General features: G+C 39.1%; 2 protein-coding genes across 4 annotated transcripts; one reads left to right on the top strand and one right to left on the bottom strand.

The window, feature by feature from the left end:
• The first annotated feature begins 4,942 nt into the window (after positions 1–4,942).
• On the top strand, positions 4,943–28,257 carry si:ch211-141e20.2 (nectin-3). Of its 3 annotated transcripts, none has more exons than XM_063006322.1 (9): positions 4,943–5,342; positions 16,477–16,611; positions 17,740–18,081; positions 18,854–19,159; positions 20,039–20,150; positions 21,133–21,287; positions 22,566–22,665; positions 23,849–23,906; positions 24,053–28,257. In XM_063006322.1, the coding sequence occupies exons 2-9, from the start codon at positions 16,569–16,571 to the stop codon at positions 24,077–24,079; spliced, it is 1,143 nt and encodes a 380-aa protein (XP_062862392.1). In that variant the 5' UTR covers positions 4,943–5,342; positions 16,477–16,568; the 3' UTR covers positions 24,080–28,257. The 3 variants fall into 3 exon arrangements, with proteins under 3 accessions (XP_062862392.1, XP_062862394.1, XP_062862393.1); XM_063006324.1 differs by having other exon boundaries at positions 23,992–28,257; XM_063006323.1 differs by lacking the exon at positions 4,943–5,342 and having other exon boundaries at positions 16,251–16,611.
• Positions 28,258–43,075: 14,818 nt separating this feature from the next.
• On the bottom strand, positions 43,076–71,347 carry pdxka (pyridoxal (pyridoxine, vitamin B6) kinase a). Its single transcript, XM_063006318.1, has 11 exons — positions 71,150–71,347; positions 70,929–70,983; positions 63,867–63,971; positions 62,656–62,739; positions 60,056–60,090; positions 59,868–59,953; positions 58,301–58,346; positions 55,776–55,887; positions 49,602–49,738; positions 47,358–47,424; positions 43,076–44,121 (listed from the first exon to the last, which is right to left on the bottom strand). The coding sequence occupies exons 1-11, from the start codon at positions 71,228–71,230 to the stop codon at positions 44,009–44,011; spliced, it is 921 nt and encodes a 306-aa protein (XP_062862388.1). The 5' UTR covers positions 71,231–71,347; the 3' UTR covers positions 43,076–44,008.
• Positions 71,348–72,089: the final 742 nt, after the last annotated feature.

Raw genomic sequence — 72,089 nt, 5'->3', positions numbered from 1 at the left:
ACTATAAATATCATAAATGTACCGTCCTACCGCTTACCACAGACAGCTAGTTTGTACCCAACAACCCCTCCACACACACACTGTTACTCTGAAGAAATTAATTATTAATGTAATTGACACATTCAATACAAATCTTTTTAGAATGACCCTAACACACGGTTAGTTCACCAATAAGTTATAACATAATCAGAGCTAAAATATATGGTATCATAATTACAGTAAGAATGTTGATTAAGGTTCATTATTTTACATAATAAGACCAGGTCTTTGTTTTAGGTCAATGTCAGTACATTTTAATTCTAACAATCAGTAAAAAAAAAAATTTGTCTGTTTGTTTAAAGCAAACACAAGCAAGAAGAACAAATCAGAGTCAAAGCAACCAATATTTTGAGAGATTCAACTCAGTTTATGGACAAATCACGACATGAAGATCCATCAGTATACAAATATTACAGGTAAGAATTAACGACCTTTCATGTAAAGTGAAATCAGGTGTAAAAGAGTTATTTAAATATCTTACTGAGATACTTTAGAATAGATCACATTTAACTTTTTTTTTACTATAATAACACTAAATCATTTATGTATGTATGTATGTATGTATTTATTAGGGTCACAGAGGCTTTGGAGTCTTTACTGGAAACACTAGGTGATGCAAGACGATACACCCAGACTGGACACCAGTCCATTACAGCCAGCACTCATCCATGTACAATTACCCCCCTCTGCTGGGGCAACGTTGTGCAAAATTAGTTTCCCCGATTTAAAAATAAAGGACTGGAGCGACCTCTAGTGGACATTTACAAACATCACCGTGTGGAACAGTTGAGGAGTTAGTATTTATAATGTTACAGTTTTTCTCAGTCGATTTGGTACATTTCTCACATCATGATTTACATTGGCATCACAACAAGTGCATTTCTCAAAACAGTTAGTGCAAACAGCAAAACTCAATGAAATACCTGCAAAAGCATGTACCTTGCTCACAATTCTTTGTTTTTGCCTCAAAAGCAAATATTTATGTCAATCAACTTGTCAATGCCATCAGAATGTCTAGTCTGTGTGTCATTGCCTATGAACAAGGCAGTAAAAATGCTTAGTCATGTTGTCAGTGCAACAGTGTACACTGTAAGTATATTCTGATGGAAACTAGCTAAGCTTTTGATTACAAGAACGCTGCACATTCTGTGGCATATCAATTGAAATGGTGCATGTTACACACAAAATACAAACTTACACAGAACACAAAGTTACACATGACTGTATGTGGGAGACTGACAGCAAGAAATTAGACTGAAATCAAATTGGATCTCCTGAAATGCCTGTACATACTAGTACCGTAGCTCGTTCACCCTGTCACCATTTCTTTGAAATGGAACTTTGTACAGCTGTTTCATGCTCATCTGATGTCGTTTCAAAACCCGGTCAATGGTGGAGATACTTACAGATTGAATATTTTGAAAAACATTGTTGTCCTGTATAAAGGCTTGCTGGATCTCCCTCAGCCTTATGGCATTATTTGCTATGACCATAGCACATATAGCCTCCTCTTGTTGAGGTGTGAAAATGGGACCTCTGCCACCCCTATGAGCTAGTCTTGCAGTCCTATATTGTATAAGAATGCAAAAATGCAAAACATAAGATTGAATAACATTTCAGAATGTACGTCAATGTGCAGCATTACAGCAGAGTGCACATTTCTGAATTACATACCTGTTTTCTCTACGAAACGTTTGAATGATTGAAGACACTGTTGTTCTTCCAATATTTATCTGCACCCGGTGACCAGCTTCAGCCATTGTAAGACCATGATTTAAAACATGGTCCACAATTGTTGCCCTTATTTCATCTGGGACAAACCTATGGGCATGGACTCTCCTACCTCTTCCTCTGTTTTGTCCCCTCAGCCTTCCACCACGCAGCTTTACCCCTCTTCTTGTCTGTTCACCCTGTACACGGCCTTGTCTTTCCATTGTGAGACTTTGTGACATTGCAATGTTTTGTGTCCATATATGTTTGTCAAATGAAGGTTCATGAGATGCACCTCTGACCCATGGTTGAGACCTGTTTGACCATTGGTTGATCTAAACCTTCACAAATTCCCCTTCCTAACTGAAAGCCAAGATTCACCCAAGGACAATTTAATCAATTACCAAAATGTACCAAAAAAGTTTAATAGAAATGTACAAATTATGCCTGAGAGATTATGACAACATGTTCAGCACTTTTGCATGTAATGACCTAGGCAATGACTCAAAGCCTAAATGTTTTGCAGGGTAAGACAATTCAACAGACAATCAGTAGAACACATTTTGATAAACATGACATAAGCAATTGATAATGCAAAAAAACAGCAGACAATCGTACATGACCATTTGCATGAATGTACAAAAGCATTTGCAAAATGTGAAACACAATGAGAAATGCTATTATGATGTGCAAAAGTGACAAGGAGATGTGGAGATTGAATGAACAGTTTTGAGAATTTCAATTCTGATCTGAGAAATGAACCAAATCAACTGAGAAAAACTGTAAACAGATAATCCTGATCTATGTGCAATTCTTGATTAACTTTTGATAAACTTTATGAAGTGATATTCAAAATAAAAGACATGTTCTGTATTTTAATGTTGACTTTATTGCATGGTTGGAAAGCATCCAGAGCAACTTGGTTTGACCAGGAGATGGCACCACTGTACAGCAGTTGAAAAGCTTCGAGTAATAAACCCTGTCTGATCCACTTTACTATCACTATTCAGTTTATTAAAATGTCTGACAATCAAAATCCAAAAGTTGATCCAAATTCCACAGTCGTGTCTTTATTTATAAACAGTTGAGGTACTGGACTAGTAATCGAAAGGTTGCTGGTTCGAGCCCCACTAATGCCAGGTTGCCACTGTTGGGCCCTTGCGCAAGGCCCTTAACCTTCAATTGCTTAGACAATATACTATCACAGTACTGTAAGTCGTTTTGAATAAAAGCGTCTGTGAAGTGTACAGATGAATGTTCAGTTCACACTACACAGCTGGATCTCTTGTAATCGGTAGTCTTGTGTCTAAGTCGGTGTGTATTTCACACTACACGACTGATCGGCGATAGGGGGTCACACATTACACCATCTATCAACAGTGGACCTCTGTCCTGAAGAGTCTGTCTGGTTTCCCAAAGTACGTTTTGTCACAAAAACACACACAAGAAATGACGAAGGGTTTAGTGATACCACGTCCAAAATGCAAGTCAACAAGAATCAAGCGATCAAAGTTGTTTGAGCGCTGATGTGCAGCTTCAAAGGCAAGTAGGAAAAAGAAATGAATCTGGGTGAGGGAGTGGTTTTGGCTAGTTGGAAATAAATATTTTTTTGCAATTCAGCATTGGTATGATGGTTTGGCGTGTACAATAAGTCACAAATACTGTAAAGCTTGTGTGTGCCCATGTATTCTGATGTCACACACATTTACAATTCCTCTACCAGGATTTCCCTTCTGGGTCCCTGCTGAATCTGGTTCCTCTCAAGGTTTCTTCCTGTAATTTTAAGGGGTTTTTTAAAGAGTTTTTCCTCGTTACGGTCGCCCTCAAAGTTGCTTTGAGACCATGTTCATTGTAAAAAGCGCTGTATAAATAAATTTGACTTGACTTAAATAAGGACAAAAAATATTTCAAAAGTATACGAATTGACAACAAGTATATTTTAATAACAATAGTTAAACAAAAATAGTTCTAAATAATTGCAAATAAATAAAGTTTGTATCATCTGTTGTAGGGGTCATTCCTACAATTCGGCACCTTTTGTGTCCCCAGTACTGATCAGTGTATTTATTAAGTACATTTTAAACAATACAATTTCTAAACATCTTACTGAAATAATGAACACTTCCAAATACTAAACACAATGTTTTCTACCCCTCCCAAAATAAAATGACTGTATACATTTTACACTGTTTTTATCTGTTGTCCCCAGTGCTGTACATTCTGATTTAGTGATGATACATGAGGTTTAATCATGAAAATATCTCAGTCTTTCAATACTGTTTAAAAGCTTTGATTAAGTCCCTCTAAACCCTGGATTTTTTTCTTTATGAGTTTGATTGTATTGCTGATTATGAGGGATTATAAGGGTAAGGTGGAAATGCTCTTACTGTCACTATTAAACATCCCTGAGTTCTACTGGAGTTTTTCTACCATTTGATTTCACCAAACGTTTAAGTGATCGCCGATCACCATCATTCAAGAAATTTTTCCGATCACATTACTTCCTGGAAGATGATGTTCCCCCCCACTGTCCTTCCACTTTTTAATAATGTGCTGGACAGTTCTTAACCTGATTTTAGTCGTTTCAGCTTCTCCTTAGATGTTTTCTCTGCTTGATGCCAATAATTTGACCCTTCTGAAACAGATGAACATCTTCTCCACGACCACAGGACGTGTCTTTCCACATGGTTGTTTAACAAATGAGAAGCTACTCACTGCATCAGTTAGGGTTAAATAACTTGTTGCCAGCTAAAACATAATCACCCATGCAGTAATTATCCAATGGGAGGCTCTTACCTATTTGCTTAGTTAAATCCAAGTGGTGACCTTATTTTTGGCCAGGCATTGTAAACAACTGCTGTATACAACACAGTTACAGGTGCAAAAATATAGAATAGAATAAAATAATAATAAAAACAGTGCAAATAATAACAATAAAAATTATAACATTTACATTTATGAGTTAGTGTGATTGTGTGTGTGTGTGTGTGTGTGTGTATATGACACCCAGAGGTCACCCACTGTCCCTCACCTGGTGGCAGGTGTGAGTATAGAGTGCTGTTAGTGTGCAGCTCTCTCTCTATGCTCCCCCCAGTAGGTGGGGCAGTGTGTGGGGGTCTGGGAGGAAGTTGGGGATGATGGTGTTAAATTTGGGGAAGAATTGGACACGGATGTGTGGTACTCCCTCGCTCATTCTCTCCGTGTGGAGGAGGATACTGAATTATTTCTACAGTAAACAGCTCTTATTATGACTGATTGGTTCCCTCTACTGATGGAAGCTGAATGTGTGGATTACAGCCGAACTGCGCAGATATAAAAATTATATAGCGGCTCTCAGCGACTCGGTTCCTTTTGTTCAATAGAATCGGATCGGAACGCCCCATCACTGAGGTACAATGTGTTCTTTCTGATGAAACGGGAGAAAAGCACTAAATGTAGCGGATAAAAACTGAAACTAAAGTATCGATTCGATTCACATACAAACCTCGGTATCGGTAGTATCGATATTTGGATGGATATATGGATGGAAGTATAGCGAATTATTTTTGCAGAGCCGCTTTGTTTGTTTGTAGCGGATTGTTGTAATAAATGAGGTAAGTGTACCAGAACACATCACCACAGCTGGGTTTGATTTAAGTTTTAACATCAAATTTACACTCACTGGTTTATTAAGTTATAGACGAGGCTGAAGTTAGTTACTTATTCGCAGCTTCTTATTTAGCGGCTGAAGTTGGTTCCTTATTCATTTTACATTTACATTTACATTTTCAGCATTTAGCAGACGCTCTTATCCAGAGCGACTTACAGAAGTGCTTCCACAGTGAACATTTCATTCCTTAAGTTTAGATAGACAACAGTCGAAGAACACAAATCTGCTAAAACCTGTTAGAACCAAAGTGCCTGTGGTGTGTTTTTAATCGTTTTTTAAAGACAGCAAGAGACTCAGCTGTTCGGACAGACAGAGGAAGTTCGTTCCACAATTTGGGCGCTAGAACAGAGAACAGCCTTGATGCTTGTCTTCCTTTAGTCCTGGATGGAGGCTCAAGTCGAGCGAGACTAGAGGCTCGGAGGTTGCGTGGTACAGAGCGGGGTTTGATTAGACCACGAAGGTAGCTTGGGGCTGGTCCATTTTTGGCTTTGTAGGCGAGCATCAGTGTTTTAAACTGAATGCGTGCAGCTACAGGAAGCCAGTGAAGAGAACGCAGCAGTGGGGTGATGTGGCAGTGTTTAGGTTGGTTAAAAACCAGACGGGCAGCTGCATTTTGAATGAGCTGTAAGGGTTTGATAGTGGCCATGGGAGCTCCCTTTTTTCATAAAGTGAGCGTTCGCCATGGATATTTGCTGCACACTTTATATTTTACCGACATAAATCAACTAAATGAAGACGTGAACATAATTTTTTTGGCTGATTCTCATCGTGATGTTGTCAATGTAAAAATGTGATTCAAATATAATGAAAATATTTACTTTGTAAAATATTTTTTTCAATTCATTCTTTCAGGCTGCATTTCCACTGTAAGGAAAACCTATTTTTATTCAGAAGCATACTGGTGGCATAATTCAAGTCGGGCCAGACAAATAACAAATCCATCATACAGAACTGGTCCCTCTCTGTAAGAAAAAGTTGATTTTAGACTGGCCCAAGTTAATTTTATACCTAAAATCTATAGCCAACATGGCACACTCAGCAATGGTGCACATGTTGCCAGTTTGATTTTTGTTAGAAAATGATCCTGGGCCAGGCTAAAATCAACTTTTTCTTACAGAGAGGGACCAGTTCTGTATGATGAATTTGTTATTTGTCTGGCCCGACATGAATTATGCCACCAGTATGCTTCTGAAATTGCCCCTTTGAATCAATTTTCATGTGCACCATTGCTGAGTGTGCCATGTTGCCAGTTTGATTTTTGTTAGAAAATGATCCTGGGCCAGGCTAAAATCAACTTTTTCTTACAGAGAGGGACCAGTTCTATGTAATGAATTTATTTGTCTGGCCCGACTTGAATTATGCCACCAGTATGCTTCTGAAATTGCCCCTTGGAATGAATTTTCATGTGCACCATTGCTGAGTGTGCCATGTTGGCTATAGATTTTAGGTATAAAATTAACTTGGGCCAGTCTAAAATCAACTTTTTCTTACAGAGAGGGACCAGTTCTGTATGATGGATTTGTTATTTGTCTGGCCCGACTTGAATTATGCCACCAGTATGCTTCTGAATAAAAATAGGTTTTCCTTACAGTGGAAATGCAGCCTGAATGAATTGAAAAAAATATTTTACAAAGTAAATATTTTAATTATATTTGAATCACATTTTTACATTGACAATATCACGATGAGAATCCGCCAAAAAAATTATGTTCACGTCTTCATTTAGTTGATTGATGTCGGTAAAATATAAAGTGTGCAGCAAATATCCATGGCGAACGCTCCCTTTATGAATAAGGAACCAACTTCAGCCGCTAAATAAGAAGCTGCGAATAAGTAACCAAACGAAAGTAACCCCGGCTGAGCTTGTGTGACATTAAAAGTAAAACCCTGTTAAAGTAAACCCCTCGTTAACCCCCCATGTTTGGACTTTATTAAAGCAATAAGCCACGAGAGGCCGTACGTTACTGTGATTTTAGCACGGGGATGACGTTTTTGGTACGACGCGAAGCGGAGTGCCTAAAACTTCTTTCCCAGTGCTAAAATCGTAACAGTAATGCACGGTCTCGAGTGGCTTATTGCTTTAATAAAACGGCGGTCAACATAAAATATAATAAATACAACAATGTTTAATCATAAATGTATTTATTGTGTATAAACTTACAATAAAGCATTCTTCCGCGACGCAAGGTAATCCGATTAACAGTGTTGCTAGGCAACGTGAGGGCGAAAATAACATTAACTTTCTCTTTTCAGTGGCGTATTAATATGGAATGATGTGAGGCGGTCATAGGTGTGCGTTTATCGGGGATTTTACAACGGCTTCGAACGCGGCTCAGCCAATCAGTTTTTAGGACCGGAACTATCCGTTTTATAAACATTATTTTATGTATATGTCGCCACAACATTAACATTTACATTTTTTTTTGTTTTTTACATATAGAACTCAGTTCTGTAATACAGGCAGAACTAATCTGTGTAACTATTACAACATCTAATGCATTTTAATCAGCGTTCTGCTTTATGCACTTTATTATTATTTAACAGCTTTATTTGTTGTTTAATTGCTGTTTGCTCCTTGTTTATGCAATTTAATAATGTTTGGTTGTTTATTGGCCGACAACAAGAAATACTATAATAGAAGATAAATAAATAAATGACGTGTCGGACGTCGGGAGATCGTCCAGTATAAACTAACACAACCACGTACAACATCCAGTACAGAAATCACTCCCCATAATGTTTGTTTTTACAGATAGAGCAAATACATGCACATCACATATACAAACACACACGTCAGAACAACAGGAGACGCACCGCTACGTTATTATTACTTTCTCAACACTTAATGTGAAGTAAATACGTGCATGCGCTTGTATTGGTTTTTAAAACGAATAACGACTCGTTTTCTTGTTTTTTTAACTTTGGGATTTGAAGTGAAAACGAATGACCAAAGGTACACGGAGCTGGAACCTTTTGTCTGGACTTGTTTTCAGCGTTCTCTACGGAATACATTATTCTGCTGCTCATCTGACACTTTGAATTCGAATCTCCAAATAATTCCAATATTTTTCTTTTTAGTAAGCAGCTCCTCTTCGATAGCTTCTGTCACGTCTTTATCCGTCTCCATGCTCTCGCTGCCTGCAGGAATTACTGGTGAAGCGGTGGGGCGGGGCAGGTTGTGTTCAGTGAGGGAGAGGGGCGGGGCAGTGAGGGAGAGGGGTGGGGCAGTGAGGGAGAGGGAGAGGGGCGGGGCTGGTGAACATGTGCAGAGACAAACTGGGAGAAGAGAAAGACGAACTGTCGGATCTAACTGGAACGCAACATCTATATCGATATATGCGATATTGTCTTATCTTATATCGCGTATGAAAATATATCGATATTTTATAAAATCTCGATATATCGCCCAGCCCTAATGTATCTACTATATATATATATATACAGGGGTTGGACAAAATAACTGAAACACCTGGTTTTAGACCACAATAATTTATTAGTATGGTGTAGGGCCTCCTTTTGCGGCCAATACAGCGTCAATTCGTCTTGGAAATGACATATACAAGTCCTGCACAGTGGTCAGAGGGATTTTAAGCCATTCTTCTTGCAGGATAGTGGCCAGGTCACTACGTGATGCTGGTGGAGGAAAACGTTTCCTGACTCGCTTCTCCAAAACACCCCAAAGTGGCTCAATACTATTTAGATCTGGTGACTGTGCAGGCCATGGGAGATGTTCAACTTCACTTTCATGTTCATCAAACCAATCTTTCACCAGTCTTGCTGTGTGTATTGGTGCATTGTCATCCTGATACACGGCACCGCCATTGGATGCACATGGTCCTCCAGAATGGTTCGGTAGTCCTTGGCAGTGACGCGCCCATCTAGCACAAGTATTGGGCCAAGGGAATGCCATGATATGGCAGCCCAAACCATCACTGATCCACCCCCATGCTTCACTCTGGGCATGCAACAGTCTGGGTGGTACGCTTCTTTGGGGCTTCTTCACACCGTAACTCTCCCGGATGTGGGGAAAACAGTAAAGGTGGACTCATCAGAGAACAATACATGTTTCACATTGTCCACAGCCCAAGATTTGCGCTCCTTGCACCATTGAAACCGACGTTTGGCATTGGCACGAGTGACCAAAGGTTTGGCTATAGCAGCCCGGCCGTGTATATCGACCCTGTGGAGCTCCCGACGGACAGTTCTGGTGGAAACAGGAGAGTTGAGGTGCACATTTAATTCTGCCGTGATTTGGGCAGCCGTGGTTTTATGTTTTTTGGATACAATCCGGGTTAGCACCCGAACATCCCTTTCAGACAGCTTCCTCTTGCGTCCACAGTTAATCCTGTTGGATGTGGTTTGTCCTTCTTGGTGGTATGCTGACATTACCCTGGATACCGTGGCTCTTGATACATCACAAAGACTTGCTGTCTTGGTCACAGATGCGCCAGCAAGACGTGCACCAACAATTTGTCCTCTTTTGAACTCTGGTATGTCACCCATAATGTTGTGTGCATTGCAATATTTTGAGCAAAACTGTGCTCTTATCCTGCTAATTGAACCTTCACACTCTGCTCTTACTGGTGCAATGTGCAATTAATGAAGATTGGCCACCAGACTGGTCCAATTTAGCCATGAAACCTCCCACACTAAAATGACAGGTGTTTCAGTTATTTTGTCCAACCCCTGTATGTGTGTGTGTATATATGTATATTATTACATTATATATAAATATATATATTAATTATAATATATATATTACTGTGTGGAGTTTGTCCGTGTGGGTTTCCTACGGGAGCTCCGGTTTCCTCCCACAGTACAAAGACGTGCAAGTGAGGCGAATTAGAAATACAAAATTGTCCATGACTGTGTTTAATGTTAAAACTCGAACTGATGAATCTTGTGTAATGAGTAACTACCGTTCCTGTCATGAATCAACCAAAGTGTGTAAAACATGACGTAAAATTAAAAAAGGAGAAATAAAACAACTTTCCTGACAACGTTAGTGTTATTATTGGATGATAATCATATAATTTTATCTTCATACTCGGACATGATGCAAAATCTCCACATCAGTTTGTGAACAAATAATGTAACACACTGATGTACATGTGAGTTTAACATTCAGTCAGACTCCGCACCTTTAAACAGCCTCCTTATACAGAACGCTATACGTCTGTGGTGCAACATTAACCAGCTTCCATTTATAGTTCCAGTGTTTGTAGTTTGCAGGTGATTCTCTAAATAAGGTCTCTGAGGTTAAGGTCTCTGAACTCTCACACAGTTTAACTCGCTGTTGGAAATGAATTTAAATGACAGTTTTACTCGACAGTATTAATAACGACTGTTATCGGTTAATCGGTTATTAATACCATCTCTAGTTTCACACCTCTTTATGCTGTGTAAAATGTATTGCATTCAGTTAGATTAAAAAGTGGGTTCAAATGTCGTCAGTAACATTTATAGACACATTGTAAACACACTTTATTGAGCACATTATACATCCACATTGCTGGGAGAAAAAAATAAGTGAACCTCTGGTTTGACCGTTTGATAAACCTTAGTGAAGACAGTTAACGGTGTCTGAGGGAGTTACGACGGAGGTACGAATGGGGATTTACTTTCTTGCTACTTCTTCAAACTACCATCCGAGGTGCTTCGTAACTTCTACACCTGCACCATTAAATCCATCGTAACGGGAAACATCACAACCTGGTACGGAAACAGCACCAAGCAGGACGGGCGGCTCTACAGAGGGTGGTGTGTTCAGCTGAGCGCATCATCCGGACTGAGCTTCCTGACCTGCAGTCCATATACAGGAAACAGTGCTGGACAAGGGCCAGGAGGATAGTAAATGACCTCAGTCATCCCAGTAATGGACTTTTTTCTTTGTTACGGTCTGGGAAGCGTTTTCGTGCTCTAAAAACCAAAACGGAGAGGATGAGAAGAAGCTTTTTCCCACAAACTACTCGAGTCCTCAACGAAAATAGCATTAAGGACTAATTTACACAACTTGCACAATCTAATATATATATATACTGTGTATATATATATATATGTGTGTGTGTGTACAGTGGTGCTTGAAAGTTTGTGAACCCTTTAGAATTTTCTATATTTCTGCATAAATATGACCTAAAACGTCGTCAGATTTTCACACAAGTCCTAAAAGTAGATAAAGAGAACCCAGTTAAACAAATGAGACAAAAATATTATACTTGGTCATTTATTTATTGAGGAAAATTATTACATATGATTACATATTTGTGAGTGGCAAAAGTATGTGAACCTTTGCTTTCAGTATCTGGTGTGACCCCCCTTTGCAGCAGGAATTTTAGCCCGTTCCTCCGTACAGAACAGCTTCAACTCTGGGATGTTGGTGGGTTTCCTCACATTAACTGCTCGCTTCAGGTCCTTCCACAACATTTCCATTGGATTAAGGTCAGGACTTTGACTTGGCCATTCCAAAACATGAACTTTATTCTTCTTTAACCATTCTTTGTAGAACGACTTGTGTGCTTAGGGTCGTTGTCTCGCTGCATGACCCACCTTCTCTTGAGATTCAGTTCATGGACAGATGTCCTGACATTTTCCTTAAGAATTCTCTGATATAATTCAGAATTCATTGTTCCATCAATGATGGCAAGCCATCCTGGCCCAGATGCAACAAAACAGGCCCAAACCATGATACTACCACCACCGTGTTTCACAGATGGGATAAGGTTCTTATGCTGTAATGTAGTGTTTTCCTTTCTCCAAACATAACGCTTTTCATTTAAAGTTTTATTTTGGTCTCATCCGTCCACAAAACATTCTTCCAGTAGCCTTCTGACTCGTCCACGTGATCTGTAGCAAACTGCAGACGAGCAGCAATGTTCTTTTTGGAGAGCAGTGGCTTTCTCCTTGCAACCCTGCCATGCACACCATTGTTGTTCAGTGTTCTCCTGATGGTGGACTCATGAACATCAACATTAGCCAATGTGAAAGAGGCCTTCAGTTGCTTAGAAGTTACCCTGGGGTCCTTTGTGACCTCGCCGACTATTACACGCCTTGCTCTTGGAGTGATCTTTGTTGGTCGACCACTCCTGGGGAGGGTAACAATGGTCTTGAATTTCCTCCATTTGTACACAATCTGTCTGACTGTGGATTGGTGGAGTCCAAACTCTTTAGAGATGGTTTTGTAACCTTTTCCAGCCTGATGAGCATCAACAACTTTTTTTCTGAGGTCCTCAGAAATCTCCTTTGTGCGTGCCATGATACACTACCACAAACGTGTTGTGAAGAGCAGACTTTGATAGATCCCTGTTCTTTAAATAAAACAGGGTGCCACTCACCTGATTGTCGTCCCATTGATTGAAAACACCTGACTAATTTCACCTTCAAATTAACTGCGAATCCTAGAGGTTCACATACTTTTGCCACTCACAAATATGTAATATTGGATCATTTTCCTCAATAAATAAATAACCAAGTATAATATTTTTGTCTCATTTGTTTAGCTGGGTTCTCTTTATCTACTTTTAGGACTCGTGTGAAAATCTGATGATGTTTTAAAGGTCATTTTTATGCAGAAATATAGAAAATTCTAAAGGGTTCACAAACTTTCAAGCACCACTGTATATTTGAACTATTTTGTAGATTTTGTAATTACTGTGGCTGAGCAGTCACAAAAGCATTTCACTGCCAGTTGTACTGTGTATGACTATGTATGTGACAAATAAACCTTGATTTGATTTGATTTGATGTTGTTTATACGATGTGAGTTATTTCCTTGATGTGTAATCCCACATGACCTTGTGTCACATAGAGAACATGGAAAAAAAAAAATCTAATCTAATCACCAGTTTGGCACCGCATTCTGCCACATGACATCTTGCTTTATATCCTCCTGCTTTAGGATGTTGTGCTTTAGGGAGAACACATGAGTATAAAAGATCTATTTTAAGCTGTTTATTCATTCCTTCACTGCAGTACGCTTTTGTGTGCTGTATGTGGGAATCCACAACTGTGCTTTAATAACCTTCATTCCAGTTACAACATGTCCACTACAACAAGAAAGCTTCAGCAACAGTTGGCATTTAGAGACGTGAGAAGTTTAGTATTTTTCCCAATGTTCCTCTCAACCTAGTTGTATCCAATTACCCGACTGCATTATGCTTCCTCTCTACTGATGTTGACCCCCACTTTGGTTGAGGAGATCGAGACTGACGCACGCCCCCTCCGACACGTGTGCAGTACCCGACTGCATCTTTTCACCTGCTCGAGGCGAGTTCATATACAGACCAGCTTTGTGTACAGAGAGCCTTTCCCTGATCAACGCATTGCAGGCACCATCAACAAGCCAACAGAGGTCGTAACTGCATCAGTTATGAGGTCCGGTCCGGCTCCCACCCTGAATAAACAACAAGCCGATCGTTGTTCGTGTAGCCGCTTAACCTACTGTATGGCAGTGCTAAGTTTTGAACCGTTGAGTTCGGAATGTCAGCTCTGGTGTGCTAGCATGTTTTACCGCTGCGCCACCTAAGCGCCCCCATACTTGAGAAGATTTTTAAAAACCCGCTATGCTGTATTTTTTACAATATCATGCCAAATTTAAGGTGTAGATTTAAGTGCATCAACAGGAGGTAAAAAGAGCGGTAAATGTGCTTTACTTCATAGGAAACAATGGCGAGTCTGTTCTAAGCTTCTTTGCCAGGTATCATGTGTATGAGGCTTTAGGTGCTTTCCATAAATTTGATACCGTTGGGTGGAATAACAGCTGTCAGTGATAAGAACGAGAGCTGTTTGCTCTTTGCCTGGGGGGGGGGGGGGGGGGGGGGGGGATAAACGGCCCTCATGCAGCACAACGGCCCTCATGCAGCACAACGGCCTTTGTTCTCTTTTAACTGTTTAATAAACCTTAGTGAGGATCTGGAACTGTACAATAAATAAATAAAATAAAGGACAGATATGTGTTAATCAGGTGATTTGAAAAGTAAAGAAACATAAAAATAAAATAAAAAGCAAAAAGGAAAACCACCCAATACCAGTGCCCCGTTAACCCTGATAATACATGTGACGTTTATGTTTTTGGCATTTAGCAGGTGCTTTCATCCAAAGTTATTTACATTTATGACTGAATATAAAGGGCTTTGCTCAGTGGCTTGAACCAGCAACCTTCTGATTACTAGTCTAGTCCAGTACGCTATCTACTCTATGCTACCAACATCCGCAAGTTGTGTTTGTTTTGTTCGATTACTGAGTAAATCAATTTGCATATAGCAACAAGTGACAAAACCACATTTCTAGCAGATAAAACCTGTCAAATTTTAAAATAACAAATATTTAACACTGTTTCTTTTCTTTTTTTTATACACAGAAACGAGTACATTTGAGAATGTGTCTGTCGTGACACGATCTTTGTTCTAAGATAAGAAAAAAATAATATAAGACTTTACTGATAAAAACAGAAAAGAAAAACCTTGAAAGTGAAAAACCTTTAAAAAAACATAAGATACAGACTTAAAAGCTGCTAGACAAAATTTCACAGTGTACAGCGGTACCTTGAAACTCGACGTCAGTTGGTTCTGGGAGGATGTTTGTGAAACCTGTTAATGCATCCATGGTCCCGTGGAGCTGCAGATATTTTAGTCTCATGTAAAATAATGAGGTTGTTTTTGACACTTATACACTGAAAATAACACAAATATAATATAAACACACTGAAATACAATTATAATCAGTTAAAAATCAATTAAATACAATAAAAGCTGCACTTTAGCTTTACTTCTTTATTGTTTTCCTACGCTGCTCAATTAGTGGAGAGAACAAATAAGCAGTAATAATTAAGAGAGGTTTAGTGTTTTTATGTCGTTCTGTTAGTACATTAAACCACGTTAAGCTTTATTTTGAACCAAAAGCGTTTTAGATTTGGGGAGAAGCTGATTCTGATTGAGCGTGTTGAGTTTAGGGGACGTCCAGTAACACGGTTCCGCTGTACTTTGTTGTATTATTAGGAATGTAATATGGACATGTAACTATGAGTAATATATTACATATTGCACCTTTGTTTTGTATTTCTAGGAGGATTATTTGAAATAATGGTAATAGAAAATGGAAAACACGAATAGAACCTGTTATTTAGCTAACGTAACAGAAAACTGTTATTAGGAGTATCCAGTCCGATGAATGGTCAATGGTCATTACTGTTTAATACATCCTGAATTTAAGACTTAATGGCTAGGTTGATTTATTTATCTTCAATAACCCCTTCTATCCTTACGTATTGTAAGAAAAAGTAAGTGATTGTGTTGATTATTAGTAAACTGTGGTTTGATTTGTATTATAGGTTACAATTATAGACAAACATGGTAGAATCTAGTTGGTTAGCTTCGTTCTCCTCAAGCAAAGCGGGGATCAGCATTAGTGGAAAGGAAGCATAATGCAATCGGCCAATTGGATGTGCTAAAAGTCAGGAGAAAAAGGGGAGAAAATGCATAAACAAAAACAAAAAGATCTTTTAGAATATGAATTGCTTGTGAATTGAATTTACTTCCTTAAAGCTGGTACTTAATAAATAATAATAATAATAATAAAAATAATAATAAACTAAACTAAACTAAAACAATAACAATAAACTAAAGGTTAGATTATTATTCATGCTTGTTTTGTTTATTGCAGTAAAGTGCAAAGCCTTCAAATCTGTGCAAAACCTGATGTACTTGTGCAATACATTTTATAAAACATCTTATATGTTTATATATCTTGTTTTTAATATATCATATCTTAACTGAGGATGCACACTAGGTTTATATCTAGCTGAATGTGAAGAAGCACATAAATAAAAGACACAATACCTGAGATTCTACCTATTTAACTAACACTAATAGCAATCAATTTTTTTCAATCAATAAATTAAACTTTTATTGTTTTAACATAAAGTGTAGAACAACCAAGGGTTAAAATAATAATTATAGTAACAATAACACAGAATTAGTGTGTGTAGGAACATCCGAGGCAGCATTTCAGGGAAACGTTTTACATTAGCTAATCAGCAGAGTAAAGGAAACTTAAGTTAATTAAGTTGTTGTTTTGCTCGACAGAACTGACCTCCCACGGCACTGTAGAACAACACGGTTAATCAGATTTGACGTCAGGACTTTCTCCAGGCTCTGTTGATGATGCAGTGGAAAAGATGCTCCTGTTTTATCTGTCCTGTGTTGCATGTTGCATAACAGGTACAAATGTTCATGTACATATTGAAAAGATGACTTTTAGTTTGTAAATGGCAGTTATCAGCTGTAAAAAGCACAAACATATTCTTTAAAACCATTACTAAGGCCCCAACTGGTTTTAAAACACATATAGAGAGGGGCGGGCGGGGTAGCACTGTCGCCTCACAGCAAGAAGGTCCTGGGTTTGATCCCCGTGTCCAGGTTCTTTCTGTGTGGAGTTTGCATGTTCTCCCCATGTCCACGTGGGTTTCCTCCCACACTCCAAAGACGTGCAAGTGAGGTGAATTGGAGATACAAAATTGTCCATGACTGTGTTTGATATAACCTTGTGAATTGATGAATCTTGTGTAATGAGTAACGACCGTTCCTGTCATGAATGTAACCAAAGTGTAAAACATGACGTTAAAATCCTAATAAACAAACAAACAAACAAATAGAGGGGGGCAAAATCTATAAACACTTAAATAGATGACCCCCCCCCCCCCCCATGTTCTCCTTATTTAACACTTCTGGACTTCTATTAGGGGTGTAACGATGCACCACAAGACTCACGTGTCACGAATCATATCAGTTTACATGTATAATGAATCGATGTTCACTTTAAACAGCAGAGGGCGCTGGTGCTATTCACCTCGTCTGGTTTACGGCACTACAGGGTTGCCAGGTTCGGAATTTTCCATTTTTTTACTCAAAAAGGGAAATGTGCAGCATTGTTTTGTATAGTTTGAACCTACCTCAGAAATAAAAGGGCATTCATCATTTAGATAAAGCACAAATACAGAATTTTATTTTGTTTTAAAGAGAAATAATAAAAGACAACTGTCGTCATTTGTCTTCAATTTATTTTTGTTAAAAAAATCGGGAAGAAATCGTATCGTGAACCCGGTATTGTGAATCGCATCACATTGTGTGTTTTTTTTTTTAATGAATTATTTCTGACCAACGTTAATTATTTATCCATCGAAAATGCTCTGTAAGAGCGCATTATCACCAAGTTCAAAATGTCCACAAATAATAATAAAAGCCAGTATTTATATAAAGCTGCTCATTTACTAAAATATACCTCAATATTGTGCACTTTGATTACTTTAATGTGCCTTTGTTTTTATTGTAACACTTTCCGCTATACAGCCGTGACGGTTCTTGGTGAGAATGTAACAGTCAACGCCGGAGACGCTGCCATATTGTCCTGTCAGCTGGTAAAAAACAAAGAGGATCTGACACGAATCACCTGGCAAAGAAGGACGAAGAAAAACCCAAAGGATACGAATTTCTTTGTCATTACTCCGGATGGGGAAATTCAAATTAAGGATGAGTTAAAGGGCAGAGTGGAATTCATTGGGAGCATCTCGGAGCGCAACGGCTCAATTCGTCTGAATGATGTTAAGTTTTTGGATGAAGGGGTCTACACCTGCATCTTCAGTTTCTTTCCAAGTGGACCATCTAATAAACTGTTAAACCTTGACGTACGAGGTAAGATGTGTACCTGTGATTTGTGCCCTGCTATGATTTTGAGTCTGGACTGTTCATTTATTGATGTCTGTTAATTTAAATGCCCTTCTAGCTGCAGTCATACCATCTATGTTTGCTCCCTGTATACTGATCTCCACTTCTGATTGAGGAGAGCGACACTGACACACGCCCCCTCCGACACTTGTGCAGTACCCGACTGCATCTTTTCACCTGCACGAGGCGAGTTCATATGCGGATCAGCTTTGTGTACGGATTATGCCCCGTCTCTGTCCACGCGTAATCAACCCGCCAGCAGAGGTGGTAATTGCATCAGTTATGGGGTCCCTATCCGGCTTCCTCACCCTGTAGCCGCCCAGCTCAGCCGGATGGTCAGGTAGTGCGTAAGGTCGGAGGTGCGCTCTGTGGACGTGTGGCGTTCGAGTCCAAATAAATGCCAAAATCTTTCACAGCCCTTGTGGGTAGAGCTGTACTGTACACTGTGTTCCTCCTGCCCTACATTATTATTATTATCTTTAATAAATGTATGTTTATTAAAGGTCACACATTGCAGTGTTTACAAAACAGTTCCACCTTTATGTTTTAATTTAACACAGCCTAAAGCTTTGTTGACATTAAAAACATCATGGATTATTTGTTTTGTTTACGAGGTAATTCTCTGTTATGACAGTTGATTAAATTTGCACCCCCAGGCAGTAACCACAGAAATGGGAAGCCGGTAAAACGAGACACATAACCTCAGTATATGATTAACTTGTTTTTCTCTTGTTTGTAGTTCCACCAGTGGTCAGTTTAACTCCTGAAGTCATTCCTGTTGCTAGTGACACTGAAGAGATAATTGCGGCCTGCACGGCGTCCAACGCAAAACCCGAAGCACACGTGTCCTGGAGTCTTGGTTCTCTAAACAACGTTTTAAAAGTACAGACCAACGTCAGCGTAAATCCTGATGGACTGCACACTACTACCAGCTACCTGACTGGTGTGGCGTCTAAAAATCTAAATCGGCAGAAGGTTGAGTGCTCAGTTAAACACATAGCGCTGAAAAAGGACCTGAAACAGGAATACTCAATAAACATCCACTGTAAGTCATGGTAGAGGATTCATTGTGTTGTATTTTTATTATGTTTTGGGACATGGTGCTTTAATTTCTAAGCAGTCTGGTTCATAAACTTACAGACGAGTTAAAGATCGAAGGTAAAACAAATAACTGAATATGTAAACTACGCAGTTAAGCAAAGAAAAGGTGTCTAGGTGTTCTAGGTGACTAGAAATAGGTTTATTATTGGGGCACAGACAGCGGGAGATTACGATGAAGCGATTTGTGCATTTAGATCCACAGAAAATACTTCAGCTAATAACAGGGTTGTAGTTCTTCAGTCCAGTCCTGAGACCAGTGTTCCCTGATTTTTTTAGCTTCAATCCCAGGTACATCCTTAAATTATACTCCAGTTATAAGACCTGCTTTCAATTACTATGCGTCTTGGTCTCAGTTGGTACGTATCCTGGGTTGATATTGGTCTCTGCTTTGGGTCGGTCTTGATTAAGAGAGTCTTGACTAAAACTCTGATAAACAGGATTTAAAACTGTGGTTAAAAACTACAAACATTTATTGACTGTTTTGCGCATGCATTAGTGTGCTGTGTAAGGAAAACTGAAGAATTCAATTGTAGTCCTTCAATTACAAGAACATTTTCACAAAATAAATGACAGAACATTTGTATCAGGTTGATGATTGCTTTTATTTATAGAACAGGAAGTCACAGAATGGTTTTAGTGCTCTGGTGGCTTGTGGTGTCCTTTTTCCTGTTAACATTAAATGTAGTGAGCTCAAATAACTAGCACAGTCCAGCATTTAATACCCTTTCAAATCAATCCATATTAGTCTTGTTATGCATTTTCATTATTATTACATTCATTTTACATCTTAATGTCTGATAACATTGTATTTTCTTCCTTCCAGACCCTCCCCAGGTTGTGTACATACTTTATTTCGGTGGTCCAAATAAAACACAACAAGAATTTGGTTGTGTGGGAGACGCCAATCCGCTGCCGTCCAACTTTACCTGGAGCAGGTAATAACAAACTTTAGCCTCCGTACACCATCCAAATGAATCTCATTATTGGCTCTAAATCCGTTGTCTCTTCTCTCACTAACACTTCCCTCACTATTGCTGGTATCTCTGTTCAGTCTTCTTCCAAGACACGTAATCTTGGGGTTCTGTTCGACCCTCTCCTGTCTTTTTTATGCCACATGTAGGTTCACTGCCTTCTTCCAGCTTCGAAATGCGTCCGTTTCTGTCCTTTAAAGCTGCTGAGACCCTGGTACATGCCTTTATTACCTCCAAACTAGATTACTGCAATTCTCTCCTCTATCGACTTCCATCAAAATCCCTCCGACCCCTGCAGATCAAAATTTTAGTGCTCACTTTTAAGGCACTTCATGGTCTGGCTCCCTTGTATCTGGCTAATCTTCTACACCGCTATGTCCCTTCTCGTAGGTTAAGGTCGTCGGGTGCTGGTCTCCTGGTTGCTCCAAGGTTTAGGTTGACCACCATGGGTGGTGGATGATTTAGTGTTGCTACCCCTACACTGTGGAACTCTCTTCCTCTTCCTCTTCGTCTCTCTTCCTCTCTCGCTGAGTGTAAATCTCTTCCAGAAACGTTCTTGTTTACTCAGCACATTCACTCGTCTTCTTCTGTTTCTGTTTGATCTTGTTTATGATTATGATTCCTATGTAAAGCATCTTTGGGTACTGTTAAAGGTGCTATATAAGTTGAATTTATTATTATTATTATTGTTATGTCAAGAAAACCCCAAGAACACCATGACTTACAACTCCAGTACGAGTGTATGTAAACTTTTGACTTTAATTAGAATTACTGTGACTAAATGTTGTCAGTTTGCATTTAAAAATACTGAAAACTGTTTAAGTGCAAATAAATGCCCAGGAACACTAGGAATATGAGAATATTTACCACATTACCTTCATTTATTTGTGTAGTATGGGTAGTAATATTAGTACTTGATTGGTAACACACTTATTCTCTTTTAAAGGCACTTTCCTGTGGCCGAGACACTTACCAGTGGCAGCAGCCTGTTTGTTAACCGAACATCTGAGAGTAATGGTCTGTACTACTGTGTAGCTTCTAACCAGTATGGCAGCGGAGTGGCTTCTCTTAATGTACAAAATCTACCAAGTGATACACAAGGTTTGTGCTCTAGCAGTCACTATGCTTGGTAATCACTATTTTTACAAGATTGCAAAATAAATATGCATTTGGAATGATAAACCCTGAGCAAAACATGTATTCACATTTATTTCAGTAACATTTTTTTGCAATATATATATATACAGTATAAGTGCTGAGGTTTTTGTCTATAATGGCCATTCAATAGTCCATTAATAGTAACAGTAATTCTGCTTTTGGTGCCTATGGCTTTCATATATCTAATGAAAGTCATTAAATTACACTCATTAACTGAATGATAGAATGAATGAAGCTATGATACACAGCACAGCTACATTAATAGATGAATGTAAACCTAGAACATCCAGCGACATTGCAAGGCTTCGTGTTCTGTCTCAAATATGAAAATTCTCATCCGTGTTTTGATCCCCTCCCCCCCTACATCCACAGAATTGGTTGTTAGTTACCCGAGTCGTGTTTTTAGCTGCTTCAGTCTTCGACATCTTGGACGTTTTGACTGAGCGATTGCTAACTGAATTGCCGTAGGATCGCTAGTAACCAGTAAACGTGAGGCACTTGAACGCTGCACGAATGAAGAACGTTAAATCGCTAAACACAAACTTTAAAGTTTAAATTTATGGCAAATTGTGTTTTACACCAAAAAAGGCTCATTAGGGCCTTACGTACAGATATCTGAGAAGTGCTAAAATTGTACCGGTGTGCCTTGTGGTACTTGTTATGAATGATATGTAAATACTTGTACATTTTTTCAGCTCCTTCAGTGTTATCTGACTAGCCAATGCACTCCGACTCTGGCTTTTGTACAAACTCGCGAGATAAAAACTTAATAAAAGTCTTAATCTTGCAGAAAATGCAGCATTTTGCTGCCAGATGTTAACCGAATTTATTTAAAAATAAATGTACAAAATATAGATATAGAATACAGTCTCTGTGTTGTTCAACTGTTTTGGGGTGTGAGCCTGTTTGTTTAATGATGATAACGACCAGGGCAACGGCTGAGGCTGCTTAGTGGTAGCTCAGCGGTTAGGGTGTTGTACTAGTAATCATATGGTTGCCAGGTCAAACCCCAACTCTTCTAAATTAACACTGTTGGGCCCATGCACAAGCCCCTTAACCCTCAATAACCTTCAGTTGCTTGAATTGTATTTGATCACAATTGTAATTTGCTTTGGATCAAAGCGTCCGCTCAGCGCCATCAACGTCAGTTCTGAAATGAAAATGTCAGATCAGATTGATCAGTAACACCAAACAACTGGCTTTCTCTCCATCTCCACACAGGACACAAGGCTGGCTGGATTCTCTTCGTCTTGACCCTTCTTGCTTTGATTGTATTCGTTGGATATCAGTTTGGATACCTGACGTGGCAAAAAAAACAACAGTGAGTTTGTTTACCAGAGTAAAATACAGATTATAAAGATTTGTAGTGATATTTTTTCCATATTCTCATGATTTATATCTCCTTTTTGGATCAAAGCTTTTCTAAAATATATATGAAAATAAATGACAGTTTGTAAAACCACCCTAATACCAGACAGACACTGCATGATTTAAGCAGGTTGCTAAAGTTATGGCCCGGTTGTCAAATTTCTCACATCAGAAATTGTTGTACCAACTTGTGATATTCATAAATGTAATTATAAACCAAAAATTAGGAAGTTAGGAAACATCCTCTATTGCTCAAAGCTTTCAAACCGGAGGGGTGAGGCGTGCCCTCATCTTGTTACATTACTGTGGTTCTTATCACTGACTGACTGGTTGTAACAGAGATACTGTAGGTCGATACCAGTCACGACAGTTGGCACATAGGCGACGCATTCTCTTTTTTGTATTTTGTTTATGCATTTTCTCCATTTCTCCCGACTTTTGGCGCGTCCAATTGCCCAATTGCATTATGCTTCCTCTTCACTAATGCCAATCTCCGCTCTGTTTGAGGAGAACGAAGCTAACCCACGCCCCCCTTCGACATGTGGGCGGCAGCCGTATGCATCCGTGTGCATCTTTTCACCTGCGCTAGGCGAGTGCTGATGCGGATCAGCCCTGTGTACGGAGAGACACACCCTGATGCCTGTGCAGGCGCCATCAATCATCCAGCAGAGGTCGTAGTTGCATCGGTTACAGGGAGACTCTATCTGGCTTACTACTAACCCAACCCTATATAAACAACAGGCCAATAATTGTTCACTTGGCCGCTCAGCCCAGTCGGATGTATTCGAGATCCCAGCTTCAGTGTGCTAGTGTGTGTTTTTACCGCTGCGCCACCTGAGCGGCCTTGGCGACGCATCCTCGAACTGCCATCCAATGAATAATAATCCTAACCGAGCAGAGTCTTAGCTGCATTGTTCATTGACAAACCCAGAGGTTCGTAGCAATTTGTCATGTCAAATGGACTGGGCAGTATAAACGTGAATTATAGGATTTGGTTACGTCAAATTAATGAATTAAATGTGAACTTTGAGTTCAACCAAGCACAAAAGCATGCGGTGTCTACCTGGAGTTAGATATTGATTGATTCCGTTTACACCTTGGGCATCTAAAACACAGTTTTGATTGTGTTCACTCAGGTTTTTTAGACCTGCTCGTGTACCCACTGCTGAACCCCCAACTTCAGACAGAGAAACGGTCAGTGTAAACTAGTCATTCATTTAAATCATCATTAAATCATTAATTCCATACTACTATGTTCTTATATCTGTGATTTCTTTAGATTTCTTTATAACTAAGTGTGGACGTTTTGGACATCTTGATGCCCATTGTTTTTTTTATAGAACCTTTCCAATGGGACCATACCTTGACGTGGTGGGGAGGCTTAATCCTCTCAATGTTCTTACTGGATATTAGGAGGAAACTAAAGGGTCCCACTGAATTCACTGGATTCGTGACCTAATATTCAAGTTTGAGCCTCCCTACAGACACGTCCTAATTAAAGCCACCTAGGATGGAATCAAGGTCGCGGATGCAGCAAAAACTCACTAGTTTACAGTTTTTCTCAGTCGCTTTGGTGCATTTCTCACATCACTATTAACATTTGCACAACAGTAAGTGCATTTCTCAAAACAATTAGTACGAACTGCAAAACCTAGTGTATAACCTGCAAGAGCGTGTCACTTGCTCAAAATGGAGAGTTCATTCCTCAAAGCAAAGCAAGTATTCATGTCAATGAAAGTGTCAGTGTCATCAAAATAAATAGTCCTGACACTATTGTTTATGAACAAGAAAGTCAAATGGCTTTGTCATGTTTTCATTATGATGGTTCACTCTGTAAGTGTTTTGCAATGCAAAAAAGTCAGATCATGGTGACACTACCTAAAAATGCTAAAGAGAGGGAGTGTGTTATCTCGCCTTCGGCTCGTGCCTGCGACCAAATCACAGCCGTGATGTTATTCGCGATAACACACGGCCTCAAGTGTTCTATTGCTTTTATACAACAGTTTTTACAAAATAAAGAAAGAAAATAAATCAAAGAAGTCCTGAATTTCATATTAAATATGCTTTAATATTGACAATACCTTCCGCCAAAAAGTAGTTCCACAACGAATATAAAGTTTAACACTACAAAGCAGACATCCCAAGTTGCCAAAACTCATTTCAGGGAGGTAAGAACAACAAGAAGAAGAAAGCAAGAACCTCCGAAGGTAAAAAAAGAAATAAAAAAACCTCTCGCACACACCAAAGGCTATGGATGAAAACAGAACTAATAGGGCTTAACTAACTGTGCGCGTTACAAACACATTAATGTTCCCTACACAGTGCACTAGATTGTGTATCAGATAACGGATTTAAAACGCGACCGTGAAATAAAGTCTGTCGCCTGCGTGTGCGTTTGTGTGCATTAAGCTTGTCGTTAATGGCAACGCGTCAGCGGAGTTATACAGTTGTGATGTGAAAAGACCGTGTTGTTATCATGAATATCAGCACGTTTAGAACGCTTCTCAACCAATCAGATTGTAAGGTCGGAACTAACTGTTGTATAATAATCATGTATAAAATATTTAATTTATTTTCTACTTTCTATATCGTGTTTTGTGATTGTAAACCAGTCTTTTGAAGTAACTGAAGAACTTAGGCTGGAGTTATGTAACTCTTCTTAACTAATATTGTTGCTCCTTTTTGTAGTGGCACTATCATGCTTAAACAAAATGTACATAGACCTAGGTCAAGATGTTTAGTAAACGTTGTTTGTGGTCATCACGGTTTGATAGACACTCCTAATAAGCTGTATAAGGACTGATTTATTTAAATTCATTTATTGATTGGTGGACTTCAACAGAAAAGCTATCAACATGTTTACCCAGATGAAGGATCGTCTTTAATGAGTGTTTTGCATTTTTACGTATACAGTGGTGCTTGAAAGTTTGTGAACCCTTTAGGATTTTCTATAAGTCCTAAAAGTAGATAAAGAGAACCCAGTTAAACAAATGAGACAAAAATATGTTCAGGTGTTTTCAATCAATGGGATGACAATCAGGTGTGAGTGGGCGCCCTGTTTTATTTAAAGAACAGGGATCTATCAAAGTCTGCTCTTCACAGCACATGTTTGTGGAAGTGTATCATGGCATGAACAAAGGAGATTTCTGAGGACCTCAGAAAAAGAGTTATTGATGCTCATCAGGCGTGAAAAGGTTACAAAACCATCTCTAAAGAGTTTGGACTCAACCAATCCACAGTCAGACAGATTGTGTACAAATGGAGGAAATTCAAGACCATTGTTACCCTCCCCAGGAGTGGTCGACCAACAAAGATCACTCCAAGAGCAAAGCGTGTAATAGTCGGCTAACTTTAGTAGTAACTTTGTGACCCCAGGGTAACTTCTAAGCAACTGAAGGCCTCTCTCACATTGGCTAATGTTAATGTTCAGGAGTCCACCATCAGAAGAACACTGAACAACAATGGTGTGCATGGCAGGGTTGCAAGGAGAAAGCCACTGCTCTCCAAAAAGAACATTGCTGCTCATCTGCAGTTTGCTACAGATCACGTGGACAAGCCAGAAGGCTACTGGAAGAATGTTTTGTGGACGGATGAGACCAAAATAGAACTTTTTGGTTTAAATGAAAAGCGTTATGTTTGGAGAAAGGAAAACACTGCATTCCAGCATAAGAACCTTATCCCATCTGTGAAACATGGTGGTGGTAGTGTCATGGTTTGGGCCTGTTTTGCTGCATCTGGGCCAGGACGGCTTGCCATCATTGATGGAACAATGAATTCTGAATTATATCAGAGAATTCTTAATGAAAATGTCAGGACATCTGTCCATGAACTGAATCTCAAGAGAAGGTGGGTCATGCAGCAAGACAACGACCCTAAGCACACAAGTCGTTCTACAAAGAATGGTTAAAGAAGAATAAAATTTATGTTTTGGAATGGCCAAGTCAAAGTCCTGACCTTAATCCAATCGAAATGTTGTGGAAGGACCTGAAGCGAGCAGTTAATGTGAGGAAACCCACCAACATCCCAGAGTTGAAGCCGTTCTGTACGGAGGAATGGGCTAAAATTCCTCCAAGCCGGTGTGCAGGACTGATCAACAGTTACCAGAAACGTTTAGTTGCAGTTATTGCTGCACAGGGGGTCACACCAGATACTGAAAGCAAAGGTTCACATACTTTTGCTACTCACAAATATGTAATATTGGATCATTTCCCTCAATAAATAAATGACCAAGTATAATATTTTTGTCTCATTTGTTTAACTGGGTTCTCTTTATCTACTTTTAGGACTTGTGTGAAAATCTGATGATGTTTTAGGTCATATTTATGCAGAAATATAGAAAATCCTAAAGGGTTCACAAACTTTCAAGCACCACTGTATGTTATTTTGGCTGTAGGTTAACAGGTGTGTGTTTGGTAGTTTTGCAGACGAGTAGGATTCTGCCCAACGATTCTGCTTTTTTTTGTGTGTGTGTTAGCATGACGTTAAATGTAAAACGAATTTTAACTGTGTGCTTATTTGTATTAAACAGTGTTGCATACACACAGAATGCTGTTTGTGATCGATCACGTGTCCCCGGTCTGCTGGTTGTCATGCTGTCGACTTGTGAAAAGTCACATGTGAAAGTGGAATTTTTTGATTCCCACGAGATCGTAATGATAGTCAGTAGGTCTGGAGGTGTTTTGTTTATCTTAGATAGATAGATCGAATAATCTCAGAAAGAAAGTCAATACAAGTCTCAAATTCTACAGAGCGAAGATTACATCATGACTGTAGCAGCTTTCTCTTTTCTTTCGTTCTGTTTATTACCTGAATAAGTTGGTGAGGCTGTCTGGTGGGTCTGGAGGTACTGGGTGAAGGATAAAATCAGATCTAACGTTCGTTTAGTCATAGACTCGACGGAGCGTTTCAGACGTTTCTCACACTATATACGTATGACTCAGATCCTTCTCCCACACAATTCCCACACTTGTTCCACAGTCATGGACAATTTTCTATTTCTAGTTCACCTCATTTGACTGTCTTTTGACTGTGGGAGGAACCCCACACAGACACGGGGAGGACATTACTTAACTTTATGAGACATTACATACATACTAATAAATGTCTTTATATAGTCAATTGTTTTTATTATCTTTATCTTTAACTGTATTTACTCTGTGCTGAAGCTGCTGTAACACTCAAATTTGTGCCATGGGAATCAATAAAGGAATCTTATCTTATGCTTCATTTTCCCGGCTAACTACAATATACTGCATTAATCATTACACAAAACCATAATTAAACTATACAACACTGGAACTCTGCAATTCTGCATGAACTTTTGTCAAAAATAAAGTTAATAACATAATTAATAATAAAAAAAATCCTACTACTTTCTTTTTCAAATAGCATTATTGCTTGTATTTTATATGATGTATCCTACTCCAGGCTCTGAATTATTTGTATTTATATGCATTACTGTTTGTGTATTTATACTTTTTTACTGCACTATTTGTGTTAGAAATGATTAGCTTTGATATATAAATAAATGTTATCTCTGTTTGAACAGTTTTATCTTTGCTTTTGTTCTAAACTGAACCCACAAGTTTTTCTCACATTGAATAGTGGAATTACAAAGATTTGGTTTTATTTGTTTTGAATTGGGGCGGCACGGTGGCTAAGTGGGTAGCACTGTTGCCTCACAGCAAGAAGGTCCTGGGTTCGATCCCCAGGTGGGGCGGTCCGGGTCCTTTCTGTGTGGAGTTTGCATGTTCTCCCCGTGTCTGTGTGGGGATGCTCCGGTTTTCTCCAACAGTCCAAAGACATGCAAGTGAGGTGAATTAGAGACACTGAATTGTTACTAGTATTACTAGATGGGACTAGAACTTGACTAGACATAGATAGAGTTGTCTGCACTCTAGTGTACGATGGTATGCGTTTATTATTTTAAACACAGAAACTGGCTCGTATTTGTTGATGTTGCGTTTGAATCTGAATGTAATCTGAGCTCACGCAAATTCCCCTGGTTTAATTTGATTCGGTATTTGAATCTCAGTGGTGTGGCCGGTCAGTCGATCAGGCGTCTGCATGGACTTGCCCATGGATTGGCAAATGTCTCAGGAAGGGGTGGGGTGGCTGTGGCTAAGACTGCCGCACTTGTTAATGCCGCCTGTCTAAACCTGGATATAAATAGGAGGGTGGGTCAGGAAGAGCACCTGGTGTAAAAACATGTCTGATGCCTGACGCCTAAATATGGGAGCAGCTAACAGAAAAAAAAAATCTGTATTTTTCACTGTGGTCTAAGTGTAAATGTTTAATTTGTGGACAAAAAGTTAACAGATACTTCTGAATAATTCTTAATAAAAACCTTTTAAAGATTTGAAGATCCGTTAAGTAGTAAGTTTAGGTGCTAAAATGTAAACCAGATGTAAATCTGATGTAAAACTGATGCTGAGCTGTATTAGGAGAGTATTTGTTAGCCAAATCTGTGCTTGTTTTACAAAGCATTCATCTGTACAAGCTTCTGTGACAAAGACACTAAAACTAATTAAGGTTTATTTATTAAAAGGTGCACTAAAAGTTATATAATATTAATTATTTAATAAACTAAGCAGGTTATGGAATGAGTGGTGGTGGATTAACATGGAGTATAGCATGACTCTCCGCACGCAGTACAACCCTCTGTAAAATTCCACCTCTTACAGCTATAACTCGAGAGTTTATTGTAGTTCCCTAGTGATGGTCATACAACACACGTATGTGTACAGTTTATATATAGTGTTTTTCTATATAGTCAAAATGTGTCATTAATCTGTATAATAGTTATTGCCCTTATATGGTCAAGAATTGTATTTTATTCTGCCCTATTTCATTTACTTGTTCAAATTTCTCTACAGCCAGGCTGCCACTCATTTGGAATCTGGTAGTGTTTATTTAATAAACCAAGCAGGTTATAGCACACGTGGTGGAGGATTTATATGAAGTATAGCATGACTCTGCACACAGTACTGCTATCTGTGAGATTCCACCCTTTACAGTGATAACTCAGTGTTTATTGTAGTGTCCTGGTGATGGGCTCACTGGTTTATATTTCCCTACAGCCAGCCTGCCACTCGTTTGGGATCTGGTACCCGTCAGCTCAAACTTCATGAGAATATTTCTCAGTGTATTAAATTGCTTCATGTTTTTCGGTGTCTAGGACTAGGTACAATACTGAGTGACATCGCTTCTACAAACTGCAATTAAAATATTGACAATAAGTTGGCACAATGATTGATTTAAAAGAAAATGCAGCTATCAAGCTTCGCAGTTAGTGAATTTCATTAGATAATGTCATAGTTTCAGTTCAGGAAACTATTGGGGATGTGAGTATTTTCCCTCTTACTAAGTAAATACAGTGGGACAGAAGCTGTTCTCTATGAATTTGCATGATGCGTTTCACACTAACAGGGCCACTGTTATCTTAAGAAGTGTGCTCACCATACCAAAATGTATGATTTTTGAAAAAATAACCCTTGAAACCCCCAAAATGTCATTCAGTGCAACGGTCCCCCTACCTCTTTAAGTAATAAAACATTAAGAAAAAACTAATTAATCTTAAGTAAAACTTAAAATTTACTGCTTTGGCATAATTGTACAAATGTCATGTGTGACATATTAAATAATATTCAATCAGATGTGTTTTTTAATATTAATAATATTCAGGACACTTTCAGTCCCCATTTTCCCAATCTTCAGTTGTCATTCAGTACAACGTTAATTAAAAGCCTTATTTTATTATGCAATCAAGCTACTGCAGTCATGTGACCAATTATAACAACAAAAGAAGACTCCTGGGGACCCTTCAGCACACACACGAGGTCAATGCATTTTAACATTATTTGATAAAAATGTATTTTTACTGACACAGTACATTAAAGAACAAAACTGAGTGTCATTCAGTACAACACAGAAAACCTAATATTACGGTTAATCTTGTAAACAAACAAGGTTATTAACATTTAAATGTGAGTATGTGTAGAAATGTCTTTGAGCTAAGATCAATGTTAGCTTTTGCTAACCATTGGGAAAACTGTAAAATGTGCTAAAGTAAAATTTCTGTCATTCAGTACAACAGTCATTCAGTGCAACAGAATTTCACTGTTGCACTAAATTGACAATGACATTGTTATACTGACTTTATAATGTTTTAAAATTATTTTTAAATATTAAAACCACTTTTTTCCATTCTAGTCTTCCTTAATAAGAACAGTAATTACAATGAATATTAATAATGATGTTTTTGATGAAGTGGTCCCTGAGATTTTGTTATTGTCAGGTACGATGACCTGCCATTCGTTGGGCAGGTACTGCTGTCTGTAGGAGATGAGGTGCAAGTTAGCTGCATGCTACAAAACTGAAACAGAAATTCCTTTGTGTGGCCAAATCCACCTGATGAAATTTACTACCTTAAGTCTGATGTCAAAATCATAATCGCAGAACCAAAGCCATGTACAGTAAGAACCTCAAGGTTAACAACAGAAGACTGGAAAACATTTGTTCAGTTCATGAAATAAAATGCGACTTCAAATGGTTTTCACGGCTGAATGAATTTAGATTTACTGCAGCAACTTTTTCACGTGTTATGACACAAATTCCAAACTTCCACACTGTTCTGGTGCCTTACAAGTTGTTATGATGGCTTCATTAGCTATGTTTTTCATTGCCTTACTTTTTTCATGATGTAGTAATATTATAACACATACTTGCCACTGGTGTGGCATATTTTCATTCTACTGCTGCTACTTTAATCAATAAAGAACTTAAAAACAAATTAAGTCATGAATATTCTGATGTAACAGGATAATTTGGAGTATGTCAGTCAGTGCAGCATAAAATCATCATACAGTGCAACAAAAACATTTGCTTAAAAGAACTGTAATAAGTAATTATTATATATTTTTTTCATGTGAATGCAAGAGAATCCAGGCCTGCTTCATAGAAAACAGAGTTTGATTAGGTTTCAAATAGAATAGAATGTGTAGCAAAAACATCTTGTATACAAATAAACAAAATCCCCAGATGCATTAGAGTACAAACAATGCACAGAAAATTCAAAACAGAGTAAGTACAGTTTCTTCTGAGGTTTTAAATCTTTTGTAAGAGATATACTAAACTTATACATTTGAAATGGCTAAGAATGTTCCTTGTGTGTATCCTGTCATAAATCCTGTGTGTGTATTTTGTCATAAATTAGTCGTTGCACTGAATGACATTTTTGTGCCCTTGTTGTGTGTCAACCACACTAAGATTATCAAATAAGCAAAATGCTGAGAAAAAAAATACATATTTACATAGGTGACAAATTTTGCACAATATTAAATAAAAAAATTATACAATTTAACCATTTAATTTTTTTGGTACTTGGAACACCCTATTCGTCTTTCACCCAACTACAACGATCAGGCATAACATTATGGCCACCTCCCTAATATTATGTTGGTCCCTGTGATGCTCTGTGTATTCTGACACCTTTCTACCAGAATCAGCTGCTTAATTAACTTAACCAGCAGTTTGAGCTACAGGAGCTCGTCTGTTGGATCGGACCACACGGGCCAGCCTTCGCTCCCCACGTGCATCAATGACCCTGTTGCCGGTTTACCCTGGACCACTTTTGATAGATGCTGACCACTGCAGACCGGAAACACCCCACAAGAGCTGCAGTTTTGGAGATGCTCTGACCCAGTCGTCCCCTAAATCCTCACGCTCGTCCATTTTTCCTGCTTCTAACATTAACTTTGAGGATAAAATGTTCACTTGCTGTGTAACATATCCCACCTACTAACAGGTGTTGTGATGAAGATAATCAGTGTTATTCACTTCACCTGTCAGTGCTCAGAATGTTATGCCTGGTCGGTGTATATATAGATGTGTAAATACAGCTACTGTTATGCCGAAATAGTTAAAGGAGCTGCGCTGTATTGGCATCTAAAACATTCTGCTTATCTAGAGGCATTTTATCAGTATTTTGTACTTTGTTTGATAGTACAATCGCCTCTATTCATTCGGGGCAGAAGCAAGATTTTGTCAAAGCCCCAAATATTACAGTGACCTTTGCAATCCAGATAAATCTTTTGCAATATGAATGTAGACACTGCCCCGATGCTTAGGGACCCTACTTGCATTGTTTCATTTGTCAGTATCACTGATTACATGAGCCCCCAACTGTGCTTGGGAAAGTCCTGGGCTTTGTGTGTTGATAGGCAACAGAAACAGAAACTATCTGACTAAAACTTAATGAACCGAGTAGCCACAAGAGAAGAATTCACTGAGAGGAAACCTGGCTGAACAATCAGATAGATACACGCTATAGGGCTAAAAGTATGTAGACACCCCACCTAATTAAATGTAATTGTTTGTGCCACATCCATTGCTAATACCTGTATTATAAATTATTATATTAAAATAATACGCTTTGAACTTTTTGGCACCAGTTTGGGGAATTTCCCTTTCTTTTTTAGTAAGTTTATTCCACTGATCACAAAGCCAGCTTTAGAAAGACGTGGATTAACTAGTTGAGTGCAAAGGAGTCCTGGTCTCTGCCCAGCTCAACACTTTTGGGATGAATTAAACTAGGACTGCGTCCGAAATCGCATACTTAAACAGTATGTACTAGATTCGAGGCAGTGCTCAGTAAGCTCTTTCAGTACGCAAGTGTGAAGTATGCACGCAACCTCGTACGTACCGCGTCTGCCATCTTACCAACGTCACAGTTATAACGATTTTAAAATCGGACAAAATGAATTATGTCGTTCTCCACAAAGCTGCTCACAACGTTATTCAGGGTTGTACTTAATCATAAATTTTTTAATGTTTGTCTTACTCCGCTTTCCACCATCTTTCTTCTTCACTACGAACGCCTTAGCAGCTCCAGTTGAATTATGGGATAGATTATAGGACCGTAAGTGTGCATCGTTTGCTTACTCAAAAATGGCTGCCCAGGCAGTGGGTCATCCGGGTACTTTTTGCATACCATTTAATGTATACTACATATTCGGACATACTAACCGCTCTCGCGTACTGCTTTCACATACTGTGTACTGTTCAGTATGGAAGTATGCGATTTGGGGCGCAGCCTTTTCTATCATCAGTGACTGATCTCACTAGTCTACTGACTGAAAGGGCACAAAGTTCCTACAGGCATACTCCAAAGTCTTTTAAAAAGGCTTTCCAGAAGCTATTAACGTCACAAAGGAATGAAAGAGCAATTCAGTATAAATGCGCATGGTCACGTGTGTGTAATGTCATTTTCTGTATGTGTTTTTACTGTCCTCATTTACTGTTTTTGATCAGTTAGAGTCATTGAAACCTGGGGTGAAACTTGCCTCTGGTCAGTGTTTGTGAGGGTATGCAGCTCTCCCTTGGGCTGGTGCAAGCAGCAGAGTAAATTATGAAAATAACAAACTGGGTCTGCAAAGATTTCTGATACATGACAGTTACATAAAGTGGGTTAGAGTCTGACCCCAGTTTCCAAAGAAGCTGGACTGTATGAAGTTATTATCATAAGTGGCCAAATACACACCCCTAATGGTGCAACATAATGGCTTTCACAATCTGTGTAGTGCATTACCAGTATAACAATTGAGGAATCACTCTGCTTGCTGGGCTTATAAGTGTTTCATGTTCATCTCATTAGGGTCATGCAGCTGTACAGATGCACACCGATCAGCCATAACATTAAAACCACCTCCATTTTATCAGCTCCACTTACCATATAGAAGCACTTTGTGGTTCTACAATTACTGACTGTAGTCCATCTGTTCCTCTGCATGCTTTGTTAGCCCCCTTTCATGCTGTTCTTCAATGGTCAGGACCCCCACAGGACCACCACAGAGCAGGTATTATTTAGGTGGTGGATCATTCTCAGCACTGCAGTGACACTGACATGGTGGTGGTGTGTTAGTGTGTGTTGTGCTGGTATGAGTGGATCAGACACAGCAGCGCTGCTGGAGTTTTTAAACACCGTGTCCACTCACTGTCCACTCTATTAGACACTCCTACCTAGTTGGTCCACCTTATAGATGTAAAGTCAGAGACTATCACTCAACTATTGCTGCTGTTTGAGTCGGTCATCTTCTAGACCTTCATCAGTGGTTGATGATTCTCAGTCCAGCAGTGACAGTGAGGCAATGATCCACTCATACCAGCACAACACACACTAACACACCACCACCATGTCAGTGTCACTGCAGTGCTGAGAATCATCCACCACCTAAATAATACCTGCTCTGTGGGGGTCCTGTAAGGCTAAAAAGGTATGCAGAGAAACAGATGGACTACAGTCAGTACAGTCAGTAATTGTAGAACTACAAAGTGCTTCTATATGGTAAGTGGAGCTGATAAAATGGACAGTGAGTGTAAAAACAAAGAGGTGGTTTTAATTTCTGCAGCACTGTAGTTTTTGGCATGTAGGCCATGACATGTATGTAAATTACAAACTGAAATGCTGATATAGTGGGTTTATTTGTGTTATGCAAACATTATCCTGTTCAGACACAGCCGATAGCACTTAAACTGCTGTACCGCCTGAGCACCAATTTCATCTAAAGCAATTTAAATCGTAAAGGATCTTTACTAAAACATAAAAAATATGCACTCGTTATGGCGACATGACAGGACCCAGATGAACCAGTTTCAAACCAATTACAGTTTATTAGTTTTACATGTTTTTACAGTTATTTGCATAAAGCGAATTTGCATAACTACAGAAGTCATCACACGGCCCCATCCGAAAAGTCAAGTCAAGTCAAATATATTTATATAGCGCTACAGTGGACATGGTCTCAAAGCAACTTTACAGAATCCAGGACCAACAGACCAAAAACCTTAATCCGCTGTTTTTAAATCACTCCTAAAAACATACCTGTCCAAGCTGGCATTTGAACAGTGAGGAGCCGTGGTAATTACAATTGTTTAGTCTATTTTTATCTGTTTTATTTTCTCTCTTAATCTGTATTTTTATTTGGTTTTACTTTTTTACCATGGTGTTGTCTTATGTATGCTTGTTCGATGTGCAGCACTTTGGTCAACGTAAGTTGTTTTAAGAGTGCTTTATAAATAACATTTACTTAATTACATACTACTGAGCAAGCCGAGGGCAACAGTGGCAAAGAAAAACTCCCTTAAAATTACAGGAAGAAACCTTGAACCAGACTCAGCAGGGACCCACCCTCTTTGGGTGGCCTGGAGGATACTTTAAATGAATAGGATTTAAGAGCAGGTACAGAGTCAGAATGGTACAGGACTTCAGCAAAGAGTTCTCATACATACTGTAGATACAGATCTTCATCACAACAAGCTAATGCTGAACCTGTAATTCTAAGGACGAAGGGAAAATTCGAAATCTAATCATGGAGGAAGATGACGACCACTGAGCAGGTTAACAAGATGACCAGAACATATAAGGAGCTACTGAACCACAGTTATGTCTCGCTCCCTTTAGTTTGGGTGTGTGATGAAGCACCCACATGACAACACAGTGTTACGACCACACTTGTGAAAGAGCTTAGAAGATCAGGAAGATCTAATGTAAAATAAGCCGGGTTGAATTTCCACACTGTGGATTTCTTTGTCAGGGTTTAGTCTATTACAGGTAACATGAGACTGAGGGCGTTGGAAAAATCGGACTCATCCGTGCCGCCAAAGCGATGAGCGCAGGATGACATGATGGCGTGGAATCTGATTCCGTATTCGCATCATTGGATTAAACACAAGCTGGTGCTGGTATTCACCTTTCATGGAGAAGCACTGCCAGCACTCCCCATCCAGGATCAGCTTTCATCAGTCTGTCCCACCAACAAACAACCATCAGTTTTACTTTGTTTAAATAGAATGTATAGAATTTAGAGTAAATGTTGTCTGTAGTCATCTGATATTACAGTTGTCTGTTTAAGAGGAACTGATGTGTTGCATCAAAAATTCTCTAACATTAAAAATTGCCATGCAGGCCCAGTCATGTTTAATGTCTTACAAAAGAAAAAGTTAAAATGACAACAGGATGTTATTAATCTCACTTGAATCATTTCTATTTACATTAAAATGTTGGAAAGAGGTTTAATCTTCCAGACTGACGTGGTGTATATGACTAGGGTGTGTTCAACCAACCAATCTAGAACTGCAAACCTTCAAGCATTCACAATTAAATCATGAATTATTAAAGTAATTAGCTAAGAATGAAGGTAGTGATATTTCAGTTGACCTTTTCTTTTCTTTTAATCAATTTCTAAATGTGATTATTTTAGTAGTTTTATTTTTTATAGAGTATACACTTGGTTGGTTTCCCCGTGTGACAACCAAAGTACAAATGTTGGCTGCACCCAACATTAAAGAAGGCGATAATGAATCTACTGTAATTATAATAATTATAATAATAAGACTTAAGTGTCTTTAAATGGTTCTGCTAACCCAAATTCCAAAGTTTGAACACTAGTAAATACATAAAACCACCTCCTTGTTTCTACACTCACTGTCCATTTTATCAGCTCCACTTACCATATAGAAGCACTTTGTAGTTCTACAATTACTGACTGTAGTCCATCTGTTTCTCTGCATGCTTTGTTACCCCCTTTCATGCTGTTCTTCAATGGTCAGGACCCCCACAGGACCACCACAGAGCAGGTATTATTTAGGTGGTGGATCATTCTCAGCACTGCAGTGACACTGACATGGTGGTGGTGTGTTCGTGTGTGTTGTGTTGGTATGAGTGGATCAGACACAGCAGCGCTGCTGGAGTTTTTAAACACCTCACTGTCACTGCTGGACTGAGAATAGTCCACCAACCAAAAAACATCCAGCCAACAGCGCCCCGTGGGCAGCGTCCTGTGACCACTGATGAAGGTCTAGAAGACGACTGACTCAAACAGAAGCAATAGATGAGCGATCGTCTCTGACTTTACATCTACAAGGTGGACCGACTAGGTAGGCGTGTCTAATAGAGTGGACAGTGAGTGGACACGGTGTTTAAAAACTCCAGCAGCGCTGCTGTGTCTGATCCACTCATAGCAGCACAACACACACTAACACACCACCACCATGTCAGTGTCACTGCAGTAGAATAATGACCCAAAGCACACCTCCAAAAGTACACAAGAATGGTTATGATGGAACAATGGATGGTTTAAACTGGCCAGCGATGAGTTCTGATCTTTAGTGTGCTGAAACCTTCTACTATATACAAAGGAACACTGCAAAACTACCAGCAAACAGGTGCAAGTTTCTCTCCCCACCCTCCAGGCTACGCTACATTGTGTACTGACAGTTAAAACAGGATGAAAGATAAAAAACAGGATGTTTCTCCAGATGATTGTAACTGTATAACTGACTAAACAATGAGAGCACTCCAAACCATATCATTTTATGAGACTGATTCACATGTGCATACATGTAAGTGCCCTAAAGTACCCAAAATTTGCCACACGTGTGAAAATGATTAAGAAATTCTATAATATTTATTTGGAATAATTATGAGCTACATACACAAATAGAACACAAGCATGAGAATGAAATAGACAATAAGTAAATCTATAGCACTAATAATAGTAGGGATTACATTTTCTGACAGATGAACCTGCTATTCAGACTCCCACTGTTTAGCGTTATCAGAACTCTCATGGTTTGTTTATAGCTGATACATGTTATTAATCAAACAAATTATTAATTTAACGACCTGTGAGACTCTGTTAGTTACGGAGCCCCTTAGTACGGAGCCCCTTAGGGGTCACTAAGGAAAAAAAATATGTGAAGACGAAATCCGTACCCTCGGTTTAGTAAACCGTACGCACGGATTGTCTGCGCTACAAGTTTTACTGTGCGCCCACACCCCGTTTTACGGTAATACAGTTGCGAAGCATTGAAGAGAATAAAGCATCTTTTTACAGCTGGGGTGATGGGATAGCAAACTTATTAAAAAGTCAAATCAAAATCTTATCAAATGCCACCCCACAATCATAAATAACACGAGTACTCATCTTGTGATCTGAGACTATTTTACCTTAGGAATTTAGAATAATAGGATTGCAAACCAACGTAAAGTGAAATGTACAGTATAAATGTCTGAGACTCATAAAGTCAGTAAGTAGAAGTAGAAGTATTCTTTAAGAGTACTTTGATTCTAAGGAGTACTTTGATAATAATTTGATTTGCTTATTTTAGACCTTTCAAATTGGTCTGTAAGAATTCCACTTGTTTTAATGGAATTTTAAAATTATACATTTGCATAATTTTACCATGTTATGTGCTTTTGTTGCCTATATATATATATATATATATATATATATATATATATATATATATATATATATATATATATATATATATATATATATATATATAGTTGCGAAGCATTGAAGATAAAGCATCTTTTTGCAGCTTAATATACTATATATTAGATATAACAAACACACACACACACACATATATATATATATATATATATATATATATATATATATATGTGTGTGTGTTTATTATATCTAATATATAGTATATTAAGCTGCAAAAAGATGCTTTATCCTCTTCAATGCTTCGCAACTGTATTACCGTAAAACGGGTTTTAGGCGCACAGTAAAACTTGTAGCGCAGTTAGCGTGACCGCTGACGGACTTTAAACTAAGAGTACAGTTTACAAATCCGTGCGTACGGTTTACTAAACTGAGGGTACAAATTTCGTCTTCATATATATTTTTTTCCTTAGTGACCCCTAAGGGGCTCCGTACTAAATTGCCTCCGTGCCAACTTTTTTTGGAATGTGCTGCAGGCCTGAAATGCAGGAATGGATGTTTATTAACAAATGAAATGAAGTTGAGCAGATAAAACATGAAATATCTCAGGTTCATCCTGTCTGCCATCAAATAAAAGTTAAAGTAAATGTAAGAAACTCTGTGTGTTTATTTTATTTGCAAATTTCATACTGTACCAACTTTTTCTGATTTGGGGTTGTAGAACATGCAAAGATTTGACAAAAAAGTGCCGGTTTAAAAATACACATACTGTATCTAATATGGACACATATCTCTACAGTATTGTTACCTCAATAAGCCACTTTAAAAGCCATCAACAAACACTCCAGCTGGGATATGGGTCAAAGATAAATCAAATAAAATTTTTCTGCCATTTCACTTCTACTGTATTTCTATTCATTTGATTCACTTCATCGGATGCCATACTGTTGTTGTTGCTGTTATATATTTTTTTTATTCTATGTTTATATATAGTACAACTTTCTATTATTTAATTAAATATTTATATGTTGACACCTGCACCAAAAGAAATTCCTTGTACACCTGGTACTTATAAAGATTCTGATTCTGATTCTAGGTTATTATTGAGTTACCCTGGCAGTCCCAGAGTATAATGTTACCATCATTATGCTTGACAGGTTAACAGTGTTTTCTGGTTTTAAATGTTTTACCTTTTATCCTTCAACAGTAAATCAATCTTTGCTTTATGTGAAAACATAAAGCAACTTAATCCAGGCAAGCTTTGAGGGTTGTTTTACTGTATCAAGTGACTGTCAGAGACTGGTTCCTAAAACCAAACAGACCAGAGAGTCAGGAAGACTGGTAAGAATTGAGGGAACTCCTTGAATTAAAATGCAAATTTAGACCTAAAGCATACAGCTAAAACAACACTAGAAAGGCTTTGATATAAATCTAAATGCCCTTGCATGGTCTAACCAAACTCTAGACTAACTGATTCTGTGAGAGACCTGGAGAGTCTAGTTTACATTTAACATCCAATCTGACAAAGCTTGAGAGAAGCTGCCTTGAAGAATATAACAAACTGCTTAAATCCAGATGTGCAAAGCTTGAATGGCTGTATCCAAAAACACTGTATCCACTGTATTTAAGCTCTTATTACTCGCCAGTTGTTGTCAGTTAATCCCTAATGACGCCACAAAATGAAACTGAAATGAAAAAGAGGAACCTCCATTTAATGGACCTTTATTTAAGGGATTTTGGATTTAATGGGAAAAAAAAGCGTACCGAGACCAGTAATTCAGTTTGCCGGGAGGCTCGCTCTGTTCTCACCTTTTTCTCTGTGTTTTTTCTCAGTTCTTTGAGAGTGGTAAGCAAAAGAGGTGCATCTAGGTATTGCTGAAAAGTTAGAACTTATTAAGAAAATGGAAAGCGCTGATTCTGTGGCTCGCGTATGTGAGGAATATGGTTCTGTATGAAATATATTTATTTATAGCAGGGGTGTCAAACTCACGGCCCGTAGGCCAGATCCGGCCCGCCACGTCATTTTATGTGGCCCGCGAGAGCTTAAACGACTGTACGATAGTTGTGATGGTTCGAGTCGTTACAGAGACGCGCTTATAATTTAATGGGACACCTGCGCCTTTAAACGGCAACCGGTGACATCGTAGTCATGACAACTAACTTTGACCTTCGCTAAGAAGCCATGTGACTTTTACAGTAAAAGAACGCGGGTAGTAATGTAAACAATAATAATAAATATAAATAATTATCTTGCAGAATATTACCAAAGCTGTAAGTAGTGACGTTTATATTCTCAGTGGTTAGTAAATGTTTAGTGAGTATATCACAGCGTTTTAGTTACAAATTTACCGTAATTAAATACAATTGTTACCGTTACTATAGCAATTAGTATCTTTACACAAAATGCTAACTCGTTAGCACTATTTTACGTTTGGTTAAATCTTATATTGTACCAGATGTAACACTTGACTACAGCTGTGTGCTTGTACTGTATTAAGTTCTTTATTGTTTTTATTGTTTGTATTTTTACTTCATTCTGGTGCAGTGTATCACACAGCTGGGAAGCAAATAAACCGACTGTATTCTGAAGAGAGCTGTCTGTCTGTCTGTCTAGCTGAGAAAGGGGGATAAACTATTAGTGAGGGCAGAATGATTGTCTTAAAATACACTGTAAAATCCTACATTAACTGCATCTCTCAAAATGCATGCTGATTTTGTGACCTGCAAAGTGACACATCCCGCCAGTAGATGATGTTCAGAAGTATTTACACATAATCCCAAAATGTACAAGAAGATAAGTAAGAAAATTAATTAGAAGGAGGAAATTTAATGTGCTTTAAGTTTGTGCTTCAGGAAGAGAAACCGGTGCGTCTCTTGTGTTATGAGGCCGTGTCTGTGGTAAAGTAGGACAATATAAATGCAGAATTCAGCCTCCAAGAAAAACAACAGACTGCAATCACAGCAGGATACGTTACAATCGGCCCTTTGAGGGCCAACATAATGCTGATGTGGCCCTCGGTGAAAATGAGTTTGACACCCCTGATTTACAGGTTTTACATTACGGTGGCTCGGTGGGTAGCACTGTCGCCTCACAGCAAGAAGGTCCTGGGTTCCCGCCCCAGGCGGGGCGGCCCGGGTCCTTTCTGTGCAGAGTTTGCATGTTCTCCCCGTGTCTGTGTGGGTTTCCTCCCACAGTCCAAAAACATGCAGTCAGGTTAATTGGAGACAAAAGTACCCTATAGGTGAATGTGTGTGTGTGTGTGTGTGTCTGCCCTGCGATGGACTGGCGCCCCGTCCAGGGTGTTACTGTGTGCCTTGCGCCCATTGAAAAGCTGGGATAGGCTCCAGCACAGTGAGTGAGAGTGAGGTTTTACATTTCATATTTACATTTCTATTTACGTTGTTCATGTTAATGTTGATCATATGTGCATGTTCAGCACTTTTGTGGACCTAAGTGATGTGTTTTCGTATATTTTTGCACCCCCCGGAAAAAAACCCTGCTGTTTCGGACAATCACATTTTATGGACCAGTGCTCCCCCCTTTTAGTCCGTTAAATCGAGGTTCCTCTGTACATTATATAAAAAAGGATTAATAAGCTACGATAATGCATGATGGTGAAATACAATATTGTGTTTTCCGCAATTGTCCATTTTCTCTGCCTTAATAGTTGAAAATCACTGAAATTCATCATAACATGGCAAGAGCACAAAACCAAGAGTGTTATTGTTCTCACCGTCTATTGTTTCATTATCTTTTCTGTTTTGTTTTGATCAGTTCCACCCAAACTGAAGCCTGGAACTGTTTTTCTAAACCCACACGTACTTTTGCACCATTGTTTTATTCTCTGAATGTATCATATGCAGTATATTAATTATGTTAGTTAAAACTGCTTGCATTTACGCTGTATTATTAAAGAAGAGGTCGAGCTGGTTACTTACTTTTTTAAGTAGGATGCTTGGGAAAACCTGAGGCTGTTCATGCATACTATGGTTTGGAATGCAAAGGGAGTGTATAGTATGTGAAGTATGTGGAGGGGTAGTGTTTTTGGACACCCAATCCCTTTTTTTCTATCCATGTGTGACCATTTAAAAGTCATTATGCACCTACACTAAAAATTAGCCAAAGTCTTGTGTTTGACTAAATTTAATTCAGATCTTGTTTAAAAACAAACAAAAGAAATTCTACACAAAGAGTGACGCCCACTGGTTGTGACATGCTCACCATATTGTAACCAGCAAACCGTCGAAATGTGGTTTAAACAGAAAGATTTCCACATTGCCACAGCCACTTAACACAGAACATCTGTGTCCTAAGATATGGTTTTCCTGCCATTTGCAGCTAAAACAGTCTCCTCTGTCCTGCTGGCAAGGCTTTCTATAATACTTCGGAGTGCATCTGTGGGAATACGAGCCCTTCAGTCAACGGCACTGACGGTGGACGAGAATCCCAGACTCGCAATCAATCGTGTTTAATAATCGCAGGCCATTGGAATTCCTCCACACCAAACTGATCACACATGTCTTTATTAACCGGCATTCTGGAGCTTCCTCAAACTGTTTCCAGGATGTTAGAGGCTTGTGATTAATTTTATATAACTGATTTTATACATCTGTAAGCAACGGGTCTAACAAACTCATTTCTGTGCATTGCAGAATTCAAACAGCTTGTGTATTTTCAACACTTAAATTACAAAATCTAAAATTAATACTGATACACATAATGATTACAGCTTTCTATTTCAGTCTGTGTACAGTACAGTGCATATATTATAGTATGACAGTGAGTGGTGTTAATCAAAGTGCCTTATTAACACAGTACCCAAAACAAATCATCCGAATGCACTTTCATTCCTCAGATAAAACATTAAAACGGATTCAGATCCTCGTACAGTCTGGATATTGAACAATAACATGACCTAACACGGCTTCAGGTAATGTTCGGTTAGTATTTGGATGGCCCACGTGTACCTGGATATTAGATATTCGTTAGAGATACCTAACCTACACGATGGTACGTTCTAGTCCGCTGAACCTTGTGTTAAAGAGGACGGAGGTGAGATCCTACAAAAGCACAGCCTCCATGATTATGGCCGGATCCTCGATGTCCGCTTTACTCTGAACCATCCTGAGCTCCAACTCGGCAGGACTCGGCCTCCTCTCGGTACCAGCCGCCTCTGTTATAAAAAAAAAAAAAAAAAAAAAAAAAAAAAAAAAAAAAACAGGAGAGAAATGGTGGACATGAACAAAGAGCAAAGTGTTTGTATATGACATTCCTTGTTTGCACATCCTGGTTATCTGCTTCTGTTTTTCGTTTCTCTTCATTTGTCTATATTTGTCTTCCTTTCGGGCTCTTTTTGAGTATCTGTCTGCTCGTCTTACTTGTCTTACCACTACTGAGCTGATTCTGGACCCAAGTGCAAGAGCGAAACAGAAGCAAAAAGCAAAAGAGGACAAATGGCTGTTTGGCTGTCTGAAAGGCCAAAATAATAAAAAAGGGCTAAAAATGAAACTGCCGCATCATGAGACATCATGGAAAAATAAGGTCAGATAACAAAAAAAAAAAAAAAAAAAAAAAAAAGTATCAGAGTTGACCGGACTGGAGAATTTATTGGCACGATTGTGGGTTTTTGCAGCAGTGGAATAGCTGAAGAACAAAGAACAGAACTGTGGACCTCCTTTTATACTGCTCTAGTCACATCATATTTGGACTTTGGAACCTTCATTCTGTGCTCACTGTTGTTTCTTATCTGCTTACAACATTACAACAGCTTAACAAGACATGTTAACAACAGCTTAACAAGACATGTCTGTACTTTAGACTCCCAGACACATCTCAAGCAACCACATGACTAAGGATTTAATGCACAAACAGCATTAGTCTAATATTCAGGCTATATTAAGCATAAAATGTAATATTTCCATAAGAGAGACAAGAAATCATCTGAGTTTGCAGGGATTCGCAGAACAAAAACTTAAGCTACAAAAAGAGAGCACTAGATGGAACTGCAACCATGGTCAGTGCACCAGCTACTCAATCCACCAACACACTGACTCGGTCACAGCCCCAAATCTTCTCTTTCAATCTTTCACAGCAAAACAGAAACCAAATAGCAAAAGAAGACAAACTGTCTGACGGACCAAAATGGAAAAAGGGGGTGAAGAATCAAAAGGAGTCAAGGAATCGATTCTGTTTGTGGAGATTCTAAAAAAAGAAAGAGCTGAGGAGAGAGAGCACTAGGTGCAATCGTGGTCAGCGCACCAGCTACTCAATCCACCAATGCACTGAATCACTGTTGCTTCTCTCTCAAATCTACCTAAACAAAAAAAAAAAGAAAGAATTGGGGAAGTGAACCGATTCTCTGGAATTAGATTAGACCAAAAAGGGAGCCTGATATAGTGAAGACGCACCGACAATCCAAAATACTTTAAAGGTATCGGTCTGTCTGCTTCTGTTTTTGGTCGCCCTCCATTTGTCTATCGATCTGTTTTTCTTTCTGACTCTTTAAGTATCTCTCTGCTTGTCTTACTGTAATAAGGTGGTGAGGATGCATGGGTTCAAACCACCACTGAGCTGATTCTGGACCCAAGTGCAGGATCGGAACAGAAGCCAAATAAGCAAAAGAGAACAAACTGCCCGACAGGCCAAAATGGAAAAAGGGGTTAAGAATCAAAAGGACACGAAGGAGTCAAGGAATCGATTCTGTTTGCGGGGAAAAGGAGTGTCAGGTGCGTCTGTGGTCAGCGCTCCAGCTACTCAATCCACCAGTGAACTGGCTCATAGTTGTTTCTCTCTCTCAAATCTACCTCAACAAAAATAATAAAGAAGTAGAATCAGGGAAGTGAACCTATTCTCTGGAATCAGATTAGAATAAAGCAGAAGCCTTGATGTAGTGAAGACGCACCGACAATTCAAAATGCTTTTAAAGAAAGCCTGAAATAGCACCGGCCGCCTACTTTTATTAAAAATGGCTCCGCTTTGTGCTGGTGCTTGATTGCACAGATTTGATGTGTTGATTAGCACACAGCTCCTGGGATTTGCAGTCTCGTTGGGACTACAGCGTATCCACAAGTGGAAGCGGGGGGAAGTAATCGACCCGTTATACTAATCAGGTCTGTCTTCTTGTCTCTGTCTCTATATCTGCATACAAACTATGCTATGCTGTTATGTCAGAATATTTCAATCTCATAAACCAAAAGATTATTGAAGCTTTTATTAAGTCCATGAGTGAATCAGAGGAACTTAATTTGCAATAAATGGAAAGTACCTAGTAATAATAATAATAATAATACATTTAATTTGTAACGCACTTTACATGAATATAGGACTCAAAGATAACATCATTCCAGATACACTCATAACACGTCTGTGCAGTTTTAGCAGGATAACTTGTTTTTCTTAACAGATCAGCACCTTCATACTGCAAATGTAAGCAGTGTGAGTCTGTAGGGCGTCTCTGGGGTGTCAATGAACCTGCAATGCTCAGCATCATGGAGTGAAACCAACTGTAAAAAGAAGTGCAGTTGCAGCACAAAGATCCCTCCAGGAATTAGCAAATACTCACGAAATTCAACCAAATGTCAGAGTCTGCAGGGGTCGCTTACTCAGTCTAACACTTACAGGTTGACCGGATACTTTTTTACGAATAATGAATTTAATGCTTTATAATTTAGCTTTATAATTGACTCTAATTTTATAATAAAGCAGAAGCCTCTCCGAGTCTGAACCTGCCGACAACTCATTTACACCGAGTGCCACCCACACGCTTACCTTCACACTTTTTCCTTTCTACTTATTCATGCGTTTTCTCCCCGATTGCGTTCGAGGAGGGTAAATCTGCTTACTGCACACCCCCCTCCCACTCGTGCGCAGTCCTCAAACCCCTCCTTTTCACCTGTGCCTTGGTGGATTTGCACATGAGGCACTTCGGTCTGCTACACAGCATTTAAAGACCCCACCCATTCAATCTGGTCTTTTCCCATCCAGCAGACTCGGTGGCCAATTTTATCTGCTGCAGGCACTGGCAATTGTGCCCGCTAGATGGCGCCCAGCCGTCCGGTAGCAGAGCCGAGATTCGAATCTCGGCTCTCGTGTGCTAGAGGAATATCCCGCTGTGCCATCCTTCACACTTTTATTTGTGTTGACAACATACGTTTTGAACAAAAGTTAGAAAGCTTAATGAAATGTGTTGATTAAAATAAAACACACTTTATATCTGAGCTCCTAATAAAGAAGCAGTTTTACTACAAATACTAAAGTTATGCAGATTCTGAAGAACGTTTCGATTGCAATGCCTAGCAAAACTAAAAAGCATTTTAATTACTAATTTAAGAATGCACCTTAAAAAGCAAAAACACTAATCAAAAGGCGCTCAGTGTCTGCAGCTTTTGTAAATTACTGTAATGTTCTTACCCATGGCGTAGGTGATGGTCTTCTTAATGACATGCTGCATCACAGACACAGTCTTCTCACAGGCTGTCTGTAAATCCCACAATAGTCAGTGTTGTCATTATTAAAGGCAAAGCTTAATCTCCTCCTAAACCTGATCCACACTGACATACACCGATCAACCATAACATTAAAACCACCTCCCTGTTTCTACACTCACTGTCCATTTTATCAGCTCCACTTACCATATAGAAGCACTTTGTAGTTCTACAATTACTGACTGTACTCCATCTGTTTCTCTGCATGCTTTGTTAGCCCCCTTTCATGCTGTTCTTCAATGGTCAGGACCCACACGTCCGCTTTGATCGCCACGGCAACCGCGTGTGAATGCGTCCTAACTGAACTCGCCAAGAAATACGGTATTCCAAGATCTCCGTGATTAAGAAGCTTAATGAAACAATGTAGACGTGCAGCATTATGCTGGTGCTGCTGTGGTACCATCAAAGCTCTGCAGTGTACAAACCACATTTTAGTTTTGTGCCAGTTTTAAGAATTCCCAAACTTTGGATGATTTGGGTCTTGGAAAACTTTGAGCTTTTCTTTAAAAGCTCTACAATCGGCGTCTTACTGCTGCAGACGGCAGTTTTTAAGACGGCGCTTAATGCCGCCAACCAGTGACTGGACCAAATACGACGTAGGTCAACTAGTGCTGAGGGAATCATATGAACGCTTATATGAATGGAAACGTTGTAGAATTTAAAAAGGATCATTTATAAACAGTTTTAAAAACAATACATCGACTTAAATATTGTCATCGACTAGGTCGACCAATCGCGGCAGCCCTACACAAATACAGTATTTTATAAAAGAGAAATAATAAAAGGAAACTTCATATCATGAACCCAGTATTGTTAATCTATAACATTATGGGTAGAGAGTATCGTTACATCCCTACAGCTAGGTGTTCTAACAAGCTTGGAGCCTTTTTTCCCCTTGTAACTGAACCCAGCGTCTGGAGTATTCGATGAGGGTTCTGTGTCAGTTTAATAGTCTGGCGTGAGAGATAAGAGTATTTCCGCCATGACATTGACAATACAAAGTAAAACAGAACTATCAGCAGAAGTATAAATGAGGCAAATTGTACTGACGGACATATTTACATAGAACAGCTGATGGTAACTTCCTTATGGAAAAAACAGCATGACAGTAAAACACTGTGAATTTCTGTTGATGACTGCATTTAACCCTTTAATGGTCTCACCAAGAAAATAATGTTCTCTCCTCTAACAAACAGCTGTTTGTTTGTTTGTTTGTTTATTAGGATTTAACATCATGATTTACACTTCGGTTACATTCACGACAGGAACGGTAGTTACTCATTACACAAGGTTCATCAGGTTACAAGTTAATATCGAACAGTCATGGACAATTTTGTATCTCCAGTTCACCTCACTTGCACGTCTTTGGACCGTGAGGAACCCGGAGCATTCGGAGGAAACCCACGCAGACATGGGGAGAACATGCAAACTCTACACGGACCCAGACCGCCCTACCTGAGGATCGAACCCAGGACCTTCTTGCTGAGAGGCCACCATGCCGCCCAACAAACAGCTGAGATGTTTACAAAAATAGATGAACTTTTTATGGATGATTTTTCAGCTCCAGCTTCAAGTTGACAAAGGTTAGAAAGGCTGTTTTCTTTTAACCACAGCGTCATCTACCGAGTCAACCAAGCAGTAGATACAGCCCAAACAAGATTATTTAAATAAAGCTTGGGTGGTGCAGCGGTAAAAACACACGCTGGATTGGGTTAGCTTCATTCTCCTTAATTTTTACTCTAGTATTTAGACTTAAAGTAAGATCAACCAAATAATTGAGCAGACCATTAAAGGGTTAAAAACAGGACAAACCATAAATATTAGGAGGTTTAAAGACAAGTAAAAAAAACAGATGAATTAATTCCAAATTTGTTGTCTGCAACACTTTCCAGAATGATGGTAAGACTGTGTGGTTATATTAGGGTATGACTAAAAAATGTGTGGGAACTTTCCACAGGAACCAGGTGAACAAATAACATGGTGCTGTCATGACCGGGTATAGCATCGCATTCTGTCATCAGAAAACAGTATTTAATTACCAACAACACTGCTGCACCCGATACCCTCACACCAGAACAACACACACCACCATGTCACGACAATGTTGTGGTCCTACGATGCCTCCTTTGGATGGATAAATGACTTTGCGTCATGTGTAAACAAGACGTACCTTGAGATCGTGCAGATGATGGTGCGTCCATGCTAGTAGCAGGGCAGCGAACAGGTCTCCTGTCCCCACAAACACCGCATCTACTTTAGGGATGTCCATTCTGATACGCTGCTTTTCTGTAGCGCCGTCGGCTTTCACTGAAACACAACAGCACAGACGGAACAGCAAGCATTAAAATTAAACCTGGTCTTTATTTAAACGTTTATTAAACAGGTCTCTAACACATTACAACCTCTGCAGTTTTTCCCAGCTTTTTTTTTGCCTCATCCTGTTGAGTTCCTATTAAGGATGTTTCACACAACACTTCTGTACAGCTGGTGTGTTAAATTAGTTTACAGGAAGAAGATAAATCAGACACAGAAATGCACATTGTGACTATGATTCATATTCACTATAAGGACAATAGTTTAGATATTCAGATATAACACACCCATTCTTATCATATGTATAAAATCAGGTATGTAAAGAAAATGATATGCCTCCAAATACGGAACAACGGTTTGGGAAAGGTCGCTTCACTGTTCCCCTGTTTACAAAGCGAGCTGTGTACAAAGTCTGGTGTGAGGAGACTATTCAGAGCCTTGACCTTTCACACTGTTGAAAACCATTCAGATGATTTGGCATGTTAATTGTGAACAAGACCTTTATATTTAACATTGGTGCCTGACTGAACAGACATAAAATCCCACAAGCCTTCCCAAAAGAGCCTGGTAGTGCTACCACGTTAATGCCCATGGTTTTGCAACCAGGTGTCGAACAGGCTCATTCTAAGGTGTCCTGATATTTTTGGCCATATAGTGTACGTGAACTCTCAAACTCTTAAGCTGAGCAGAAGTGGTACTGAATTATTAAATGGTTTAAACCCTACAACATCATTTATAAAGCTAAAATACACAGTCAAGTCACATTATTATGACCACCAGCTAGTAACACAGCCTGGGAGTGTCTCAGTAAGGTCCTGGTAGGTCGTCACAGGTATCTGGAGCAATGCTGACTGCAGTGCATCCCACAGCTGATGGACGGTGCCTGGGGGAGGATCCATAGAGGAAACACGATGGTTGAGATGGTGCCACAATGCTCACTGGGTTAAATCTGGGGAATTAGGGGGACAGAGTAGTACTTGGAAGTCTTAGTCATGCTCTTCCAACCAATGTCAGGCATTTCAAGCCGTGTCACATGCCGAATCGTCTTGCTGGAAGATCTGCCCCACGGAAAACATGGATTCATGGATTAGTCATGGATTCATACCCAAATCGACCACAAAAACGTTCCTCAGCTTGTGTTCTTCCAGCAGTGGTTGCAGGGTGTTTGTTCTCTTTTTTTTTGCTGAACTGTTGTCATAGGCACACGCCTGGTAGCCCCCTGGTTCATTTTGGCGATGAGCTGCTCCACTGTAGCGTGTCCGAGTGTCCCTGTGCACCTTCATAGCCAACGTTTACCTCTCACATCAACAGCTTGTGGCGCACCGCAGTTTCCACATCGCTTATTTTAAATGGTGCCACTTTCACCACAACAGCATCGAACAGTTCACAAACCGCACAGTTCCAGAATTACTGCCACCATTCGTCATACCCATGACAGCAAGAGGGATCTGCGTACATCTCGCACCTTACATACCCACCAGGCCAGCTCACGAACCATGACCTTCATGAGTTACACGCCCTGTGCGTCAAATGTAGAAAGTGATCATAATGTGACTCAGCTGTGTATATTTCTGTGAAAAACAGCCTTGCAAAGCATCCTCGTATCTAACTATCTGTACAAATGGTTTGTTTACATTATAACCGGCTTCACCTGTCCAGTTTAAAGTTTAATCACCTTGAACGTTTGCCATCAGCAGCTGTTCAAACATTAACCAGTTCTCTGTTCCAGTGTTTATGCTGGACAAACATCATTTCCATTTTAATTTACAATGGAACATTAACTGCATGAATATTAACAGCTCAAGTCTGAGATTTATTTACACGGATTAAATGTAAAAACAATAATTAACAAGCACATTACAGACAGTAAAGCGAATACAAACAAAAAGCAGTAAATACACAAACACAGATATTCAGTTTCATGTCACAATCTGGCCTGAAGTATGTGGCCACCATCCTAAATGATGGAGTTCACATGTTTTTGACACTCCCAGTACAAACAGCTGTAAAAAGAAAGGCTTGTTATTAATGTCATGCTTCATGTATTATAAATAAGCTCGTCTGTCTTTGTAAGGTAACGTTAACGAACATTGACTTTAAGTGGAGTAAGTGGAGTAAGTAAAGCCTGCAATTCTATTGATGTTCAGTTGATGTTCACATCCGTTCCAACTGTTCCCAGAGTCCCAGAGCCGTAGCAACTGCTTTGAAACCCGGTCCAGACTAGCAGATTTTAATAACTTAATTTCACATCTAATTAAATCTATTTAAAGCGTCATGGGGACACGGCTACTGTAACTCTTTGTACGTGGGCATAGACCAAACGTCTCTTCGTCGGTTGTAATCGGTCCAAAGTGCAGCAGCCCATCTAGCAGAAGGAAACGTGGTTCAATAACACCAGTCCTGGCTTCCCTTCATCGGCTCCCAGTGACATTTACTATCGATTGTAAAGTATTACTGCTGGTTTTTAAGGCCGTGCAGTGACACGGACATGGTGGTGGTGTGTCAGTGTGTGTTGTGCTGGTATGAGTGGATCAGACACAGCAGCACTGCTGGAGTTTTTAAATACCGTGTCCGCTCACTGTCCACTCTATTAGACGCTCCTACCTAGTCGGTCCACCTTGTAAATGTAAAGTCAGAGACGATCGCTCATCTATTGCTGCTGTTCCGAGTCGGTCATCTTCTAGACCTTCATCAGTGGTCACGGGACGCCGCCCACGGGGCGCTGTTGGCTGGATATTTTTGATTGGTGGACTATTCTCAAAAAACTCCAGCAGCGCTGCTGTGTCGGGCCAGCTGTAGCCTAGTGGTTAAGATACTGGCCCAGTGATCAGAAGGTTGCTGGTTCAAGCCCCACCATTGCCAGGTTGCTGCTGTTGGGTCCTTGAGCAAGGCCCTTAACCCTCAATTGCTCAGACTGTATACTGTAATTGTTCTGTAAGTCGCTTTGGATAAAGGCGTCTGCTAAATGCTGAAAAAATGTAAAAAAAAAATGTGTCTGATCCACTCATACCAGCACAACACACACTAACACACCACCACCATGTCAGTGTCACTGCAGTGCTGAGAATCATCCACCACCTAAATAATACCTGCTCTGTGGGGGTCCCGACCATTGATGAACAGCATGAAAAGGGGCTAACAAAGCATGCAGAGAAACAACTGGGCTACAGTCAGTAATTGTAGAACTACAAAGTGCTTCTATATGGTAAGTGGAGCTGATAAAATGTGTGTGTAGAAACAAGGAGGTGGTTTTAATGTTATGGCTGATCAGTGTATGTTCTATATAATTTTATTAGATCTAAACTACGTAGATTCCTTGTTCACTTCCTACTTGGTGAATAAATAAATATTTTGATTAACCACTGAACTGAACCGTTTAATCTATTTAACATTTAATCTGCATTTGTTTCCATTCAGGCCAAACTACTAGAATTACAGCATGATTAAACATGTAGCCTGAAGTGAATAAAACTGAAATGTGGTCATTTTTCAGACAAAGACGTATTTTATTTGTGGTGCTTAATTAGCATCATTCATTCTGGTGGTCATATGAGCAGAACTGGGGCACAGAAATCAACTCTAAACAAACAGCAGACAGCACAGAGCTTTCACTGTTTATCAGACAGTTAATGGTTATAAGCTGCTTGCAAGTAAGCAAGTATGCAGCTAATACACATGCAGTAGTGTGTATTACACAAAACATTACCTGATGTATTGTAACAACACCCGGTTGTTCCAACTGCCCTAACCGCCGTTTACTGTGGAACATGATACTGACGTGACTCATGGCCAAGAAAGAAACTAGTACTAGGGTTCTTCAAAAAGTTTCCGCACTTTTTTTTTCTTTTTCTTTCCAGCGTCGTACCTACTTTTTAATGCCGTCAGCAACACAATGTTTTTGGTTGAGCTCATGGTTGAGTTCATCACATAAATCTTCTTTCCCTTAAAGCTTCTTTGAGGGTCCAAAAATGTGGAAATCAGATGGAGCTAAATCAGGACTATAAGCGTCTCTCAGACACGACCGATTCCTCCTCCTACTACTACACCCTCATCGCTTATAACCACAATATAAAAGTGCAGAAACTTTTTGAAGATCCCTCGTATCTTTGTTTTGTCTTATTAAAACCGGGGAGGAGATATAAGGGAGCTGTTATCTTCTTTACTTTCTTTTATACATGCCAAAACACAGCAAAATATTAGCTATTATAGGGCAGCGGTAGCTCAGCGGTTAGGGTACAGGACTAGTAATCAGAAGGTCGCTGGTTCAACCCTCACATCTCCCAGCTTGCCACTGTTGGGCCCTTGAGCAAAACCCTCAACTGCTTACAATGTATACTATCTCAATTGTAAGTCGCTTTGGATAAAGGCGTCTCCTAAATACTGAAAATGTAAAAGTAAATGAGCTAAATTCAGCATGAGAAGGGATTTCAGACACATGCACCATATGTTTAAACCACTGGCTCTACCAGAGCTAGTTAGTTAAACTAGTCTCTGAAATGCCTCGTGTCTAATTTGCACAGAATTGATTAAAAGTGAATCGTTACAGATTTGGTGGAATCGGTAATATTTAGAAGTTTAACTGGAAACTGCATGATTTAATTTTAGGTTATCTGTGTTAATCCACACGAGGTTGGCAACGATGCTGCTCCTGCTAGATGTGACGGGACCTGGCAAGTTTGCACCAAAAATGTCCAGAACTCACTACATACGTTACTACAGACTGGACTGAATAATGAAGAACTCCAATTGCTAGTTATACCGTCAATTAAGTTCAATTTAATGTTATGCAAGTATAATTTGAGTAAATCCTATTTATTCAAATTATCCTCCAGGCCACCCCAGGAGGATGGGGGTCCCCGCTGAGTCTGGTTCCTCTCAAGGTTCTTCCTGTAATTTTTAAGGGAGTTTTTCCTCGCCACTGTCGCCCTTGGCTTGCTCAACATGGGTTTTAGGTCTGTCGGTCCTGGATTCTGTAAAGTTGCTTTAAGACGATGTCTACTGTAAAAGCTCTATACAAATGAATTTAACTTTACAATTAGCTGTGTCTGGGGGAGGGAGGTTGACAAGATTTCATTGCTGTTGAGCAATTGCTACCTCTGCTGTCTGGTCAAGTCACCTGTACGAGAAGTTAATGATTTACGACATAGTCTAGCATGGATGTATGTACCATGTACATGATAGATAGATAGATAACTTTATTAATCCCAGAGGGAAAGTCAGTTATTACAGCAGCTCCAGTACAGTAAAGCCAGATGTATTAAAGTACAGAGAATAAAAGTACAAAAGTATAAAAGTACAAGAATTAAGTACAATAAAAGTACAATAAAAGTACAAAAGTACAAGAATTAAGTACATAAGTAATGTTATACACACTATGTAATTGAATAAATAGAATAAAAAAATAGTAGTATAGAAGTATCCTGGCATTAAATATTCAGATGAGATATGTCATGTGATATACTAAGCTGTAGTAGTGTACGCCATTCTGTGGGAAAGAAGTGAAATTAGGTGACCGGTGATAGAGTTGCAGTAGGGAATTAGAAACGGCTAGATTGGGAGAAATATTAGATGCATCGCCTGGTTTAACTTGTAGCCTGAACTGAAACTAAAATGCTTCATCTGAAATATAACAGGTCCAGCTGGGCCTGGTTGCAGAATCTTGCTTAATTCTTTGTAAAAGTTTAATTTTGAAGACGATTTCCCAGACTGAAGGCAATAAAACATTGCAAAAAGAGACAATGATGTAAATTCTGAAAATGCTGATCCCCGAGTCTTCCTAGTCAGTATCTAAATTTATTAACATTTGTGAATAAATTTACAGTTGTAGCCTTGCTGTTAAGATACTGGACTAGTAATCAGAAGGTTGCTGGTTAAAGCCCCGTCACTGCCAGGTTGCTGTTGTTGGACCCTTGAGCAAGGACCTTAATCCTCAATTGCTCAGACAGTATACAATCACACTACAGCAAGTCGCTTTGGTAAAAGGCGTCCGCCGAAAATGTAAATGTATATGTGTCACTTTAGTGGGTTTTACCTGTGATTTGGCTTCCCAGGGCAACCAGGTACTGATCCCCCAATGGTGAGAGCAGATTAGAACTGGTAATGACTACAGTCTCAGGACCCATAGCATGCAGCAGGTCCATCACCTAAGAACAAAAACACAACCACACTTACACTCTTAGTGGTCACCATTACTGGCAGTCTGGCACCCTACAGTATATGGACGGAACAGTATAAGACCAGTATATGAACCTGCTCCATTTTAGTATCTTTAAATGCACAAGAGAGTTATTTTTCATCCACTATTTATTTATTCAACCGGACACCATCAATATTGATTTGTTTCAAGACCTACATTCGGATTCCATGTCGCCTTTTGTGCCAGTTTCACTGCATCTGCCCTTTGTGCCCTCTACACTGTGGGTTTCTCACAAGGACAAGGCCAACCTTGTTCTGTAAAACACTTGATCTTAAGAAAAGGAGGAATGAATTAGACTGAATAGTTGTGTTCTCTGCTGTCGCAAAAGATCCCAGTGGCTTTGTTCTCCTCACGAATAGAGATGACCTTCTGCTTCCTGCTGAAACTCCAAAGAACAAGATCCCCGGAGGCGCCCCAACTGTTGACGTGCATTTTTGGATGTGGTATCACTGAACCCCTTGTGTTTTTGTGACTAAACGTAGTTTAGGAGACCAGACAGACTCGTCTGAGATTCCTCCTGGTGTAGTGTGTGACCCCCTATCACTCATCGTTATTGGACTGGTTAATTACGGCCAATGAATACCAGCCTGTTCCCATGACTAAATACCTCGACCTCACGGCTCGCTGTCGGTGTCCTGGTTTGAACTGATAACCTGAGACTGTCTTTTCAGTATTTACTAAAAATGTAAATACTAAATACTCGGCTCTAGTTCTTGGTTAACCTTGCTCTGATCTGCTATTCCACCTCTTTGTCTCTGATGATGATGCCACATGGGGTGAATACCGCCCTGTTGTATTCCTCTCTAAAACCTCTTGCCATCTGGCTCTCACTGCAGCTGCTCTCATGCTCTCATGGTCACAGATGCAAAAAATCCCCTGTCACACCCACTTACTTCATGTGTGTCTCATCAGGTATTAAATATTATTAATATCATACAAACACAACACATGACGACTCGGAGACGCTCGGGTTATGAGATTATTTTGCGCGCCATGTCATCTGCTTGTTATGATGTGCACTAACCCAAAGAACATTAATCCTCCACCATACGTACCGACTTCTCCCTTACTCCATTTGAACCTGGTGTTCGTTTTCATGTGCATGGCACCTGCTCGAAAGTTGATGATTCTAAATTTCACTGTGGTTTCACCATTTGTTCCCTCTCGGATGATTTTCTGCTATTTAGGTCTGAACTAGCAGCCGTCATTAGAGCCTGCTGTCTTTTTAAAGATCAAGTTGCTTCTACTCTGCTAACTGTAAATGTAATGACAATGAGTCATGGCCTCCTACATTCTCATTAGTGAGTGTGACAGACTGCAGCTGGTGATTCTTCTAAGCCCATATAAATAGGGATAGTTTGCCTATACTAAACAGTACAAAGTTCTGTACAGATGTCTAAATAGTTGTGCTTAAGTCATTTCATACATTTAGGAGAGATACTGTAGCTCCTTTCTTCCTACTGCTGTTTGACTTTACAACCAGCACCGCCCCAAGCACAGACAATCACCACCACAATAATTATTTGGTTTTATATCTGCACTCATTTAAAGTAAACCTGAACCATGTGCAATACCTTTATTAAAAAACTATACTTTATTTTTTAATATCTTTTAATAGATCTTGATAGATTTCGATATTGTAATATATGTATAAATTTTTTTTATATCATTATATTTTTGAAAGCTGCTGTAACGTTGCAAATTTCCCCCTGTGGGATAATAAAAGGCTATCTTATCTTATCTTAAACTTATGGGGAACAGTTTGAGAAAGGCCCTTTCATATTCCTGTTCTAGTTCCACTGTATGCCTGTGTACCAAGCAGGGTCCATAGACATGGTTTGACGGGTTTGGTGTGATGAAACACCAGTGGCCAGAACAGAGACTTAACCTTAACCCCACTGAACACATCTGAGATGGATTAAAAACAACACTGTGCAATCCAAATGCTCTCATTCAACATCAGCCTAATTTTATTGATGCTCTTACGACACTGAACCCACTGTATTAGTAACACCATTCCTTTAAATGTGTATTATTATTGGGTATCAAATAGTGCGTTATGTTCTGTATGTGTCTGCACTGTTCGTACAGATATAAAGAGAAATACTGTATTTAAACTTTGCTACCTTACTAATCATTCTTTACCAAGAAAACTACATTACATCTCTGACATCCAGAGATGACAAGCTTATGTCAATTGCAAATACAACCTCCTTGCTCCTGTTTACTCCCATTGCTAAATGCTTAATGCAATATCGCAAACTTAGACATGAACAAAAACAGGATGCAGAACTATGCTTGCTAAATATACTAAATGTACAGTTAAGCTAAAACCAAGCATAGTAAAAGCAGAAACCCACCTCAAGTGCATCTTTCTCTGTTCTGATCGTTCTGCCTGTGAGAAGCCTTCAGAAAAATAATAAACAGTTAACAAAACAGTAGTAAAGACGATGGAAATAAAATGCAGCTTTATTTTCCACTATCAGATGGGTTTGTTTAACATGTTTTTATTCCTGTTACCAGTTCAGATTATTATGATTACATTACAACGTGTCAAACTCAAGGCCCACGTCATTTTGTGGCTCGTGAGAGCTTAAAAGACGTATGATTGTTCTAAAATATATTGTAAAATCGTACATAAACTACATCTTCCACAATGCATGTCGATTTTGTGACCCGTGAAGTGACTGTATCCCGCCACTAGATGGCTGCGTTTCCACATCAGCGATTAACTGAGGCAGTTTTCCAACAAGTGATGCTGAGAAATATTTACAAATAATCCCGAATTGTCCAAGAAGAGAAAATTGAAGCAGAAGGAGGAAATTTTATGAAAGATGTGAAAGTGAAAACAAGTTTGTGCTTCAAGAAGAGAAAGCCGTACGTCTTGTGTGTTATGAGGCCGTGATGGTGGTAAAGGAGGACAATTATAGATATAAAATATAAATTTGGCATTTTGACACCAAACACAGAGCTAAGTATGCTAGATCACAGCAGGATACATCACAATCGGCTCTTTTTAAGGGCCACCGTAATGCTGACGTGGCCCTCGGTGAAAATGAGTTTGACACCCCTGATCTACAAATACAGTGAACACAAGAAACATTAAGTCTTTAAATTTGTGCACACTTTATTGTGTTGTGGACTTGATTTTGAATGGATATAATTGCCATTTTCACACATAATACAAACTACATTTGCAGAACAGTTTGAACATTGTGTAAAAGCTCTGTTTTCTGTGGTCACATGGGACACAAGGCATGATGAAATGCCGAAAGGGTTTTGAAATGCAATGTAGGGACCATTGTCAAAAAAAGTCGTAGATCTTCGTGCATACTTCAAAAAACATCCAGAAATGAATCAAGACAACTCACTGGAGAGTTCTGAAGTGGCCAGCAATGAGTCCAGTTCTAACTCCCATCAAATACCTCAGGACAGATCTCAGAATTGCAGTTGGGAGGAAGCAGCCTTCAGATCTGAGGCTGATATTAACCCTGATATTAAGTCGTCCAGTCCATTTCTGGACTTCTGTGTGGAATGTCATTATTTATTACATATTTATTCATTTTCCCCTATTACCACCAGTTTATTCTGGTCAGGGCATCCCTAAAACCAATGGCACAATGCCACAAAACACCCAGAACAGGGTGCTAATACATCGTTGGGCCTCATCCACCGACCCCCAACACACACACCCTCAGACATAGCTAATCATGTCTGTATGTAGGTCAGTAAAAACGCTGGGGATTAAAACCTTATTATAATTTACCACTGTGCCACCCGAGCACCCAAATGGCAATTATATCCATTCCAAATTAAATCCACAGCACAATACAATCCAATTCTGAATCCACTGCATAGTACATATTAAAATACAGGTAAATTACAATAACTAAAGTGCTTCCAGAGTAAGAACATAAGTACACTTACTCCGCCTCAAACTGGTTGGGTGTAATGATGTCACAAATTGGTACCACTTTATCCCTATACACGGGCAGCAATCCTTCTGGAACGTACTTTAACCCGAAACACGATTATTTACATTAATTACACGCATCTCAATGCAGATAATCAACACACAAGTAAATAATAAATGAATGAATGAAGTTGCTCCTCACCATTGCTCCATTATCTCCCAGTACTGGATCACAAACTAGAAGAGAAGAACAAGTAACATGCACTGGTATGGACATTAATAATTACATGTTCTTTAGTAAGATGCAGCAAACAAACACATCTGACATGACTTCAGAAGGACCTACTTCTACATACATACAATGTTTGGCCAGTAGCGTAAACAATAATAAATAGAAGTTAGTTCTTTTGCAATCCAATACAGAATCATTGCCTGTAAGTAATACATGTTTATATTCTCAGGTGTTTGTAAATGTTTAACGAGTTTGTTACAGCGTTTCAGTTACGAATTTACCGTAATTCCGTAATTAAATACGGTTGTTACCCTTACTATAGCAATTAGTATTTTTACACAAAGTGCTATCTCATTAGTGCTATTTAACGTTTGGTTAAATTTCATATTGTACTAGATGTAACACTTAACTACAGCTGTGTGCCTGTACTTGTACTGTATTAAGTTTTTTTTATTGTTTTTATTGTTTGTATTTTGTAGTTTTACTCCATTCTGATGCACACAGTGTATCACACAGTTGGAAAGCAAATAAAACCGGCATAACTGTATTTCAGAGGGAGCTGTCTGCCTGTCTGTCTAGCTGAGAAAGGGGAAAAACTCTTAGCAAGGGCAGAACAATAGGGCTGGGTATCGCCACTAATTTCCTGGATCGATTCGATTCCGATTCACAAGGTCCCGATTCGATTCGATCTTCGATTTTCGATTCAACACATTTAGGCATATTTGTGTTACATTAACAGGTTTTGTTTAAATATGAACAGATGTTCAGAGAACGAATGTGATAATTGTACAAAGAACACTCATTATTAAAAATATTTGTGTATTTTGTTTACATAAATAATTAATCCACAACAGAAAACAGTAACATTCATTTTTTATTATTATTTTATATGTCTGACACGCTACAACAGTGTAAATGTAATGTGAACATACACCTGGCTGTTGAACAGCTTATGCCAAGTTTACACTACACGACACTCTGATTAACACCTGGTCGCTGTAATGTTCACACTACACGACTGATCGGCGATGGGGGTTTTTACACTACACCATCTATCACCAGGGGGAATCACAGGCGAGCTTCTCTGCTCTCCAAAACTACGTTTTGTCACGAAAACACACGTGAGAAGTGATGAAAGGTTTAATGATACCACGTCCAAACATGCACATCAACAAGTAGCGAGAGATCAAAGTTTGTGCGCTGATGAAATAAATGAATCTGAGTGGATTTGGCAACACGAGCAGCATGGCTTGTTCTATAGTGAGTTGGAGGTTAATAAATATTTTGTTTTGTAGAGAACGATCGGGTCAGAAATACTGTAAAACTCGTGTGTGCTGATGTATTCTGATAGAAACTATATTGCGCTCCACCACCTGTTTACAACCTCGCCCCCGTGTTTCCCCTCGCTGTTTCTCACATCGATTGAGAGCCGAGTTTTGATCGCAGAGCGAACACCGAGTTCCTCCCGAATCCAGCACCGACCCGTCGCCGAGCGAAAATCAGTGCAGAAAGTTGTGTAGTGGTCATAACCTGAGCTTCTGCCATGCTGAACTGATGTGCAGGTCAGATCTCGTTGCATGAAAAAACACTGGCTGGTCACGCGAAATTAAAGGGGGTAACAGATTTCCGTGTGCGCCGTAAAAAGGGGCGTATTTAAAAGATCGATCTCGCGTTTATATGAATCGATATCGGATCGTTCAAATAAAGATCGATTCGAATCGAAAAATCGATTTTATAAACCCACCCCTACAGAACAATCGTCTTAAGATACACTGTAAAATCCTACATAAACTGCATCTCCCACAATGCATGCCGATTCTGTGACCTGCAAAGTGACCGCATCCTGCATCCCACGACTAGATGATGTTGAGAAATATTTACAGATAATCCAAAAATGTACAAAAAGAGAAAACTAAAGCAGAAAGAGGAAATTTAATAAAAGATGTGAAAGTGAAAACTTTGTTTGTGCTTCAGGAAGAGAAACCGGTGCATCTGTCTGTGGTAAAAGAGTACAATATTAATGTAGATATACATTATAAATATACAGTATACATTTGACATTTTGACACCAAACACAGAATTTAACCTCCAAGAAAAACAACAAATTGTCCAAGAATTAAAAGACAGAGAGCAATCACATCAGGATACAATACAATCGGCTCTCTGAGGGCCACCGTAATGCTGATGTGGCCCTTGGTGAAAATGAGTTTGACACCCCTGACCTACACTATATGGTGCATCAACATACCGACACTTCTCATGGTTACAATTAATTGATGTATAATTTAGTAGCTTTAGATTTTGTGGTCCAGTTGCTTTCCTGATACTGTATTAGCAAACCGAAACACTGTGATTCTCTGTTTCAGAGTACTGCATTATAATTTCCTGCCATAGTACTCCACCAAAATGTAAATAATTAAAGTTTTTCTCTGTAAAATAAAACAAAAAGTGTATTATATGTGTGATTTTGGATACGTTCTTTAAAATTCACAGCATTTTAATGGTCTACCTATTGAACACAGAGGGACGCTGTGTTTAATCTGTGAACTGGAGTAAATATTGGTTTGTACCGTATACAAGGTTGGGGTTGGCTGTCTTCAGCTCATTTATGATGTCCACCACCATCTCCAGAAACGAAACATCCCGAGAATAACCTAATCAGAAGGAGACAGGGTTCAAGTGATGAGAACAATAGTACAATGAGAATTGTATTTCCATTTGGTGTTTCCACTGACGATTGTATGGCAAATGTCATTGTTATTGTCGTGTTCCTTTATGATAAAATAGGCGTCTGATTCAAACCTATTGTTACTAGCCACATTTATACAAATCTTAAGTCGTAAAGAGCGTTTACTATACAGAATATGGGCAAAAGTATGTAGACACGGAACATGAGCTTGTTGGACCGACTTTAAAACCGAAGTATTTAAAATGGACTTGGTCTCCATCTAGTGGTCATAAATGCTTCCACTCTTCTGTGTAAGCTTTGCACAAATGTTTAGGTGTGTCTGTGAAATAAAAGAGCTTTTGTGTGGTTAGACACTGTTGGATAAAAAGGCTTGGCTTGCAGATGGCATTCCAATTAATCCCAACTGTGTTTAATGGGGTTAAAGTCAGGACTTCTTGCAAGCCTCTGAAGTTCCTTCACACCACACCTAAAACTCAAGAATTAACAGCGATGTCCAAATACTGGCTATATAGTGCATGTGAAAATAGGATAGGGGGCTGAATACTTTGTCAGGGACTATACAGTACATGACTAACCAGATAAGATGTAAGAACACTCATCAGCTTCTGTTGTTAGACCTTATCGCACAATAAACAATGAGCTATAATTACCTCTTAGCAAAAAGTGAAATATATATGTTAAACAAAAACTACACATAGCACGTTCTAATTTACTTGCTTAAATAATATTTAAGCAAAAACAAAACTATTAAAACAGTTCACTATGTCACGTTAAGAATAATATGCACTGCTTACTTCAACAACAGTTTTCAAAGACCTAATCAGAGCTACCAAATTTAAATCCAAAACCAAAGTAAATTGTTGGGCATAAAATGTTTATTTACTGATGTCAGTATAATTTATCATACTATCCTAATTTAAACATGCATGTTAAACAACTTTGTAGAGCTAATACAGTTCAACTTGGGACTCCAACACATTTGATTCTGTCCATGTGAACCAATCTGAAGATGAGGATTTAATAAATAATAAACCATACATGTCAGGAAAATGTAAGACTGCTTACAAGTGAACAGTGTGTTTATTCCTTTACCTGTAAGAACGTAGTCATAATGGTTGACTTTGTTAAGTTTAATCCCCTCATAAAGAATGTGCAGCTCATCAGCCGTCAGAACTTGGCCTTTCCAGTGTTCATAACCTGCCAAAGAAAAACGAAGACAGATGCTTAGTAAGCATCAGGCTATAATATTGCATTAAAGTACTGTGCATTTATTTGGATGCAAGATATTTAACTGGATGCCAGTAAAGCCACTCACATGTGGTCAAACTGGGTGACAAGATTACAAAATGATTACCATGATTACATGACCTAAATATACATAAATTTCTAGCTAAGCATCCCATTACAAACCCGTAATAAAATAAACATCTAAATGTCACATTATACAACAAAACTAAAGATGCCTGAGATCGTTTATTTATTTATTAAGTTGGCAGATAATTATCATGTCAGTCTATCATTAAAACCACCTCCTTGTTTCTACACTCACTGTCCATTTTATCAGCTCCACTTACCATATAGAAGCACTTTGTAGTTCTACAATTACTGACTGTAGTCCATCTGTGTCTCTGCATGCTTTGTTAGCCCCCTTTCATGCTGTTCTTTAATGGTCAGGACCACCACAGGACCACCACAGAGCAGGAATTATTTAGGTGGTGGATCGTTCTCAGCACTGCAGTGACACTGACATGGTGGTGGTGTGTTAGTGTGTGTTGTGCTGGTATGAGTGGATCAGACACAGCAGCGCTGCTGGAGTTTTTAAATACCGTGTCCACTCACTGTCCACACTATTAGACACTCCTACCTAGTTGCTCCACCTTGTAGATGTAAAGTCAGAGACGATCGCTTATCTATTGCTGCTGTTGGAGTCGGTCATCTTCTAGACCTTCATCAGTGGTCACAGGACGCTGCTGGCTGGATATTTTTGGTTGGTGGACTATTCTCAGTGTTTAAAAACTCCAGCAGCGCTGCTGTGTCTGATTCACTCATACCAGCACAACACACACTAACACACCACCACCATGTCAGGGTCACTGCAGTGCTGACAATGATCGACCACCTAAATAATATCTGTGGGGGTCCTGACCAATTGAAGAACAGCATGAAAGGGGGCTAACAAAGCATGCAGAGATACAGATGGACTACAGTCAGTAATTGTAGAACGTAGGTGTATATGGTAAGTGGAGCTGATAAAATGGACAGTGAGTGTATAAACAAGGAGGTGGTTTTAATGTCATTTATAAACAATTTTAAAGATATTTGGGACTGTTTTCATTTTGTCAAGCCAAATGAGATTTTTTATTTAGCTTTACAAAATGTTCCGCTGTGCCTCTTTACTTCTCCTCTTTATTCCTCTTTACTACAGTTTACTACACGTCACCTCGTCTAACAGAAAGTTAAGAACCTCTGATCACTGTGTTACACCGAGAAATCTCCAGGCTTTCCAAAGTTCCCTTCAGTTCCACCCTCCAAACATTTCCAAAACACAGATTAAAAACAGTAGGTGGTTGGTTTCAGGCTTCTTGGTGAAAGTTTACACCACACATCACCCACCCAGACTGGAAGGTATTATGTCATAAAGTAAACTTTAATAATTCAACAGCAAAATGAAGAAAAAAAAGAGAAAGAAAGAGAAAAAGGTTTAGCTCTTGGCAAAGAATTAAGTGCATATGTAATACAAAACCTACACATAGCTCTCATTCACCTGCACGTCTTTGAACCGTAGGAGGAAACCGGAGCACCCGGAGGAAACCCAAACAGACACGGGGAGAACATGCAAACTCCGCACAGAAAGCACCCAGACCACTCCACCTGGGAATAGAACTCAGGACCTTCTTGCTGTGAAGCAACATTGCTACCCACCGAGCTACCATGCCACCCAACTTGTTTTAATAAATCACATAAACCAACCACATAGTGTGAATAAACATAGTGTGGGCAGTTGTAGTCTAGTGGTTAAGGTACTGGACTAGTAATAGAAAGGTCACTGGTTCAAGTCCCACCACTGCAAGGTTTCCACTGTTGGGCCCTTGAGCAAGGCCCTTGACCCACATTTACTTAGACTCGATAGAGAATGAGAGCTATAACACATGTTTAATCCTGTGATTCCCTGAAACAACAGGGCTGCCATCCATTCTGAAATTATCAACATTATTTACTGCCTTAAGATTCGTCCGACAGTGTAAAACATGTCAGGTAGAGCAACCGAAAGAGTAGCCACTGATGCAGCGCTGCTTTCACATCATCATCACATGAAAATCTTCTTCCTCTTAAAGCTTCTTTGAGCATCCAAAAAGGTGGAAATCAGATGGAGCTAAATCCGGACTATAAGCGTCTCTCAGACACGACTGATTACTTCTCCTCCTATTATACCCTCACCGCTTATAACCACAATATAAAAGTGCTGGGGATCTTCAAAAAGTTCAGCACAGAACATATATATATATATATATATATATATATATACACACATATATACACACACATATATATATAGACGCACAGTCATGCCAGGTAAGAATGCCAAAGGGATTCCGCATTGGTGCTGCAATTGCGACCTCTGCTGGCTGGTCAATGTCGCCTACACAGAAACTGAGAATTATGGAGATCAGTGCGTGACTCTCTGTACGCCATACAGATCCCTGTGTAACCCTACTTGTGCAGGTGAAAACGTGCAGCCGGCAACTGCACACAGGTTGAAGGAAGGTAGCTTAGTAGGGGGAGCTTAGTGGTTAAGATATTGGACTAGTTATCATAAGGTTGCTAGTTCAAGCCTCACCACCACTGTTGGGCCCCTGAGTGAGGTCCTTAACCCTCAACTGAGGGTGCTCGTAACCCATGATAGCATTAAAGGGTCACAGAAATAAAGCTTCAAAAGATTTAAAATATACAGGAATGCGGAGAGAACACACAGCCAGCTTTAAAGCAGAAAAATATCCCAAGATCCACTGGCACACGGCCCAGGATACAAAAAGAAAAGGTGAGAGAGGGTGAAAATGAACAAAAGGCTGCAGAGGAGGTGTGAGGGTAAAGGAGGACATGCTGTAGTTAATATGAGAAGCACAGAAAAGGGGACAAACAGGCCCCTGTTGTGCTGTAGGGGCCCGCAGAGATTTGGCAGAGGATTCGATTCCACAGCAGAGCTCAGAGAACCAAGTGCACCGAGTTTGTTTATATTCGGGTCACTAATGCATAATGGGTTTTATCATTTTAAAATGATGATTTATCATTTATTTTTTATGCATAAAGCATTTTTGTATATTTGTTTAACAGCTTTTAAACTTATATTACATATTGTAAACAAAATAATCAGTTTAATCACTAAGAAAACATTTGCAGTGTTTAGCAGAAGCTTATATTCAAAGCAACTTACACTTGTTACTGAGCACACTGCAAGTGAATACGGATTAAGGGCCTAGCTCAGGGACTTTAACGTGGGAACTTGGCAGTGGTGGGGCTTGAACTAACAAACTTTGTATCACAAGTCCTGTACCTTAACAGCCAACTTCAGTACATCTACAGTGCATCATAAATGACTTCAAAAGATCATTTTTAATATTTTATAGACATTGCCATAGCTAAAACAGATTTAAACCCAGTATTTATAACACTTAACAAACAACCACAATTGTAGACAGTGTTGACTTGCTGACAATGCTCTACAAAGCCTCCTGATCTATGTATTTTGTAAGCTTTTTCATAATGATTAACATTAGTGTTTGATGTTTAACAAAAGTGTTGTGATGTAGGTGTTACAAAGCAGCACGGTTCCTTGGGTGAAACGGTTCAAACTCTCACAAAAGCATGCAGAAGGTGAACTAGCTGTAAAGAATTTCATTTTGCATCAAACCTTTAAATGTTTAATACGTAAAATTATGACATTTTATTCAGACATTTCATTCTAAATTATGCTTTTTATAAGTTTAACCATCATATACGGTCAGATAGTTGCACCACCTGACATTTTTGGAAATAAACGTGTTTCCATAAAATTAAATAAACCTTGTTTATTAGTTTTTATAACGCTCACATTTTGTAATATTCACTGCTTGTCTTGTTTTATACATACACCGATCAGCCATAACATTAAAACCACCTCCTTGTGTCTACACTCACTGTCCATTTTATCAGCTCCACCTTCCATATAGAAGCGCTTGAGTAGATCAGACACAGCAGCGCTGCTGGAGTTTTTAAAGACCCCACTGTCACTGCTGGACTGAGAATAGTCCACCAACCAAAAATATCTAGCCAACAGCGCCCCCTGGGCGGCGTCCTGTGACCACTGATGAAGGTCTAGAAGATGACCGACTCAAACAGCAGCAATAGATGAGCGATCGTCTCTGACTTTACATCTACAAGGTGGAGCAACTAGGTAGGAGCGTCTAATAGAGTGGACAGTGAGTGGACACGGTATTTAAAAACTCCAGCAGCGCTGCTGTGTCTGATCCACTCATACCAGCACAACACACACTAACACACCACCACCATGTCAGTGTCACTGCAGTGCTGAGAATGATCCACCACCTAAATAATTCCTGCTCTGTGGGGGTCCTGACCGTTGAAGAACAGCATAAAAGGGGGCTAACAAAGCATGCAGAGAAACAGATGGACTACAGTCAGTAATTGTAGAACTACAAAGTGCTTCTATATGGTAAGTGGAGCTGATAAAATGGACAGTGAGTGTAGAAACCAGGAGGTGGTTTTAATGTTATGGCTGATCAGTGTATATTTTGAGTCTTATATTATTGAGGAATTTGAGGTATAAGAAAATGGAATGTTGGTCCGTATTTAATTGCTGTAAAGATAAAAAATATAATAGAAAATGCACATCATGACAATGATCCATGTACACAATAACATCAAACTGCATCACAGATTGGCCAAAATTAAAACAATAAATATGAGGATTGGCATTTATGAATTTTATACATTTATTAATGTTAATAGCATATGTATTATCTGTGTATTATCAATTATCCTCACTGTTTAAATGATCACATAAAACAGTCAGATATCAACTGAGCACTATTAATAATCAGATTATTATTATGCATATAAAAGCATTCAGCCTTAAACGTGTCCTGTAATATCAGGTAAATCTAAAGTAATATAACACTGGGTTAATATTCAGCTCGTCTATAGTAATCTTTCAGCGTAAATGAACATGCACCAGAGTGAACTTTGTCTTCATTTAAACTTTGTCAGCTCCCTTTCCCAAATACTAATCTCACTCAGGTTAAATAGTGACTTACTAACCTACATTAGGTCAGTGTAATAGTATTACTAAAGTCCAAATAAAGACTGCATTGTTTTTCTAGTAAATACACAGCCACTCAATCAGTCCCTGAACAGCTCCATACATAAACTATAGCTGTCACTCAAACTCAGATCTAGAAGGCCATGGAGCTACAAAGATATTTGTTTTCGTATTAAGTATATTTACTTAATAGACTATTAAGAAGAGCTGAAGTGCAAACATGCAGACACAAGCACTGGGACGAGACGTTTTACAGACGTTGTTCCCAGTTAATTAAAAACAAAACTGAAATAGGTGAAAACTGTGATGACTCAGAAATACACAAACCTAGGGAATACTGTAAGTGGTATTATAAATACCATGATATAAACATGGTATTAAAAGTTTTCATTCAGGCCTGGGTAAATGATGCTATACTGCAATACTTGTTAAGCAAAGCTAAAAGCACAATATTTAGATTTGCTGTGGTTCTGGTGATTAATCAGCAACAAAACAGTGGGGGCACATTATTTAAAATTAATGATCTTGTGCATTTATTAGACATTCACATAGAACTAATGTAACAAGTAGGGACGTCCTGGTCCAGGGTTGATACTGGTCTAAAATTTCACACCTAAACCTTTGCATAAATCCTTGCTGCAGGGATATTGCTATCAGATAAACCAAATCCCAAAGATTCAATGCTGATATCACAACAGGAAAATGTTCAATCAGGGATTTGACAGTAGTTAAAAGACGTAATAAAAATAAAAACAACAGTAGAATGTATATTGATGTTGTTATATTGAAACATCACTACGCTCATATAGCCTACATTTGAAAAATGCATTAGATGGGTTCCCCCTGGTTCCTCTAGTATCCACTCACTGATTGTTTATTCCGAATCGGTCAGTCAAGCTTGTCACGTCTACAGCCAGTCCAGAATGCAGCTGAGAGGCTCCTGACCGGTACCAAGAAAAGGGAGAGCATTACCCCCATACTTGCGTCATTGCATTGGTTACAGGTAAAATATAGGATAGAATTTAAAGTTCTATTATTTGTTTTTAAGGCTTTATACGGCTTGGCTCCGAGCTATATTGCTGACCTTCTTTGTGTTCACTCCACTCCACGAGCTCTACGATCTTCTAACCAGCTGCTCTTAGCTATTCCATGTTCTCAAATGAGGTTCAAGGGTGACGGGGCCTTTTCTGTAGCTGCCCCAAGACTCTGTCTTCCACTTTTCAAAAAGGAGTCCCACACAATAGATGCCTTTAAGTCAAATTTAAAAACTCATTTGTTTTCTTTGGCATTTGAGTCCTCTTACTGAATAAGTTTTTAATATGTGTTGGGTTGTCATAGCCATCTATGTTTAAGTGGTTTTATTTGACTTATATGTTGGTGCATATGTATGTTAATTATTTATTAAATGTTGCGTAGATGAGTGGTATTTATACTTGATTTTAATGTACAGCACTTTGGTTGACACACGCTGTCTTTTAAATGTTCTATAGAAATAAAGGTGACTTGACTAATTTAATTCATCCAACTATCTTCCAGGCTGCCTAAAATCTAGTTCCTCTTCAATTGTGGAGTTCTTCTGTGCCTCTGTTGCCTTATGCTTGCTCATCAGGGTTTTTTTGGATCTTGATTATGTAAAGTTAAAAGTGCTATACATATACATTTGACCTGAGCTCCCAAAAAATGCCAGTAGGTGTATTAGTCACTATTACTTGTTCCTAGATGTGAGAGAGTAAGTGTGTGTGTGTGGGTTAGTGCTGCCCTGTCATGCGATGGATTGGAACCCTGTCCAGAGTTTCAGGGTGGCGCCTGACCAGGGTCGCGGTAAATAAATGATTTACCTGTGTGATTGGAGAACTGTACTGAGTTTATCGAATCCACTTCAAATCCCAGGACCTGCCAATCAAAATAACACACGTGTCAGAGCCTCAACATTCATTCATTCACTCCCATCAAGTGCCAACCCAGTTTTAATACAGATTGAACTCATTTTGCCTTCTACAGTAGATCAGCATCAGACAAGAACATCCAGATCCTCGTTTAAACATGACTTTTATCTTACCTGCAGAGGAAAGGTGGCTGATTTGTTTCCTACATATCCTCTAACCACATGACTCTGTATTGACAGCACTCGACAGTCCATGCTGAAGTCAGTTCACACTGTTAGTAGTAAAAATACTCCTGCAGATTTGCACCTATTCAAACTAAATCAACTAAATTCGGACTCACTTCTGTTGCTCAAACACATGAGCAGGATTCACTCTGATTTAACCGGTACTGCAACACGTCTGTAAATGTTTACTGGATTTGTTACTACGCTCGCGTCTTCAGCCAATCACGACACGGGGCGGGACACCATTCAGCCAATCAGATTCCGTTTCTTTAAAAGAGAGGCTGTACGTACTGTCGTTAAGCGACACAATTGAGCAAAAAGTAAATTTTATTTATCTTATTATATTCATAAGTCTGTGTACATTCACTTGAAAGTTGCATACAGAATAACTGAACACATATATTTGAAATGTACTTGTATACGGTTTACAGTTTAATGTATGCAAAATGTAAATGTAAATGTAATGTACTGGATGTTCAGAAATAACCGATTGGCATTCGACTCATTTCGAGTGAGTCAAATAAAAGAGTCGACTCCGCCGACTCCAAAATGGCTCTCTAGGTTTTGATTACAGCCAAAAGAAGTAATTTTACCGATCACTGTGTCTATTATTCACTTAATATTTATATCATGTTTATAACAACAAAAACACACTGTTATCCAAAATACATTCAACCTTCATTACTTTCCAAATACATACTTCTTTCATTTCCTTCGGGATCAATAAAGTATCCATCCATCTATTTGTCTATCTAATCTGTATGTCTGTCTCATCTGACTATCTAGCTACCCAGCTAACAGGGAACGTTCCCACAACTTTCACTAACGTTATGTAAAAGTTATCCTAATGTTATGAGCAAACGTTCTCACAATAACATTAACAGAATGT

Source organism: Trichomycterus rosablanca, chromosome 12 (assembly GCF_030014385.1).
Source record: "Trichomycterus rosablanca isolate fTriRos1 chromosome 12, fTriRos1.hap1, whole genome shotgun sequence".
Taxonomy (NCBI): domain Eukaryota; kingdom Metazoa; phylum Chordata; class Actinopteri; order Siluriformes; family Trichomycteridae; genus Trichomycterus; species Trichomycterus rosablanca.
This window is presented reverse-complemented; position numbering and strand designations above follow the sequence as displayed.

Coding starts and splice junctions, on each gene's coding strand:
- si:ch211-141e20.2 (XM_063006322.1), top strand. CDS start 16,569: ATGCTCCTGTTTTATCTGTCCTGTGTTGCATGTTGCATAACAG. Junction 20,151..21,132: donor TCCAACTTTACCTGGAGCAG/GTAATAACAAAC, acceptor TCTCTTTTAAAG/GCACTTTCCTGTGGCCGAGA. Junction 23,907..24,052: donor CAACTTCAGACAGAGAAACG/GTCAGTGTAAAC, acceptor TTTTTTTTATAG/AACCTTTCCAATGGGACCAT.
- pdxka (XM_063006318.1), bottom strand. CDS start 71,230: ATGGACTGTCGAGTGCTGTCAATACAGAGTCATGTGGTTAGAGGATAT. Junction 70,984..71,149: donor CAGCCACCTTTCCTCTGCAG/GTAAGATAAAAG, acceptor TTTGATTGGCAG/GTCCTGGGATTTGAAGTGGA. Junction 44,122..47,357: donor GACCATCACCTACGCCATGG/GTAAGAACATTA, acceptor TTTTTATAACAG/AGGCGGCTGGTACCGAGAGG.